The sequence below is a fragment of the Protopterus annectens genome, chromosome 12.part0 (genome assembly GCF_019279795.1).
Source record: "Protopterus annectens isolate FY-2018-M chromosome 12.part0, PAN1.0, whole genome shotgun sequence".
Classification (NCBI taxonomy): Eukaryota; Metazoa; Chordata; order Ceratodontiformes; family Protopteridae; genus Protopterus; species Protopterus annectens.
In genome coordinates this window covers 220,869,024-220,941,112 of record NC_056746.1, presented here as the reverse complement: position 1 = coordinate 220,941,112, position 72,089 = coordinate 220,869,024, and positions in this window count along the sequence as shown.

Below are 72,089 nucleotides of genomic sequence, written 5' to 3'. Positions count from 1 at the left end.
TCCAGAAGGGTGTTGAGGAAAAGAAAATGTGAAATAAAAGGGAATGAAATTGCAAAAAAAACATAGAGGGAGACAGAAAACAATGTGGTGGAACAGAGCTGAGAAAAGCAGATGGTAATGGCAGCCATAGCCGGTTTTAGGCACCAGCAAACCCTGCGGTCGCTGGGGGCCCCCTGGTCCTGGGGGCCCCCAACCACTGCAACTTATGTTATCTTGATATTTTGTAACGTCTGTCAAACCAACAAAAACTAGTACAGCAAGCTTGTATACTTAAACCAGGTAAGTAATCTCCTCCAAAATTCAAAGATCTTTAGTTATAGTAACAATATTTTGTCAAGTAACAAACTTTACAATTTCATTAAATATTTTACCAATGATATAATGCTCCAGCCTAATTAAGCCCTGTTGGTGGACATCCTATTCACTAAAATTAACAACATAGCCAGTTTTAGGTACCTGCAATAACTGTGGCTGCAGGGGGGCCCTTAATCCTCATTGACTGAGTGGGGGCCCCACAATAGCTGCTGTTGGTTGGGGAAAAATAAGGAGAAAAAATGTATTAATTTTCAATTACACTCTTTAACGTGAACAGGACTGTGATATGACCCTGTTAGGACAAAGCTGTAATGAACATAAGCAAAGTAAGCACTAGAGAGATCAGCAGCCCAGGGTGATCGATCTCAATGCAAACTGTGGAGTTTTAGAAGAGCTGATGCTTCTAATCTTCAGGGATGGTTTCTTTTTCAGGGTTTTTATACATACTGGCAGAACAACTGATACTGTAACTCTCAACATCTTTGCTGAAGAATTCTGTTCAGTGATAAAAATCATAGCATAATAAAGTCTCAAAATGAGGAACACATTTTATATATTACTCTAATTCACTTTGAAAAAGTTAATAGAATAACACATTTGTATCAACATGCATTTTTAGACAATAAGTGTAAAACTCTGATTACTTGATTTAGTGTGACAGAGTAAAATTATAAGACAAAATCAGGAATATCTGTGAAATCAGGGACAGTGATAGGTATTAATTTACTACTTACCGAGGTAAATAAAATTGCCTTATCCCTGTTGCTGTTTGATTGCTAAACAGCAATCACTGATCTTGTATAGCAGTACTACTGTTGTACAATGTACTTGCTGAAATAAGTACAAAATTAATATTGATGTGATGTGTGTGTGTGTGTGTGTGTGTGTGTGTGTGTGTGTGTGTGTGTGTGTGTGCGTGTGTAAAATATCACTGATGTTTATCAATGCAGATATCCAATAATGCCGGAACACACACGTTATTCTTCTGGGTATCAATAAAAAAAGTAGCTAACAAGTGATTATATTTCAAAAGTAAGGCATAATGTATGTCATAGGCATTCAGACACTTAGATCTTCTAGTTATCGGGTGGCCTCTACTCCCTAGACTGTATAAATAGATACAGGGGGCTCCCTTAATCATCCTTGACTGTGGGGACCCAAAAAAGCTGTTTTTGGTTGAGGAAAAATGAGGAGAAAAAAATGCTTTCATTTTCTGATTGCACTCTTTAGCCTAGATGGAGTTATGATATGACCCTGTTAGGATAAAACTGATAATAGCCTCTGTCCTCAACCACAAACATTCTAAAACATCCCTGCTTAGATATTTGTGTACAGAAATTTACCATAGGTTATGTGGGTGCTGGGGATTGTGTAGTCATCATTTCCTTTACTTTTCTAACAGACCTCAGAGGTATACAAAGAAAGTTACTTTAGCTCCTGTAGGGGCAGTGTACTGCTTGGTAGCAGCAAAGTAGAATACATTATTGCAGTCATTATTTATTTTCACTTTCCTCACAATGAAACATCAGACATACATACAGCTGGCTGCCTTTTGGGGTTAGGATTGAGGAGTTAGTAGGCATGCTATATATATATGTATTTCAGCAGTCACTTGAAATACATGACTGTGGCCATTTGAACCTCTGCTTTCTTCCCAATCTAACACCAAAGGGTTGCATAGGCAGTGACTGTCTTTTGGCAGGATTAGTGATGCAGGCAGTATTCCCATACAGGATCTGTGTATCCTCACAATTGACTTTTTTAATTTACTTGGAGCTTCTATTTTTGTCAGCTTTGAATTTTAAGTCTTGGGTGCAACTTATGTCTTCATTGAAAGAAAAAAAGACTGAAATTATTTTTTCATACTCACAATTTTTGTTTAGGCCACTTTTGGATTAAAAGGTTGGGAAATGCTCTAGCTTCTAGGGCAGCGGCTTAATGGAGTTATTTCCTAAATGGTTATTACTATGCTGACTTGGTCAAGAAAGTATATCGAAAAGACAGAAGGAAAACTAAAGCTGAACAGCAAGACTGAATTTCTTTCCTTAATCATCATTTCTGTTCAAGCCATCATTGGGTAAAAAGAAAAAATAAACTTAAAAAGCACTTTAGAGCATATATAAAGTTATGGCTTCTTGAAAAGCTGAAGAAAAAGGTAAAATGTGAGAAATGGAAGAAAAAGTAATGTGCATAAGTGGGAAGCCCAACATGGGGAAAACAGAGGGGAACTCTGGAGGGTGTGTGTGTTTTGTTTTTTGTTTTTTTTTTGGCGGGGGCTGAAACAGTAACCAGTGCCTAGGGTTCCATTGCATATTAGTTCTGTTCTGTACATAGAGTTGTTGTAATGTATCCTTGTTACACCTAAATGGCAGTAACTGTAAATGTCCCTTTGTGAGATGGGCCAACACAGTGTGGTATGTATGCCTGTTGTAATAAGATCATTGTAGCTAAAGGTCAGTTTGTGTGTACTACTCCTAAAAGCCTGCATTATGAACTAAAAAGATGGATAGAAGTAGTGGCAGTGACAGGGTGATACTTAGACTGTAAGTGGCCAGGGGCCCCCAACTTGACATTTGCTGGGGGCCCCCAAAATGCTAACACCGGCCCTGATGGCAGCAGAAGGAGAAAGCTCTTCAGACACTGTAGAGAAATACTAATCTAATACATTCTGAGATTTTCAAGATAAATAGGTGCCTGCTGGAATATATAAAGACTAATAACCGAAGATTGCAGAAAATGTTTTAATCAGGCATTCAGAAAAAAATAGGACACATGCAAACTGCTGAAAAGTTGATGAAAGAAAAACGGTGTAACAGCAATTAAAATATGACCAAAAGGCACAACAAATGGCTAAGGTCAATGATAGGTCATGCAGAGACAACTTAAGGTTCAAAGTAGTACCAGAACAAACTGAAGGAAGGATTCTAAAGACTTTATGAGAAAATGCTGTCAAAACCATGGATTAAAACTAAATGTCAAATAATATAGAATCCTATTCTCTGGCAAACATGACTACCCTTGAAACTGTCACACTGACAACATCCCCCTGAAAAGTTATGCCATAGTTAGAGATCTGAGAAGCTATGTCAACAACAAAATGATCTTTAATCACCACATATCCACTATTGTAAGGGAGTCCCTTTTCATCACACAGCTTATGTCTAAAGGTGTGGCGTCCTGATCCAGGGACCTAATTGTTCCATTGTACTCAGCACTCAGTCAAAGTATAATGCTCCTTTTGTTATGAACCTGTTCAAACACTTGCCACAAATGTAATAACCACAGTGCTTTCATACTAAAAAAATCAAGGGCCTAAAGCATAGTAAATATGCAGATTGACTCAAAGCCTTGTCTATCTTCTAGGTATCATACAGGCTGTTGGGAAGCAACCTCTGCCTTCTGTACAGAGTCTCAGCAGAACTTATTCTATCAGACCTATTACACATTCACAAATCCAGTGATCTAATAAGCACCTGCTAAAAGTAACTCAATCTCTTTTGCAAAATTAAAAGAATGTGTTGGGGGGATAGGTATGAATCACAATGGATATTATTTCTACTGAATCATCTTCCACTCCACATAAAGTAGAGTCATTTACTTAGATAAAAACCAAAAGGACCCAATAAGGAGGCTGTAGTTTCCAGTTTAAAAAGGAGGCTGTAGTTTCCAGTTTAAAAACACACAATTTTAATCCACAAAAAGGAAGCACAAGCGCTTTCGTAGGTACAAATCCCACTTCTTCAGATGCTAACAGCTGTTCAAACAAGAATGGTTTAAATACGTATACAGTAACATCTGAAGTAATTAAGTAGTGACACCACCTTAAAGCTATACTCATATTAAAATATTCAAGACAAAGATATCACACATCTATCTACCTATATTTAACTATACATTAAAATACAGTACTTAAAATTTAAAATTATAAAAACATTGCAATAAATACTCTACAGAATATGCATAATTATTCACTATATATATGTACTTATTCCACATATTTTCATATATTAAAAGATATTTTCTTTAATAGAGGCTTAAGGGGAACATACTAATTCATTCCAAAATCAGCACTGACTCTCAACCATACTATCCATTCTGCTTCTAAATTTTCTGTGGCATTCCGTATGTCACCAACTCTAATATTCTCGGATGCCCTACTAATAACTAAAAACTTAAATGTGTGTTCAGAATCAGTTTAATTCACGTTTGGCTAAAGCACTTAAATTATCCTTCTTATTAATATGGTAAAGATGTTCCCTGATTCTATTTTTTAAGCACCTGTCAGTTTTCCCTACATAAAACTTTTTACATTTTAAACAATGGGCTAAATAAACCACATGTTTAGTCTCACAGGTAGCATACAATCGAAAATTATATACTCTATGATAGTGGGGGGATGTAAACTGTGCACTCATATCTATAAATTTGCAGAATGAACAACATCCTCATGGTCTAGTACCAACTCTTATTGGGGTTCCAGCATTATGTTTAGGGTAACAAAGTCTCCTTTTCAGGGACAAATTATTCTTAAATAAAAATTTTTGGTTCCACATCTATCATCACCTTAACCTGTTCATCACAGGTTAAAATTTCCCAGTATTTCCTTACAATACCCATATACATGCCTACATCTGTAGAATATTCTAAAAGTACTCTCAGCTTAGTAACACTTTTCTTATTATTCAGACATTCTTTCCTGTTTTCTGAAAAGTAAGGTATAGCATTAGACTGTCTTAATTTAACAACCTGTTGAATATTATTATCTAAAAATTATTCAGTATACCCTCTGGCCTTCAAATAATTTCCGACAACTTCAGTTCATTTATGAAAATCATCATCACGCATATTTAGCCTAGAGGCTCTATAAACTTGGTTTTTAACCACATTTTTAAAATATGCGGTGGATGCATACTGTTCTTGAACAAAAGATGATTGACATGACAAACTTTTTTATACTCTTTGGTGTACATTTCTTTACTATTCTTGACTACTATTGACACATCTAGGAAATTAATTTTATTTTCTGAATGTACTGTTGTAAACTTCAAATAAAATGTACTACTGTTGATGTATCCCTCAAATCTCCGTAGCTGTTCTGCCCCCATAACATAAAAAGATCATCTACAAACCTCCTCATAAACAATATTTTTTTCTTTAAATGGTCCCTGTAACATAAATTCTGTTTCCCATAAGGCCATTACTGCATTGGCATAGCTATTGGCATATGAAGTGCCATAGCTATCCCACTGCATTGCCAAAACACATCCTTATCAAAAATAAAGACATTGTTATATAGAATCAACTTACTCAGCTCTAATAACACATGCATATGTCTTTCTTCAGTACTGGAGTATTCCCTAATGAATCTCTCTAAACTTCTCAAGCCCGACTCATTAGGTATCACCGTGAAAAGGGACACAACGTCCACTGTCACTAATATAAATGTCTCATCCTTGTTTCTATTGTTCATATAGGCATATAAATATTTAAAAAAATGCTCTGTATCTCTCAGAACCTGATATATGTTATTCAACATTGGCCTTAGATGTTTATATATATATATGGAGATCGTTTCTGTACACCCTCTCCTCCCTGACACTATCAGCCTCAAAGGTGGATTAATTTTATCTTTATGCAGCTTTGGTAATCCCTGTATGACAGGAATTACTGGGTGCTGTATGACAAAATAATCAAACAATTCCTTAGTTATATATTCATTTCTCAAAAGTTGACATAAACGCTGTTTAATGTATTCAGTCATATTTGTAATATCTAAAATGTTTATTTTCTTATAAAAGCCACCAGTCTCTAACATATCAAGCATTTTGTATTTGTACCCCTCTGCATCCAAAATCACTATCGGCCCACCTTTGTCGGCTGGACATATAATTATATCTGTGTTCTCTTGCAACTTTCTTAAAGCATTCTGCTCATCCTTAGTTAAATTAAAAGTGTTTCTTTTATATATACATTTCTTATCATCTAACATTTGCAATTTATAAACTTCATCAACACACATACTTTCAAAAGTATTTATCAAAAGATTTGTCATCGGAATAAATGTGCTTGGTTTCTTAAACATATTCACTTGTTCATTTATGCCTCCAAACATAATTTTTAAAGTTAAATTTCTAGCAAATAATTTAATGTCAAAAATAACTTTAGTATAGTCTGAATACCTACTAGGTATAAACGATAGTCCTTTCTGCAGAACATTAAGTTCATCGTCTGAGAAAACACAGCTGGATAAATTCCAGACTATTTTCTCATCTGTTGAAAAGCCTTCTTTATATTGCCTGAACCTGCTCATTCCTCCTCAAATTTTCTTTTCTGCTTGCTTCGACTCCTTCCCATTGTGAAGGAATTGAGTTGATGTGTCTTCACTGGCAGGGGAAAGGAGAGTTTGTGCAAGCCTAAAGGGACTGGTGCATTTATGGCAGACAGTAATTCTTCTGAACTTGCTGTTCCTTGTGCCTGATGTACTTGTGCTGTGACTTGTATGGTTTTGCGTCTCACTCCTAGAGCTCTATCATTAGTGTGTAGTACCTTTGGGTTAGTCAACGTTAAATCCGCCTCTGATGACATCATGGATATGAGTTGCTTTTCTCAGTAGAAGAGTTAGACACTGAGACCACAGTGCATCTGCTAGTAGGAGAGAAGACATTGCCTTCTATTTCATGACAGACTTACCATGAGGAAATTCAAGAGCTCTTAGGCTTCCACATACGCTGGATAAACTTTGAACAGGTGCAATGAAAGAATGACACTGAGCAGGACAAAAGAAACATGATTACAGCTGTAACAGAAGAAGTTGAACAAAACAGTTTCAATTCTTACTTATGCAGCGAGTTCCAAAATGATTTGTTGTAAAGAAAAATTAAAAGAATGTGCTGGGGATAGGTATGAATCACAATGGATATTATTTCTACTGAATCATCTTCCACTCCACATAAAGCAGAGTAATTTACTTGCTCTATTCAAATGTAATTTTGATGAATGGATGGTTAACTGCAAATTCATGCCTGGTTTAGAACCACTGACCATCATGGATAGGGGGAAAATGTAATTACCCTAACATAGACCTGTTTAGCCCATTGTTACAGATTCATAATGCAAAATATAAGAGCCAGTAATTTCCATGGGAATGCAAGGATAGGCTTCTTAAGATCCTCACTGATCAATAGCCTAGTAAGTATCTATGAACCTATGAAGCTGTAAAATGTCTCAGCACATGGACTAGACTGGATTTTCCACTGATTATATTAAAACAGAGAGAGCACACAGAGTAAGTATTCTCAATGGGAGACTGAAAAAAGAGCGTTTCAAGTAAAGAAGGAAATTCTTTCTAGTCTGTGGAGGAAGGGCTCAATTTTAAAGTTTGAAGATACATAGGTTTATTTTGATAATGACTTTTCATCACAGACACAAACTAATGGAAATGCTTTTCTTCCATCTATAAAACTCTGCAGATAAATGAAACTTTAAGTTATTATATCATTCTTTAATTCATGTATTCTATGTATTAGGATTAAAAACCTACACAGACACTTGACACACAAGACACACTGGAATCATTGACCGGGGGATATTTGTTGAATGAAGGTGGCTGTGTGGTATAACTGAAAGGTAAAATATGCACACTGGAAGGTATTTTAGAACCATCAAGATGTGTAACTACCACTGAGAAAATAAGTACTGTATTTAATTTTCTTGTCATATGTGTAGAAATAGGCATGTCTCCTGTGCTCTTGGAAAGTAATTTACCTTCCTTAGTAAGCCCAATTCGATTGAGGAACATACTGTTGCTGTGTCCTGATAATAAAGCTTGATATTTTAAAAACAGCTGCAGCATCCAAAATATTTACTGGATATCTAGCAACACAAAGATAGAGAGACAACTGTAGAAATAAAAATCTGAAGGCAAAAAATAACAGATCACTGATTTATAATTGCTGCTAGTCTGCCCAACAGACTCCGAAAGATATACAAATTGGAAAAAAAGCTTTACAAAGCTGTTTGCGCAGAGCATCAGTTTGTTGACTTTGCAAAAATATGTATATAGTTAATATGTTGTTTATTTCTTGGGGAAGCAGGGGATTGTGTGTTTTAAAAGAGATTTGATTAATTTGAGACAGTAGTACAGAAAAATATATAAAGGGGCACAAAAAGTGATAAAGACAAACATGAAGGACCAGTTTGTAAAAGACTGACAACAATATAAGTTCAATAGAATACAATAGAGCCTTTACTATAAAGCAATTTGATTTATTGGTTTAGAATATAAATGAGCTTGTTGATAAGAAAAAAGAAGGCACTGGCCCATATTTACAACAGTAATATACAAGTAATAATGTTACAAAAAATACAAATGAATCATAGAGAGCATGACATTTTGTAAAGAAAAGTGCTAAGAAGGGTTTCTTTGTTGGAACAGAAGGAGATCAAAAGAAAGTGGTCTTCATATTAATTAAAAAGGGTATAGGAATAATGATTGAGGAACAAATGAAAGGCAGACAGGGAAGGTTTGTAGTGCTGAAACGAAGTTGGCATGGTATAAGACTTGCACTGGCTGTATTATATATTCCACCAAAAGTAGTGGGGCAGGATATAAAGAATATTATGAAATAAGTTATAGTATTTCATCTGGGATACATGAGACTGGAACACTATAGAAATAAAGACTGTTTCTGTGGAGGACCAAGATATCAGAACATATGCTGACGGTAGATATTTATAGAAATATTTGTATTTATTTGGGTTTATTAACATAATGAAAATAAGGCAGAAAGAAATGAAACATACACATTTTTCAGTGAAATATGGTTCCTGAGCAATATTAGCCAGATGCTGCATATAGAAAGAAAACTGTAATATTGTCCAAACCATGAAAACACATTCAAAGATAGTGTCAGACCACACACCTATACAAATTAAGTTTAGTAAGCAAGTAAAGATATAGTGTGATAAATACTGGTATTTTCCACTATTCCTTCTGAAAAGAAAGCTGTTTGATGGTTGAGTAGATCAAGCTTTAACTGAAAAGTTATTAGATTTAAACACAAACAGTACAGACCTTGCAAAGAGGTGGAGTTATTGTAAGCTGAAGATAAGAAATGTAGTTATAAAGAAAGAAAATGAAATATGGAAAAAATCCACAGTGGGTATCTAGACAGCTTAAAAGTAAGGGATTTACATAAGCAAAAAATAATGACAGGAACACAATAGATTGTAGAACAATTGAAGAAGCTAGAATGTCTGTGCAAGAGTATTTAGAAAACATGGATCAGCAATGAGCAATGACTTTAAAACAACTATTTTTGATAATAACCCTAGAGCAACCAAAGTGTTGACTCAATGTCTGAGGCAACAAAAGGTTGAAAGAATGACAACTAAAAATAGCAATTATGAGAATTGCAGGAAAAAGTAGATTCAGGAAAAATAATGAATGAAATGGTGAATTGTACAGTACACTACATAAGATGTAGAGGTTGTGAGTAACACACAGGAGATGGTAATACATTTCAGAGAATTGTGTATTCCTCAGTTAACAGAAGCAGAAAGAGAGGCATTGATATCAAAAATAAAGGAAACAGACTTCCATTGATGTCAGCGACATGTAAGCAGCTTCTCTTTTCAGCTCCACAAACCCCCTTGGTATTACTAAATATTTTATGAATTAACAGAATTTACCCAACATGTTGACCTAGAAGCTGGGTTGTTTAAAGCTTGCTGTTTATGTCTGGCTGGTTGAATGTCTTCTAAATTGGCTAAGAGAAAGAATGAAAGTGTAGGTACTTTGTAGGCTTCCCCTTGTGGTCAACAAAACTACTCTCAAACCATCTTGGAATGGCAAACCCTATGGATTCTTGACTGCTGCAGGATGGAAGTGATGGAAAAGAAGATAAAAAAGATGGACACAATAATGGTGGAGATGGAAAAGATAAATTCAATGTTGGTAAAATATACTACCAAGGCAGAAGCTAAGCTAGAAGATATGGAGTCAGCCTTCTCAAAACATTCAGAACGGCTAACAGATGATTCCAAGATACAAGACTTACAGCAACTGCTCCAGATGTTTGAAACTAGGATTGAATATTTGAAGAGGAAAGATTATAGACTCAAAGGACCAAAATCATCAAAATAGTAGTCAGTTATTTGGGATTTTTGAAAACTTGGAAGGTCCTAATTACCTAAAGTCTATAACTGCCAAGCTCTCTGACTACACTGATTTGACTATCCAGGATATAATTTTGCAGAGGGCCCATTGTGCACCTCATACTAACAGAGTGAGGATATGTTTTGCTCAGCTTATATTGGTGTGTTTCCTTAACTACTCAGTTAAGGAGAAAGTTCTTTGTCAGATTGGGCAGAAGGGGAAAGTAATTATGGCAGGAGGATCCAGAGTTTATGCTGAACAGGACTAGTTGGCTGAAACCGGGCAGAATCAAGCAGAGTTTTGACCCTCTTTATGAATGACTCGACTATGTTTGAAGCAATAAACTTATTTATCCTGGCTTGTTAAAAGTTTCTCTTCCAGGAAGATTTGTTGTAGTCACTTCCCCAGCCAAAACCTAAACCTATGTCAAGTTGCAACAATCATCTTCAGCTGTTCCTGAAGTACCTCAGCTTCATAATTAAAATGACATGAAGCCCCTTGCAGGAATATTAAAGAATCATGCTCTGGATCCTTTTCCAGTCTTTAAAAGGAGTATGATCTCAGAATAGACAGCAGCACACACCTTGACTTGTGTAGCTCTAAACAACCAAACAACAGGGTGACTTTAGTCTGGCCTTACATGAAGTATAAGTCCTGGTTTGACTGACTGCCATTGAGGTTTATTCCTTTTTTGTACTTACAATCTGTCAGTCACTACAGGTTTTACAATGTTAGCTTTAAAAAAAAGACCTAAGTAAGTATATAGTAATCTAGTGGAACTAGGAGGGGTTGGAGCACATGGTACTAATATTGTTTTCATTTACTGGCATTGGCGACTTAAAGTTAAAGTGAAACACTTGTGATTAGTTATAACTTCGAGGAGCACTTAATCATTCCCTGACTCTGCGACTTAATTACGAATATGATGATTTTTTTTTTTAGTTTGTTATTAACTGTATATAGTTAAAGAAGTTTTTTTATATCTCTGACATGATATTTTTATTGGATACTTCTAAATGTGTAGTATGCATATTATATGTACACTTTTTTTACCAGACTATACTTTTTTTAATACTGAGATACAGTGTGACTATATCAACAGGCTAAACCTTAATTATTTCCCTGTATATTTACTGGACATATGATCTATTAAGCCTGGATAAATGGTTGATGTGACACTGATTACGTGAAATGTCAGTGTATTGGTTGCCATTCAGAGAAGTGTGTTTACTTATATATTCTCTGTTAAACCTTCCATTGTGAGTTTTCAAGAAACTCACTTAAAACAACTGGAGAGTCAGGAGTTAAGCTGTAGTTATTATCCACAGGGGATGTATTCTCTCTATCTGAAAGGTCATAAAAGAGGTGTAATTGCATTAATTAGATGGACCTTCCCTTTACTCTTATAGAGTGTTTGGTTGATGATCAATAGAGGTTTGTTCTTTTAAAGAGCAGATAGAGCTAGCTACAATAAATGTTTATTGACCACCAGATAGTTCTTTTTTAAACACCTTTATTGAATTATCACTTGTGACACAGGGAAATTTACATTTATATAAAAGTAGTCAAACTGTATTAACAGATTCACATTTACAAGCATTATACTTCACATATAGTGTATATATCATATAACCTAAGCGACATTACATATATTATTCAATTCCTGCCCTTTTTAACAAGAATCATCTTTACTAAACCATCACTTATGACATAGGCAATCACACATTATATAAATGAAAACAAACCACACTGACACGATCCTAGTTGCAAGCATTTCATATCACAAACCATACTGACATATTCCCAATTGCAAACATTATACATCACTTATAATCTACCCAATCATTTTCAGTCAAACATTACATAGCTTATTTAATTCCTACCTTCTTTTAAACCTCATTCCTCCCTTGTATGTATTGCTCCCAGAAGTCCTATATTTTGCTAAGCAGTTTGCTCCTACCCTTTTCAAAAGATCTCAGTTCCAGTTGTTTTATCTATGTTACTATATTCACTACTTCTAGTATAGCTGGTTTAGATTTTCATTTCCATTTTCTAGTAATTGCTTTTTTGGTAGCCACCATAATTAGACACAGCAAGGCCTTCCCATGTCTAGGCAATTCTGATTCTGTTTCACAGCTCAGAAAAATCATCTCCCTCACCACACCAATCTGCCCACCCAGAATCTCCAACAGTGCATCCCACAGGGAATCCTTAAAGTCTCTCAACTCACCACAATCCCAGAAAATATGTTCCCAATTAACTCTTTCTTCCCTGCACACCTCCAATATTTGCTGTCTACCTCAGGAAAAATTATTTGGAGTGTACTTGGGGTATAAAAAATATCCATGTAAACATTTCCAAGCAAAAATCCTAAATCTTTTAGATTGTGCTGCATACTTGGGAGACATACATATATCCTCCCATTGTTTCTTTGTGAATTGCTTATCCAATCTTTTTTCCCGATCCTTTCTATCCTCCTCTGACTGATTCTTTAAGTTATCATGCAATATTTTATATGCTGTACTAATTATTCCTTTTTTAATATTTGCTTCTGTTCTAGATTCTACTAAAAACTCTACCAGTGCTGGTCTTTCATTTAGAACCCCCCTATTTCTTTCTCTTTGTCTATACTCTGATTTCAGTCCTTGATAGGGAAGGCTATCTCTAACCTGCAGTCCAAATACATTCTTGGCGACTTTCCATTCTATCATCTTTCTGTCTCTAGTAATTTGCTCCCAATACCTTGTAACGTTTGCCAGTTTTCTCCAATAAATTCCAACCCCCTCTTGCCTATTGTCTGTATTCCTAATTGCAGTCATCCCTATTGGCAGAATCTCCTTTCTTCATTCCCATTTTAGCTTAGTTCTTAGGATAATTTCTTTTACTTTATAAATATAATATTTTGTATGGTTATTATTATTTTCCTTAAAGGCCTGCATCCAAAATTCCAGTCTCTTCTTGTTCCTTGAGCTTCTCCCACCTGTTTCATCATCATCCCTTTCCACTTTGAGTTATAGTTTTTTGATTGTGCTATATATATAGCAGCCTTAACTGTGTAGCTCTGAAATACCTCTTCAGATCTGGTAATCCCAATCCCTGTTCTACTGGAAGAATCAGCTTATCCCACTTGACTCTTTTCTTTCCCTACCAGATAGAATCCTTCAGCTCTTTATTAATTGCTATCCACAACTTCTCCTCTGGCTGATAAAAATATGCCTAACCTGTGTATAAGACTAATGGGACTAAAAACATTTTAACTGCTTGTATCTTACTATCCATATCCATATAACAAAGCTTCCATTTTCCCAGTTTATGTATTATTTATTGTTTAGTCTCTTCCCACATATCCTTAGCTGTCACGTTTAAATCATGTTTAATCCATACTCCTAAATACTTAATTTTATCATGTCCCCATAAATATGGATATTGCTGAACCAATTCATACATGGGTACATAATTTACCGCTGTTGTCTATATTTTAGTTTCATTAATTTTGTATCCTGAAAAGATCTGAAACTGTCTCAAAATATTCCAAAACACTGAAATGTCTCTTTCTCGTTTTGTCAGGTATAAAATAATATCATCTGCAAATAGAGCCAACTTTTCTTGACCACCATACCAATTATATCCTTGAATTTCTGAGTCCCTTATTTTCTTTGCCAGTGGTTCTAAATATAATGTAAATAACAAAGGTGAAAGAGCACACCCCTGCCTGGTTCCTCTGCTCAAGCAGAAATGATCAGAGAGGACTCCACCCACTTTAATTTTCGCATGTGATCCCTCATATATCCTCCTTATCAACCTTATAATTTTTTCAGGAAATGCAAATACTTCCATTGGCCTGCTCAAAACTCCCAGTTTACTCTGTCAAATGCTTTCTCTGCATTAAGACCCACCAACGACAATGGTATTTTCTTACATTCTACTTCCCTCTGGATCATCAATGTTTTGTTAATGTTCCCTCCACAAAACTACATTGATCCATATCTATCAATTTTGGCATTACTTTTGCCATTTTGTAGCCATTATAGACATGAACATTTTATAATCAAGGTTTAGTATTGAAATGAGCCTGTATGAAGGTGGATCTTTACCCTCTTTAGGTATTACAGCTACCACTGCTTTCTTCCAGGATGTTGGTAATTCTCTTACAATACTGTTAAACAAAACCTTCCAGATCATTATCAGTTTTTTCCCTCCTAGCTTCCAAACTTCTACAGGAATACAATCTATCCCTGGGGACTTTTCTGTAAGTTGGTTATACATAACAATTTTTATCTCATCTCTTCCTAGCCTAACTCTTAGTAATCGAACCTCATCTATCTCTAACTTTGGCATATTTAATTATTCTATAAATGTTTCCATTTGTATAGTTTCTTGATTTCCATGTTCCCCTGCTTTATACAGATTTTCATAGAATTTCCAAAATATTCCTAATACCTCTACAGGATCTCTTGTTGCCTTCCTTGTTATAGGCTCCCCAAGTCTGATGATAGGCCTTTCTCCCTTCTGTTGCTGGAGTTGTTGTGCTATCATTTTTTGTGCTCCAGTGTTATTATCAAAAAACAATTGCCTAACAACAATCTTTCTAAACTTGCACATATTATCAAGGTAATCCTCATTTTCTGCTTAGCATTCTGCAGTTGATCCTCTTCTTGTTCTGTGAGATTCCCCCTATTCTGGGAGAAATAATCAGTTTTCAGCTATGAATATTGCTTATAGGTGGGGAATAGAATTTGATTTGCAACAGTAAACGTGTCTGGGGAGCCCAGTCCCTGTAAATAATTCTTGTTACTTCTTAACCACAAATATTTTTCTTTTGATTCCACCTTATTTTTAAACTCCCCCTTAATTTTATCCCTCTCCCTTGCTATATTTTCAGAAGTAATTTATATCCTCTCATATAAATCCTGAATAATCTCCACTACCCATTTCTTAAATTGCTCTCTTTTCAACAGATAGGTGGGAAAGCACCAGTGTCTCATTTTTATACCTTGTGTTTTTATTTTAGTTGTTGGCACATGATCTGAAATAGTTATCAAGACCTTCAATTAAATGAACGTTCCTGTGATATGTAAATTTTGTCTAGCCTACACCAGATTTTATATCTTGGGGAATAATATGCAAATTCACTCTGAACTCCTATCACTGAATTCATATCTTCCATGCCAAATATTTTCATACATTTCTTCACGAATCTTCCCTCCTTTGTTATAATTTCCTTTCTGGGCTCCCCAGACACATGTTTACTGCTGCAAATCAAATTCTATTCCCCACCTATAAGCAATATTCCTAGCTGAAAACTGATTATTTCTCCCAGAATTTCCTTAAACTCCATTATAGCAGTTTTAGGTGGAATATAAATTCATGCCAGTGTAATCCTCCTCCTTTGACAGTAGCCCCCTTAGCACTACAAATCTGCCATTCTTATCTTTCTTTATCCTCTTCTATCACTATTGGAGCTACTCTTGCAATTAATGTAAGTACTTCTCTTTTCTTTTTTCCCAGATATTCAGCTGAATAACCATCCTGAAAGCCTTTCTTTATCAAATTCACATGTTCAGTTTTTTCCAAGTGTGTCTCCTGTAACATAACTATTGGTACTGTACATTTTTTAATATAGTGCACTATTTTTTTCTTTTTTGCATTTATCTGTGAAACCACCAACATTTAAAGACATTATAGGAAGCATCATTGTATTAAAAAGTTGTTATTCCCACCTTTTATATATAACACGTTTTTATGTCTAGTTACAGCTTTTGTGTTACATGCATACACTAGCAGGTTGAACTTTTATATAGTTGTTTCTTGTCATATCTATTTTAGCCTATGTCACATCTAACAAAACTTTTTTGTTTTATTGAAAGCCCTCAAAAAACAACACCCCCTAAAACCTATTAATTTAATACTAACACACAAAACTATGTACATCTTCAAATATTGCAGTTTTACTATTATAATTGGAATAAACGCCCCAAACTGACAGCCATACTCACATGCTTGAGTTAACCTAAAAGAAAGTTATCCATGCTAAGATGCATGGTGCAGCCTGTGCTTCCACTAAGTGCTAACTGTTTTTGTATTATCTTTACAACTTTTCCAGCTGGGAAAACCCACACTTTCAGAGAATATTATCTCCTAGCCAGTTTCTCTTTTCTTTTTTCCCCAGCCAATCATTCCCAACCAGACTGTTACCAATTTCTCTTTATCAGATTTTTTCCATGGAGACATGAGAATCAGACAGTCAATTTCTCATTATTATATGGAGACATGAGAACTAGACAGGCAATTTCTCATTATCAGATTGTCTCCATACAGACATGAGAATCAGGCAGTTAATTTCTCTCTATCAGATATTTCCCTGGAGACATGAGGGTCAGATACAGAATTGCTACTAAGCATGCATTTGTTTGCTAGAAAAAGCCTCATAATATTCAATATTCTTTTTCATTTACTTACTTTCTCTTAAAACTTGTTACTAAATCAGTCTAAGATCCTTAATCCAGTCATTCCCCTTGCATGAATGAGAAAAAGCACATTCATTTTTCTTTTGTCATGCTCTTTTAACTAAGCTTTTTTACATTGCAGTGCCTACAGTTCTTAAAACTGAACAAGAAGTAAGAGAGAAGGGAGAAAGACAGGAAAAAAGAACAGCAGCACCTATTTACAATCCCCATTATGCATAAAAATAACTGAGAAAACTTTACTTTATGTCATGCGAAGAATGCCATACACCACGAAAATAGTGCTATTAGAAATAAATGTTTTCTTTACATACAGTTAATTTTCTCCCCTCTCTTACCCTTCTCAAAGAATTTTCCAAACATTAATGACATGAAGTGTAGGGCATATACTTTAGAGTCCTCCATAAGTCCAACAAATTCTGAAAAAGTCCAATATTTTCAGATTTTCCTTTTCTGTCATATTTTACAAATATAATTATTGCATTTTAATCCCACATTAAATTATTGGTTTTATTACTGTTCACATTCATCTCACAAATCTCAATTCTTCTAGTCAGCTTTCATGCTTCCTTCCTTCTCTCCAACATTTTCCATTGAAACAGTGGAAAAGGTTTCACAGGTACAGCCCCTGTTTTCTTTATTACCAGAAGAACAAGAAACAGAATCTCTTTCTGCTTCACAGCTCAGTTTTTGTTAGACAAACTTTTGTATTTCCTCCTTAGCATGCACTTCATCAAAAATGATTTTGTTCCTCCAGGGAAGAATAACTTGAAGACAGCTAGGTACAGCAGTTTGAATCTCACACTCGAGTCTCAACATTCCCTGGATAGTGGAATGAATGCACTCCTCTTCTGCCTGGTTTACAATGAGTAATCATTCTCCAGAAACACTCTGCTGTCTCCCATTTTTAGTATTTTGTCCTTCTGCCACAGTTTTGTCAGAATCAACTCCTTTTGCGGGTAGGATTTCATCTTTACTATTAAAGGTCTACATTGATTTCTCATAGCCAGATTTGGAACATACACATGGTGGACTCTTTCAACTAACAACATGTGATGTGGAATACCAGTCCAGTTTCTTATTTGTGCTTTCATAAAATTAATACAATCTGTTCCTTCCACCTTCTCTGGTATAGCTGAAAATCTCAAGTTTTCCCTATGTGCTCTGTCTTCTAATTCTATTATTTTTTTGAAACATCTCTTCCTGAGCAGTCTCCTTTTCAGCCAGCCTTTTTTTCATTTTAACCTCTGATTTTTGCAGCTTTATCACCTCTTCTGAATATCTATTTAAAGCTTCTTCCATTCTTTGCAGTCTTTTGTTCTTTGTGTTGATATATCCATCAGTGTTTCATTTATTTTAACTAGGTCTGTGTGCAGTTGTCTTATATCTTCCTATAGGCTACTGGAAGTCATGTCTGGAGGTTGCATTGCTTTTTGCTGAACAGCTGCAGAGCTTTCTCCAGTCAGTGTTTCTTCCTCACTTTTTGTAGCTGATGTTTTCTAGGCAGTACATTTACTAGCCAGTTACTGAAATTTACCCATAAACACAAAAGTCTACTGGCCTTCTCTGTTGAGTTTCTGTTTTCACACTGGGAGAGTTATACTTAAGCTGTTATTCAATGTGCAGTCAACTTGGAAGTCTTTCTACCACCAGGTATTTGACTCAAGAACTAGCATATTTAATAAAGAATTAGCTAGTCACAGAGCTGGTGACTGGAATATTATACTTTCACTGGTAGAAGTTGCAGTGGGCCCAAGAAAGTGTCTTCTGCTGCCCGTAAGGAGATTTTTAAAGAAACCTTTGTCATTGGGATGGAAGACACTTAAACAACAATGAGACTTCATCCTAGTTTGTATATATATTATTCCTATTCTTCAAAGATTTTCTCCAGAAGAGCTAACATTGTGTTTGCTTCAGAAATATTGACAATATTTACATACTCTTATGGTTTCCCCATCTAGATCTTGAATCAAGCATCTTTACTGGTGACACTCCATTATTTTCTACAGGTAGTATTAGGCAGAAAGAAACTAAATGTCATGTTATGTAAAACAAGAGTTTGTTTTGGCAAAGATTAATTATATTAATAAAAAGGAAGCTGTAGGGCTACTCTCCCTTGAACCTTATACAGTTGATAAATGGGATAAGTATAATAGAGTGCTCACTGATTATTTATTTGCCCAGACCAATATTTTTAGAGGTGTCATACCTCTGCAAGACATGTTTTGCAGGATGATATACTTTGAGTACAATCAAGGTTATGGAAAGGAGTGAGGGAACAAGAGCAAAGGTATAAAGAAATCAAGGCAAAATTTGAATTGCTCAAAAAACAAACCATTAGGGCATTGAAACTGAGAAATTTTGATATTTCCCCATCCATTGGATAATATTTGGCATGTAAGCTTAGAAAGCATGAAATAGATAGCTATATAAAGCAAATCAGGTGTAACAATTTGAAATGTTGGGACCCACTAGAGCAGAAACTGAATGGCTGAAAGATTGGACTTAGATATACAAATCTGAGATGCCATTTCTCAGAATATTCCCTTTTCTCTGTGATATGACAATCTCAGGGTTGGTATATATAAGTTCAGGGTGTGTGGTGGGCTTGACCTCATGTGGGGGGGGGGTGCAGGGAGCCTTTCCCCCCCTGCAAGAAGAAGTTTTAAGGAGAAGAGCGATTTTTGAGATTTGCTCTTCTCCTGTGTTGCCGCCTTTTTTTTTTTTTTAACTTTTCGGCACTCGGCATTTTGAGTGCCATCATTTCAATAGGAAGACAAATCAGACATCACAAGACTGGGTAGCACTATACTAGTTCTCACAAAACTCTTCAGGTGCTTACCAAATACTACATGGAACTGTATTTAGATGCTTTAGACCCTGTCCTGATCATCACAGAGATTAAGGACTTTTCAGCAGCTCTCCCTCTGGGAAAGCTCCCAGAAGAGACAGTGCCATCTTTAATTGCCTCTATAACCTCAGAAAAGGTTTTAGATATAATACATTCTTTCACCATGGGGAAAGCCCCTGGTTCAGATGACATACCCTTGGTGGTGTGTAAGTGTGTCTGAGAAGATTTTGCTAGGATGTTTGCTGCCCTGGGCAATGCTCAACTGAGTGGGACCCCTCCCTCACTTCTACTTGGAAGGAAGCCCTTATATCACTCATCTATAAGCCAGGCAAAGACATATCACTCCCTCTATCTTACTTGCCCATCTCAATTTTAAATCATGACTATAAATTATTCATGTCTGTTCTAGCTCATAGGCTATGGATAATCCTTCCTAATCTGATACACCTTGATTAGACAGGTTTTGTGCAGGTTAAGGTAGTTTGATCATAACAGATTTTATATTGGAGCAGGCTGATATTACTCTGGACCTTTGCTTATAGCTAGTTTTGAGGCAGAAAAAACATTTTGTGGAAGTATCTTTGGGAAGTGATGTCAGTTATGGGTTTTCCAGTCATCTTTGTAAATTTACTTAAGCCTAACCGTGAAGTGTCATCTGCTACTTTACTGATTAACAGAATTCTTTCTAATCCCCTTCCTTTCAAAAGAAGAACCAGACAAGGCTGCCTCTCCTCACACTTGCAGTTAGAGCCCCTGACTGTCAAGGTAAGAAGTTCTCCTATTGTTGGTTTTCATACACAGAGAACTGAATGTAAACTGTCTCTGTATGCACTCAGCTTATTAGTTTACCTATCTAAACCTGAAGAGCTGTTTGATTAATTATTGTAGGAACCCTGTTGCTTTGGTCAGCTTTAGGGTTACAAAGTTAATTCAGGGAAAACAATGCTGGTGAAGTTAAATTATATATCTTCCCGAGATATGTTGACTAAATATTGTTTTTTGTCTGGTAATGGAGACAGCACTGCGTACCTTGGGATACAAACTGGATTCCTGTATACAAATTTCTATTACAGAAATGTAAACTAAAATTTATGAGAAAGTTAAAAGATGCATTGACAGCTGGAAATTGCTATTTTGAGAGTATGCACAGAATAACAGTAACAGCATGGTTTGTTCTTCTATTAATTTTGTATGCATTACAAGTTATCCTGATCATGTCATTCCTTGCATTTTGGAGGAACCTTAAAGTTCTTTTGAAACACTTTATCTGGATTGGAGAGAGAATAAGAGTAAGTTGGGAGGACCTCACTGTTCCAAGTACTCATCGAAGGTTAGGTCTTCCTGACGATGAGATTTACTCAATGGCAACTCATATAAAGGTATTTGGGGATATAAGGAACCTATTATATATATATATATACAGAATGGTGTGATATCCTTAATTCCTAGTCTTCTTCACCAGCTCAGTTGTTCAAATATGTTGCAGCTAAAAAAAGCATGCAACTAAGATCCTACTCTCCTATTTTAGTTTTATTCATGAAGGTAATTGCAAGATGGATTTCAAAGAACCAATACAACATAGTGAATAATTGATCGATTACCTATAAGTAATTGCAAGAACTGAGGATTATGGATCCAACTAGTTGTTAGAGAAATGAAGTACTGTAAATGATTACATTATTAGAAAGAGACTTGATCATACCCTCAGGTACTTTTAAGGCTAATTATAACCTCCCCAATCATTGTTTAGATTTCATTAGAAGACTTTCAGCCAGGCTGCATACACTGAATCTGCTAACAGTCCCTTCTGTAGAGTCTCAGATGGATTATCTGTTTGTTTAATGTACAGGAGGGTAGCACTGTAGTAAAAGGTGCAATCAGTCAGTTATACAGTATATTAATTATTCCCATAATAGCTTACTTACCAAGTTTAAACTGCAATGGGAACAACAACTTACCCTACACATTGACCTAGACAGGTGGGAGAGAATTCTTTAAATTCCTAGGTACTCCTCTAGGTCAAGGAAGTACTGATTTATTTTGGCAGCAGTGTCAGTTTAAATATTTTCACACCCCTAGAAGGCTATGGAGGATGTACCCATATGTGTCCCCCCAAAGATGTTGGAGGTATAATGCATGCAACATAGGAGGCCAGATACATCTTTTTGGGGACTGTCCAGCCTTTGCAAACTTTAGAGTTATGTTGCATTCAGTTTACAGTTCCTTACAGCCAGAGCAGGTGAACTTAGTGAGTTATACATTCTCAGAGATACCAAATCATTCTCATTTGGTTCACCTCAGTCTACGCTCTTAAATCTCTTTTTGAACGTATTGCATTACTAAAAAATGGAAACATCGTCCCCTGGTCTTGAAGATCTTTAAAGGGAAATGGTTGACGTTTCTCATCTGGAGTTGTTTACAATGGATCACCAAATGCAGTTAAAGGCTCTGGACAAATGGTCTACTTGGATGGCCTAGCTTGGTTATAAGGATTTGGATTAATGGACATCTAGTTAAGTGTTTAGCTTTAATTCAGTCCTGTGTCTCTGATAATCCGATTTTGGAACTGCTGTAAACTGTGACATATTGTTGTTTTCTTTGTGAACATAAAATTGATTGAACTCTGTTTTTTTTATAAATAAAATAAAAAAATACAACTACAACTACAGTCAGATTTATAAAATAGTTCAACACTAAATAATTATTACATTTGATTTAACTGGGAGATATTTGAAAATATGTTGACAATACAGTTACTCTGCACAGTACAAAAAATAAAGGAAACTGAAATGAAGGAAGCAATGACAAAAGAGAATATTGTGAAACTTCTGATACTGATGGAATTTCAAGAACTGCACACAAAGTAGGAGCAAGAGGTAATAAAAGTCTGCTTAGTACTTTTAAGACTATTTTTGTGACTTGGAAAAAAGCAGTAGTCATAGTTATCCCAACAGAGGGGATAGATTATTTTGATCCAGGGTCATACAGACCTATTTTGATTTTGAATCATGATGGGTCTATATTATAAAGCCGAAAGCTCTAAAGAGCGAATACAAGTACATCAACACATAAAAAGCGATGTACAAAAATAGCGAAACACGTATTGAGCGAAAATCAGAACACCAAATGTTTTTCTTTAAACAACAGCGCCATGCAGGTATATGTAAATTAACTAAATAGAACTAAAATAATACACTTTTGCAGGGGGGGGCAAGCCCCTCTGCACCCCCTACTTAAATATACCAACTCAGAGACCGCACTACAGTGGGGAAAAGGATATATTTCCTTATCCCCAGGATTGTGCTGCTGTCTAAACAAATATGTTCGATGTTCTGATTTTTACTCAGTATGTGTTTTGCTATTTTTGTCCATCGGTCTTTATGTGTCGATGTACTTGTATTCATTCTTTAGAGCTTTCAGCTTTATAATATAGACCCATCATGTTTACACAGTATTTATGATAACATTGACAAAAGAAATGGAAAAGATATTGCCGAGAATAATAGATCTGGATCAGTGTAGCTTTATAGAAGGTATGCAAACATTTGACAATATTAACAGAACATTTATGATGCAAAAGAATGAATTGGGTGATAATGATATATGAATGTTAGTAGGTTTGGATGGTGTAAAAACATTTGACAGAGTGAGTTAGGAATTTATTAATAGATTTCTTAAGACATTTGGATTGCCATGAACATGGACAACATTAATATTTAATATCTTGAGAGGAGTTCAAGCTAGGATGGAGTGTTGTTGTGAGCTGTCTAAAGTGTTTAGCCTTATGAGAGAAACTAGGCAGGTTGTTCATTTTGACTCTTCTTCTTTGTCTTGTATTCAGAACCATTAATTTGGTACATAAGACAATCAAAAATACATGAAGAAATACCAATGGGAAAATAGCCGTTTTTGTGGACGATATAATATATCAGTCCAGAACATGATATAAAATTATATTTGATATATTTAAATGTTTATATATAGTGTAGAAGAATATAAAGTAAATGAAGCAAAATTATAGTTTCCCTTTTTTGTGGGGTCATGAAAGGATGATACTTGGAGATTTAGTTAAGACAGGACGTTGAGCAAGTAGCTAAGGAAATGTGGGGAGAAACTACTCAAAAGATTATAAGTAAAATAAGCTAAATGGAAACTTTTATTTATGGACATTTTTAATCAGATACACGTGATTAAGTATGTTTTTTGGTCCTACTCATTCTTTATGCAGGTCAGACTTATATGTATCATCTGAGATACTGGATGTGGAAGAATATGTAAAAGTAAATTAAGGAATTTTTGTGGGATAACAAAAGGAAAGGAGAGCAATGGGAAAAAACTAACACTGACAAAGTAACATGGTGGTTTGGGGGTTCCAGATTTAGAGGAATACTATAAGACTATGCAACTCTGACTAATATATTAGACTGAGGATACGAACTATATGCTTTAATGGAAATACATGATAGAAATAGTGTCCAATGGGGCAACAAAAGAAAAACATATGGACATTTGAGCAGAGCTAAAAATGAATATAAACAGCATTATGTACAGCCCTATATACATACAGACATTAACGTTTTTATGTTAAAAGAAGTTAGACTCTGCAACAATAGAAAAAAATCAATAAGTTACACTACATATAGTAATAATAAAAGCACAGGAGGGAATGTCATGAGCATTAGCTGAAGGGAGAAAGAAATATAACCAAGATTTTGGAAGTAGATGATAAAAGAAGATGAGGTAATAAAATGGGATGAAGTCTGGCAAATGCTCGGGTTATTGAAATCAGATCAACTTGTATATAAATGTCTAATATTAGAGTTCATGGAAGTAATGCAGTGGTTATAAAGAAACTGTGTTAAACCTCAAATTGTAGATTTTTCAAAACAAGGCTAAAACATAAATGTTAGAATGGAACAAAGTAATAAGTAGAGCATATAAGGCAATATTAGATTTAAGAAGACAATACAGTACTAAGGTAAAAAAATAAGTGAATAATTAAATAAAGACATTTCAGATGCAGAGTGGAGGAAAATATGTCTTAATCCTAGCTATACAATTAAATCAAGAACATTTACAGTTTTTGCAAGGAAATATTTATACAAATATTTATATACTCCTGCAAGACTTGAAAAAGTATCCCCAGAGAAAGAGGCATATGTCAGAATGTGATGGTTCAGAAAGAGGGTTTGGGTGCATATATTTCAGGAATGTAAGGAGTTGCTTCAGTAAGAAATGACTGCAATAACATGTTGTACCTTATACTTGGAAAAAATTCACCTGATTATAGAGATATTTTTGTTAAGTCAGTGTAAAATAACATGAACTAAAGAAGTAAAATTTTTGCTACCTTTAGTGTTGATACTGTCTAAGAACGTCATAACTAGAAAATAGAAAACCAAACAAAAACATCAATAAGAGAAGTAAAAAAATATTACAGGGATTAAAAATATGGACCTGAGAAATATTAAAGAGTACAAACAAAACTTCACAGTAAGAAAATTGCTCATATGGGATGGTGCATTAGAAGTTGAGCTTGAAGAAGATGTCAACACAGAACAAAGTATATAAGATCTATAGCTATTTAATAAAGTAATCTTCAATACAAGATGATAAGTCACTGGTCCAGTAGTTAAGACGTGTAGTAGAATGGAAATAAAATAATATGACCCTAATTAATTCCCAGTCTTGCATTAGTTTGTAAATACTTTTGAGTGTTTAATTCATTTTTTGTTTGTTTTATGAACAATGTTGAATAAAAATAGGATTAAGACTGAACTGAATAGCTGATTGTGATACTTGGATTTACATACTAAACACATGGCAAGTTATTAATAATTGAATATGAGCACTGATTGACATAAGGCTGTTTTGTTATTATTTCATAAACATGTAATTATTTTGTCTGAGGCAGGGCTAGCCACCCAACAGTGTGAACATTGGCTCTGGATGATTACCACTGTTGAAGTGAAACCCTGACCCTATGTGCAAAAATTGGAAAAAGGGGTCGTGGATGAATGGGTGAATATAATTATAAAATGGTTGTATCAGCAGTCAGTGCCAAAGTAAGAAGAATATCATGGATTAGGGATTGCACAGTATTATACAAGTAAAGAATGTTGGTAATACATGAGTAAAAAAAAAAAAAAAAGATTTAGAAAAGATTTTTGCACATAAATATATAATGCTAAAGCTAGCTTTGACTTATAGCTGGCTTTTGACAATGAACCAAATAAGAGGTTATTCTTGTGCTCAAGAAATTATAATTTGATCACACAGAACTATAGTTTGCATTCTGATATTCTCTGTTGATACTGTTAAATTTTATTTCAGTTCCCAAATAAAAGGACATCAGCTACAAATGTATTATTGGATTTTTGAATTTCTTTACTTTCAAAGTACAAAAATTAGAAGAGATATTCTACTACTCAAATTAGAATCCACAGGGAGAAGAAAATATGGTGGTCCTAATACCTTCAGTGACAAATTTCTTAGGTAAAGTGGCAATCCAATCATACATATTTTTTTAGTTATACATTTTTCACTTAGGAAGGGAACAGTTAGCATATGGTGAGAAAGCAGTGACATTATCCTGATTTACAAAAGTAGGCATAGAAATGTTAATAGGCAGCATCAAATAACATTTATCTTACCTAATACAGAGAAACTTGCAGATAACTGGGAGGGTAGAAAAGTGTTATTGATCTACTATTAAAAAGGAGTGTATTGAAAATTAATTCTACTGTCTTCCAAACAAAGTGGTTGAAGTTAAATGGTGATTTCCATTGTTCATGATACCCTAATCCAAACCATGGGCAATTAAGCTTTTGAGAGAATAGGTTATGGTGTTATTATACAATATTTGTATGTTAGTTACTAATTAATTATTAATGAAATTGTTATATTGTATTTTATAACTGTACACATTCTGGATTATCACAAATCTTCAGTGTATTCAGCTCTTATCCATTAAGCAGTGCTGTAGTAAGATAGTAAATTTTACTTTTGAGGAGTGAAAAACCTTCAGAACGTATCATCATATCTTGCATAAATCTCTGTATTGACTGACATGGAGTGAATTCCTTAGAAAAAAGCAGCTGAGACTGGTCTATGCACTGCTGTTCCTTTACAATACGTGTCCTACATTAAAACCTGTAATTGAATGGTATGCTTCCCCTCTTAAACTCTACTCTGTGCACTCACTCCTTGCCAAAACCCCACCTTCACTAAACTATTATGGTGATTCAGTGTTCTCACTAGTGGCCTCCATAACTGTGGAACAATTTCCCTCTAAGTGTTCATCAATCTGTAAATAAATAATAATTCAAGAAGTCTTATCCTATTATCTCTTTGCAAATTGGTGTTATTCATGTAGCTCACATATTGCATAAAAGTTCTCCTAATTTCCATACTTATCCCCATACAATCACCCCAGCCATGCCAGGTTCCTTAGTCTCTTACATCTTACTGTTGTTACTGTTTTCCTATCTGTAGTGTTTACTTAGCAGTGATACAGCCGGAATAATTAACAGTTATTAGTAAATATATGACAATATTTGCCTTCACTGATACTGCTGTTTATACAGAGATGTATGTAACAAGTCAAATTTTCTAGAAATAACTCCACAAGGAGTAAACCGTGTGCCACACAAAACATATGTAGTAAATCCAAAAGAAACAATGCAGACTCACTGAAACATGACCGAAGTATATAAAACACTTTTATTACAGACAAAAAGGTAAGTGCTTTCACACTGCTCAACAGTGCTTCATCAGACCATACTACAAAACTCCTTTACTCAATTTTGTATTAAAATAAAACACAATGCTACCAATCAGCAAAATTTGAATGAGTCTATCACAATTCCTAAGCAATTATAAAGATTATGTTCACTTGATGAGTCTTCTCCTCTTAAGGACAGGTCTTAAAGAGACTACCATTTATCTCTGGATATTTGTCTGCTTGCACAGTGATAATCCAATGTAATTCCCGTTCCTCAGTATAATTCCTGAAATCACCTTTCCTAGCATTCACCCAAACTCTCTCTACCACCATAAACATAAACAAGTGCTTATCACCCTTTCCTATTACATGTTTAGCTAAAGAGCTCCTAGAGTCCTTCTTACGTATGCAATACAGATGTTCCCTAATACGTTCAGCCAAAGAATGATTGTTTTTTCCAATATAAAAATCTGTAGATAAAGTAGAGGTAGCAATATAAATCAAATTGACTGTGGCACAATTCACTTGAACCATAAATTTGAAGACAGTGCCCGTTAATGGATGTGTAAATGAATCTGAGACATTAATAAACGAACAATAATTACACCTATTACATGGATGCATCTTGTCACTAAGGGCATTATTCCTTCCTATTGCTTTGCTATCCTTATAGCATAGTTACCATTTCAATGACTTAATATTCTAATATAAATATAATAATAATAATCAATATCTCAATATAAAATTGAGTAAAGGAGTTTTGTAGTATGGTCTGATGAAGCACTGTTGAGCAGTGTGAAAGCTCTTACCTTTTTGTCTGTAATAAAAGTGCTTTATATACTTCAGTCATGTTTCAATGCGTCTGCATTGTTTCTTTTGGATTTACAACAAGACAAATTTATTTTTCCTATTTACAAGGGAAAAATCATTCTCTAGTTTTCAATTTAATCATTGTACTATATCTGTTTAATAGGTTCATAGGTAGGTACTAAGCTATCAGCCCAAGGGCCTAAGTAAGCCTAGCCAACAAGGTTCCCTGGCTTATGCAACCAAGAAAGTTATCTGTCTTTAATAACTGTAAAGTTTTACAAGTATGGTGCTTAACATATAACTTCTATTCAATGGTCTCTTCCTGGGCCACTCCTGAAAATGGGCTGTGCCATGTTAAGATATTCGCTGTTAGCAAACTGAAATAAACAAGCACATAGCAAACAAACACATTTTAGGATTTACATATATATCAAACACTCATGCATTGCTAAATGGCAACAGAATTGGCTAAGTAACAGGGTCAAAATTAAATGTGAATGTTGAGGGTTTTGATTGAGTCTCTAATTGTAACCAGATTATTATGCGTTCAAGACATGGATGCCAATAAATTCACCTTGAGAGCGAAGCTCGAGAGCTGACTGTTGGTATCCATATTGAGAACATATAATAATGGGTCATGCTCCACTCCATGTATTATCAGTTACAAAAGAAAAAAAAACAATATGATGTGTTTTTCTGGCATTGAAAGCCAGTAAAGGACTAAATGAGTGCTTTCACATAGACAGCAAGTAAAGAAAATGTCAGGGAAAGTTTTTAAATACTGCCCTCATTTAAATAAGTTAGTTACAGAATAACTTATATAAACTTCCGAATATATAGAAGGAAAGATATTCAGGGATTGAAAGAACATCCCTTCCCTTATACCTGACAGTCATAGTGCTTAAGTGATATGTAGCAATTATTACACAACTCTGAAAGTGTTATTACATGTGGAGCTCATACTATAGTAGCTCATAACATGTTTTTTTTTTCTTATTTTGGAGTGTAATCAAAGAGCTCCATGTGCTATTTACCTGGTTTCCAGCTGAAAAGGCACACTACTGTATCTGGTACTGGATTCATTAATGTTTAATCCTTCTAGATATGACTGTTCTAAGGCAAATCATTTGCTAATCACTAAATATACTGATGTCATCAAATGGCCTGAATTGTAACTGGGGAAAGGCAATCTTGGATGTAAAAGTATCTACAATACTTACAACTTATATCAGCTAAAGGTAGATCTGAATTTAAAATGTGAGGCTAGTCACTTAGGTAAGTCTAATATAGAAGCAAATTATTTACTGAAAGGTGCAATAAATGAATATTCAAAAGTAGAAATCAGATAATATTATTATGAGCTGTGGACTAAAATTCAGAGAATGTGTTTCTGGTTGCTGAGTAAAAGCTTTAAAAATGGGGAGGGAGAATGATTCTGAAGAATAAAAAATAGGCTGTGATTATTTGGTCTAACAAGGAAAACTGTTTACCAGTATGATCAAATGGGCTTATAAAAAATAATGAGGGCAGTAGCTAGACTTAAAGGCATCAGGACTAAAGAAAAAGTAAAACATCTTGATTTTCTAGGTATTAGAAAACTACAAAGTGATACGACACTTTGAAAGTTATTGCAGGAAGACTTTTAACTGAGTACATAAGACTGATCATTAAGAAGAATGTTTATACAAGAAATGAAGGAGTCCATATCACCTTATTGGCCTATACAAACTATGGTACTGTTTGCAAATAAAAGCAGCAAGTCACACATATGTTTTGGATAAATGAGTACATTGAAAATTGATCACTATATGTATTATTGAGTGACTGCTATCTAAATTGCATTCAAGGGATATAATTATAATTAACAAAAAACTCTAGGTTATCCAAAATGCTGTTCTTATGTACTTCTAAAAATCTACTATGTAGATGAAAGTTTGACATCCTTACTTTACATCTGTCTATCATCACAAAATGTTGTGTAGCCCTGCACTGATTTATATATATATTGTACTGTTATTTGCTGTGATTTTGATATTGCATTCTGCACAATTTTATGTTTTGTTTATCTGGAGATATTTTCCTTGGATCCCCTCTGTAAAAGAGTTATGTCCATAACAGCTAACCTGGTTATCAAAATAAATAAGTAAATAAAAAAATGAGGCTATTCCTTATGATATGGAATTTAATCAGTGCTTACATGAGGAAGATTAATAACAGATACATCATTAAAGCTGTAATGGATGAATTTAAGCAGGATAAATATTTTGATTACTGATCAACTTTCAGTCTTTGGATAGGCGTTATTGTATTTATTATGTCATGCTATGCTTGACTTATATGTTAGTCCCAAACCTATACTGATACAAGATCAGGGCTCTTCGTAGATCTGGTGCCTCATCTGCCCAAGTTGAATGCCAGTCAGATCACTGCATGCTTTATCCTCCCATTGTCCATCTATGCCAGTGACACATAATACATACATATTGCTTTATAGAGAGCCACATGGATTACTGTATATATATATATATATATATATATATATATATATATATATATATATATATATGGGTCTATGTCCAAATTTCAAAGTTTAAAAATTTCAAATTTCTTATGGTCAAGACCATAAGATTGAAGTTTTGAAACTTCAAACTGTAAATAAAAAAAAAATAAAAACAAAAAAAAAAATCTTTTTTTTTTTTTAAGGTTTTGTAGGGGGCAAGCCCATCTGCACCCCCACACCCCCTGCTTTTTAAATATACCAATTCTGAGATTGCACTACAGCAAAGAAAAAGTAAATATACATTATTATACATCTCAATTTAAACAGTTTAAAGGTTCATATCTTCAGTGTTATCTTGACCATAAGAAATTCAAAGTTTTGAAACTTGAAATTTAGAAGTAGACCCATATATATATATATATATATATATATATATATATATATATATATATATATGTGTGTGTGTGTGTGTGTGTGTGTGTGTTTGTCTACTTTGTTTCATTGAAAGCTCATTTCACTGAATTTGAATTCACCCTGACCAAATCGCTGAAAGCTAAAATTACTGCAAAAACTCATTTCACTAAATCTCAAGTCAGTGAAGTGAAGTACTGGCACTGTGTAGAGTACTGTAAGGCAAGTAAAAGGTATACGCATTTTTCCCCACTGTAGTGTGATCCTAGAGTTAGTATATATAGTTGGGGGTGTGTGGGAGGCATAGCATCCCCCACTTAGTTTGGGTTTATATTGTCTTCTGCAAAGAGTTAGTTTTTGTTGTTGTAAATATGCATGTATATGGTTTAAAATGTATTGTTTTGAAGCTTTCGGTGAAATATAATATAAAATCAAACTAGTTGGGGTGTGCCCCCCACAACCTCCCAATTGTATATACTAACTCCTGGATTGCACTACAGTGGGGAAAAGGACATATGCCTTTTACTTGCCTTACAGTACTCTACACAGTGCAAGTACTTCACTTCAGTGAAATGAGTTTTTAGTAATGTGAGCTTTCAGCAATTTGGTCAGGGTGAATTCAAATTCAGTGAAATGAGCTTTCAATGAAACAAAGTAGACACATATATGGGGGTGTATATATATATATATATATATATATATATATATATATATATATATATGTACACACACACACACACACACAGACACACACATATATATATATATATATATATATATATATATATATATATACACACACACACATACACACACACACACACACACACACACACACATATATATATATATATATATATATATATATATATATATATGACAATTTCTGTGCCCATAATACATTATATGCAGCTCTGAGATTGTGTTAATCTTTCATATGTTGAAACCAGACTGTCTCCTCTGTTTATCATTCTACTCACTTAATTATACTTGTCTGTGTCTTCTCAGAACACCAGGGCAGTAGTTGTCTTCCAGATCTGCACCACCACTGCAATTGTTTTAATACACATGGAGAAATGCTGTTTAGGACTGGTGCAACCCATCCCTTTGAATTAAAAATAAGTCATTATATTATTTATCACCTGGATACCTGCCTGTCCACTCCCTTTATAAGCGCCATCCTCTCTTGTCACATACGAGATTCACTTTTATAGTCATATAAGGTCCATTGCACTGCCCGTATAGTCCTTATTTTCAGCCTTTGATATTCTAGACATGACTTTGGATGTAGTTAACTTTTATGACATTGTAAAGGCTAACATGTCACTCTACTCTGCTGGGTTGAATCCACAAAAGGACGTCTGAGGATACTTACTTGGATTTCACCACAGTAACAAATACTACTATATCTGGGCAGAACAATTTTGTGTTTTAGCTCCTAAATTAGAACATGCTAGTGTTGCTTTTAAATGCCCTACTGTGTATTTGTGCTGTGGTGAATTTCTGCATTTAGAACAGGTTTAGCAAGTTATTGCCACTGTTGTTCTGGGTGAAATTTGTTGCTGTCTGCAAGAACAGTGTATGTTTTGATTGGCCTTCTACTATGGTTTGTTTGCTTAAATTCAGTGTGTCTGTAGAAATCGTCGCTATACTCTGCTGGGCTGTGACTACACGAGTATGCCTAGGGTTACCTAGTATGACTTGACCTCAGAACTATACTCCACTACATTTTAGAAGTACTACAAGTTTCTGTTTTCACACTTACATTAGAATGTGCTAATGCTGATTTTAAATACTATATTGTAGTGGTGTACTGTAGTAGAGTCCTGCCTTTAGAACTTGTTTAGTAAGTCATTTGTTGAGAGAAGGAGTGCTGCTGTGGTTCAGGGTACAATTAGCTATAGGCTGCAGGGGCAGTGAGTTTTCTGATTAGCCTTTGCAGATGTCATCACTGTACTCTGCTGGGCTGTGACAACTTGAAAACACCTGAGGATACCTACTCAGAGCTGACCTCAGAATCAAACCCCACTACATCTGGGAAGTGCTGCATAGTCCACACCATGGTTGTGCACTGGTGAGAACTATTTTCAATAGTTACAAATGTTCACACTACCTAGTTTTGGGAAAAAAACCCTCAATGAACTAGTGTCACCTCTGACACTTATTCAGTGGGTACAACAGAGTCCAACTGAGCATGGCAACACACCCCTGTGAATGACTGATTGCAGTTACAGAAAGTTATGGATGCAGAAGAGCAGTTGTAGTCACCTAAGAATATTTTATTTTATTTTACTTTATTTATTTTTCTATATATCTATCCCTTAATGACCAAGTTTGTCCCACTAGGCTAGTGGCCTCTTTTCAAGGGACACCTGAGGTGGTATTTTTACTAATAATAGGCACTGAATACACTTACAGATAGTAGTCATATTTATTTAAGGTCATACAGGCAACTGACAGGCAACCTCTGCCTTACATATTGAGCTTCAATAGATCCTATTCTGCTAGAACTATTACACGTTTGTAAGTCCAGTAGTGTCATAAACATCCTTTCTAGGGAAACCAATCTCCTTTGCAGAATAAATAGAACATGTTAAAGGGATACATAGGTATGGATTAAAGAGAATACCACTTCTGTGGAACTGTCTTTCATTCCAAATAAAGCAAAGTTCTTCTCTTACTCTGAATGTAATTTGAATGAATAGATGGGTAACCACAAATTCACCCCTAGTTTAGCACCCCTGTCCCTCATGGATGGCCTTGTTTGGCCCATTTCTAGGTTATTTGTATGCAAAAATAAGGGCTAAAAACTACCATGGGAATGTAAGGCTGGGCTTCTAAAGATCCTCACAGATCAATGGCCTATTAAGTACCTGTGAGTCTATGTGTTCTCTCTAGCTGTAGGTATACCAGTTATGGTCTCATCTTACCACTTTTTCCAGCTGTAAGTATTTCATGCCTATGTCTAGTCTTTGCTGTAATTTGCACATTTGCAGTAAACTGTGGTTGTGGTATCCAAACCAGCTTGATGGTCATTGCTTAACGTAAACATTATGCATTGTCATTGCATTACTGTCCTTTATACTTTTCACTTGTTTTTGTTTGCTGTGGGCATTCTGAGCCTGTGTGCAGTTGCTATAAACTGCAGATTATACTAATTTGATGTTGTGATACCAGAGCCAAATCACCTGAACCAAGTTTTTGTGGTACCTGAACTAAGTTGGTATTCATTATTTCAAGTATACATAAGTTGTTGCTTCACTTTTTTCTCACTTTTGTAACCTTCAACTGCAGCAATTGTATGTATAAAATTGTAACTGGTGCATTGACTCACTGTTCCAATATATAGACCCTTTCCTGAAATTACACTTCATTAGTATTCAGTACTACTCCCTATTTCACCAGTCATTATATCTCATGAGTCACAGTTTACCACACTGTCTGTTGCCAGCCTGATAACACTAGGCATCCTCAGGCAATCAAGAACAGTCTAATGTTCACAGAAAACTATTTGTTTCTTCCACAAGATGATTATATATGTGAGTAGTAAAAGTATCTACTAACCTTGGAGGCTAGCCACTCTTCTAAAATTGTTGATTGCACCCAGCATGTTGTCCGTTATAATACCCACTTCACACGACCATGCTTACCATGTCCAAAACCAACAGATAGGTATTCTTATGCTGAGGTACTAAAAAACCCAGCCCAAACCTCAAAGGCATCCTAGATATAGAGTTTATATACAGGACACTCAGCATCCCACTGATAGGCAAACAATATATCCAGACAGTACAGAAAACTTAACTACAAAAAAGGGTCAATTGACTGGGAAGTCGAAGTCCTTAATGCAGCAAGACTGAGCCAATGGATCTGGTAAGGTCTTAGACATAATTAATGCCAATGTCAAACACACAGATACACCACTCACCAGGCTGAGCAAAGACAAGATGACCATTAGCTGTCTGTCAGGAGCCAGGACATGCAATGTAACTACAGTCTTCATCTCTTTGCCCTAAGTACAGTAAGTAGCTACCAAATAGGTGGCAATCCACTGAGCACAGAAGAAGTTATCAGGGACCTGGGGACCCAGGTTGATAGTAGTCTGTCATTTGACACCCATGTAGCTAAAGTAGTTAGGAAGACCTTCTACATTGCCCACCTTATCATGAAGGGATTCTCATCTAGATCAAGGGAGGTCATAGTCTCCCTATACTCATCACTCATCAGACCAATGATTGAGTACAATGCCCCATTCGGAATGTATCTGACCCGACACTTGCAGCAGCTGGAGAGGCCACAAAAGTTCCTCACCAAAAGGATAAAGGGTCTCAAACATCTGTCCTATGCTGCCCGACTGAAAGAACTCCAGCTCTATTCAGTCGCACCGCTTGCTCAGAGGTGACCTTTGCCTAACATACAAGGCCATGTCAAACCCAGATTTGATGAATATGCTTCACCTCAAAAATCTAGATCCGCCAGAGCCACAAGGGCGGGAGACTTAAACCTCGACACGGCTATTAATAGGACGTGCTGGAGGGATAGATTCATCACCCAAAGACTCCCTATGCTGTGGAATAAAATCCCGGTATATGTGAGGCAGAGCACCTCGCTGGCCTTGTTCAAGAGAAATCTTGACCAATGGATGGGAGATCGCAGATATACCCCAGGGATTACCTCAGTGTCACTGCTCAACAGAGGCACAGCAAAATAATGGGTATAGTTCCCCATACTAAAGGGGTGGCGTAAGCCACAAAACTATGGGCTAGGCTTGTAAATGCCCTCGGGCAGATAGCCTAGTATGAACCTATGAACCTATGAACCTATGACCTGGCTACTGAGCATGTGGGAGTGAATGACTTGAGGCACACCTCTTTGGATCATATGAACAGGGACATTATGGACCCCGTCAGAATCTGGATTTGAAACTGGTATGAAACTAGCCTTGTACAGTAGCCTACCATCATTAACAATGATGCCACAATACAGACTTCCAAGATGGCTGTGCACAGATCCCTCTGTCCACAACCCCTTTTCCATTTTTGCACATAGAGTTGGGGTGTCACTTCAACAGTAACGATCATCTAGAGCTAAGGTTCACACCACCAAGTGGCTAGCCCTGCCATGGGGCTGCACACTGATCAACAGCTTAATTTCATCTCTCCCAATATGAAAAAAGAAATTATAGGATAAGGGCTAGTAATTCTCCCGGTTTTAGTAAAATTCAATTACTGGCCAGTAAGTACACTGCCTTGGGTCCAACAAAGAAGAGAGCCTGAAAGAATGTCAACTAGAAAAGGTGAAGTGAAAACACTGTCTGGGAGTAATCCTGCAGCTGTTCAGCAAAAAGCAATTCAAATTCCAACACTGGTACAAGAGGTGGCTTCCAGTAATTTAGAGGAAAAAATAAATCAAATGTGCTCAGAGCTGATTACAATAGATGAAATATTGAATGAGTAAATCAACACAAATAACAAAAGGCTAGAAAAAATGGAAGAAGCTTTATACAGCTGTTCGGATGAATTGATAACACTGCAAGAAATCAGAGGTTGAAATAAAGAAAAAGGCTGTCCGAGTATGAGACTACTCAAGAAAAGCTGTTTCAAAAAAATGGTAGAGTTAGAGGACAGAGCATACAGATGCAACCTGAGATTTTCTGCTGTACCAGAGAAACTGGAAGAAACAGATTGTATTAATTTTATGAAAGCACAAATAAGCAAATGGACTGGTATTCCACAGAAGGATTTGTTATTTGAAAGGGCACATTGTATGTATGCTCCAAATCTTACCATGAGAAAGTAGACAAGACCTGCATTAGTAAAGATGCAATCACACCAGCAGAAAAAGTTGATCCTGACAAAACTGTGGCAGAAGGGCAATGTATTAAAAATTGAAGACAGTAGAGCATTTGTGTAAATTATTATTCATTGTACACTGGTTAGAGGAGAAGCAAACATATCCCAGCAATTAGGAAATGTTGAGAGGCATGTGTGAGATTCAAGCAGCTATAACCAGTTGTCTTCAGAATATTTTTCCTGGAGAAAAAAGTAATTTTAGATGCAGAACAGACTAAGGAGGAAATACATAAGTTTGCCCTTGATAAAGTGAGGGCATCAAACAGAAGGGTACCCTGCTTTCCATTCTTCTGATAATAAAGCTTACAGAGAGACTTTGTCAGTGAAACCTTTTCCAGTGTTCTAAAGGAAAATGCTTGAGTGATAGAAAAAAGCACAGGAGTTGACCAGAAGAATCATGAGTACCTTGGACTTGAACCAGTGTCTGGGGATAGAAGATTGAGATGAGCATGAAGAAGAATGGCAACACTGAAATTGATGAATAAATGTAAGACTATGAATTATCAATTACATTTGTGAAATGTTGCTTTACAAGAAAAACTGTCTGAGAAATATTGGACTTTTGTTGACTTTGTTAAACTTGTGGGAGACTGAAAGGCATATACCCAATTCATTTCATTAATGTTTGGAAGGATGCTGAAAGCAAAAAGAAAGTAACTGTAATTAAAACAATTTTTGTTCTTAACAATATTTGTATAAAACATTTCATGATGTAAATTGATTGTAATATAGTAAAGCATTTTCAGTGATTGTTGAATGTGATAAAGATACTAAAGTAAATTAGGACTTTTTTCTTTTTAGTTTTAAGAAATGTAAGGATTACAATGTAAAAAGAGAAGGAAGGCTGAACAAAAGCATCTTTAAATTAATTTGTTGTCATCTTCGGATGTTGGGGTGAGAGGGGTGGGGTGTAAAAGTGCACTAATTATAACATATGTAGAGATGAGATGTCTTATGTTACCTTTGCATAGGTGAATGTCTGGATTAAACACCTTGGCTTAATTTAATAGCAAGTTTATTCTAAGTAACCATACATGTTTTAAAAATAAGTTAACACTGCAAATGTAATGTAATGTGTTTCTTTAGAAATAAGTGCTCAGTGTGAGTTGAGAAGTCTGTAGCTAAGGGCAGCTGTACATTCTGTTCATGTATTTCTATGGAGACAAGCTGACTACATGTGCAGGCAATAAATCTCAGGAGTTCTAAGCATTGTTTGCTCAGGGAATCATAAAATTAAAAGCTACAAGGGCAAGCAGTTTAGTAAAAAAATAAAGTTTGAAATTATTGGAAGTGAATAAGAGATATGTGATTTTCTGGTACCTAAATACTTCCTTGAAGAAATTTATTTGGGAAGGAAAAGGGCAAGAGTCAAGTGGGATAAGCTGATCCTTCCAATAGAACAAGGTGGTTTAGGATTACCTAATTTGGAAAAATGTTTTAGAGCTACACAGTTAAGGTTCATATATATAATACAAGCAGAAAGCTAAACATCAAATTGGAAAAGGATGATGACCGGAGTGTAAAATTCAAGAAATAAGGAGAGTGTGGGTTTTTTTATGCCGATCCTTATGGGGGGTAACAACAGCCACACAGAATATTTTATTTGAAAATTAGCAGAAAGTTTTCTAAGAACTAAGCCAACAAGAGAATGGAAAAAAGGAGAGTTTGCCCATCAAGATGATTGCAATTAGGGATACAGAGAATAGGTAAAAGAGGGCTGGAATTTGCTGGAAAAAAACTGGCAAAGGAACCAAGGTATTTAGGAGCAAATAACTAGAGAGGGAAAGGTAAAAGAATGGGAAGAGGCCAAGAAAACATTTGGACTGCAGACTAGTGACTGCCCTCCAGTCAGGGATTGATATCAGAGTTTAGGCAAAGACAAAGGGATATGGGAATCCTAAGTGAAAGTCCTGCTCTGGTAGAGTATTTAGTTGAAATTTAATTGAATCTAGAAAAGAAGTTGCTGTTAAAAAAAGGGATAATTACTAAGGCATATAAAATATTGTATGATGACTACAGGAATCAATTTGAGGAGGTTAGAAAAGGTTGGGAAGAGGGACTAGATAAGCAATTCACTGGACAAACAATGGGAGGACATATGTATGGCTTCCAAATATGCAACAAAGTCTACAAGATATAGGATTTTTGCTTGGAAGTGTTTGCATAGATATTTTTATACCTCAGACTCCAAAGATTTTTTTCCTCAGGTAGATTGCAAATGTTTGTGGTGTGAGCAAGGAAATTAATTTTTCAGCTGGGATACAGTATCTGAATTGTCTAGATATAATGAGGACTTGTTAAGTTTAATTCTGGTGGCTGTCAAGAAAACAATCACTAAGAAATGGAAGTCAAAGTCTAAACCAGCTATATTTGAAGTACTGAATATTATACCAGAGATAAAAGAACCAGATGTGAGATCTTTAGAAAAGGGTAGGAACAGATTATATAGAAAAAATGGAAATTGTGGAAACAATATATGCAAAATAATGTTTTGGAGGAGAAGTGAGGTTTAAGGGAAGGCAAAGATTGAGCAATTTATGTAATGTTGGCTCGATGATTATACAAGCATGTAAATGTGATGTCTACTGTTTGTAACTGGAAACTTGTTAATGTAGTTTGTTTTATTTTATGTAAATGTATATTTGCCTATGTCTTAAGGGATAATTCAGTAAAGGTATCTGAAAAAGAATGATGTCACAATCCAATCAAAAGATAATTGACTTTAATTAATAGCTTAGCCTATTAGTGTCATTCTAAGGGGTGCCAATATATATCAGCCAGGGAGGAGATGACTGACATCCCTAGCTGCTTTGCAAGGGATGGCCTGTACCTTTATCCTCATGGCTTCTTAATAATGGCCAAGATTATTTCTTCCCTCATAGTGCATTTTTAGGCAAGATTAGTCTCCTCAAATTACCTACATAGCCAAACAAAATCAAGATTATACAAAGGTAGCACTACTCACTGCTAGAAGTCTAAATAAAAAAGTTACACTCCTACACTCCTTACAGGCATCCCTAACTCTTTGAAATAAATATATTTGCATAGTTACTGAAACATAGTATCAGAATATCAATTAGTATCCCCTCTGAGCAGTGTTTCAATACTTACTACTGTTTCAGATTGCTGAAAATGACAGCTGCACACTAAACACTGTATTCTAGAAGCAGGTATCTTTGGCTGAATTCTTAGCTGGTTATTAGACATTAACATTTGACTTCATTTACAGAGTAGACTTCCTCTCCATATAAAACTAATCTCATCCCTGTCCATATTCAGGCAGCTTGGATCTATGGATTCCTACCATTCCTTGGTGTTGAAGTTAAATCATGATTAATACACCATTCATCTGTTTGGTCCAGACCTTGTTTCAGAATTTGGCTAACTTATGATGGACTATTTCTAATCAAGAGACCTCCTTTTGGCTGCTCAACTTTTTGTGTATTTGCTTGCTGATCTCTGTCTTCTTAAGGTGTAGGAGATATAGGAATGCAAAGACTCTTGAGGCAAGGGTCAAAAGGGACTCCTTCTTTTCTCATCACAACTTGGATGGTTGCATCGGGGCTACAGTTATTTGTTACAGCCCGAGGGTGAAATACAAGTGGGGTAGGGGTCTTGTTTTATCGTAGTCCCTTTAATGTACTTTCTAGGGATGTTTTGAACAATGGCAAGTTAATCAGAAACATGAAATTGTTTATTTCTGAGTTGATTCATATGGTAGTGATGTTGTTTGTCACTCATACTTGGTTTGACAACTACCAAGGACCATATATTCTGAAAAGATACTCGGTTCCACCATGGCTTACACTAGACAAAATTAAAAGCAAAATTTAATCTTCTATAAAACTTGAGTAAAAACAAATGTAGTGGAGCACATAAATCTTCTGATAAGCGCTTTCGGCTTACTAGCCTTCATCAGATCATATGTGTCCAATGTGCTCCTCTCAAATTTAAAGCTGCTTCCACCCAATCATCGGTCCAAATCTTCCTTTAATAACGAATAGGAGATCTTATATTACATACTTCTGATCCAATCTCAGATTTTCTTCCTCTTTGGTATTCCTACCATACCATAGATGGAGATATTTCTTGATATCTCATATAAAGCTAATTAACGTTATAAATGTACCAATAATGATAAAATAATTCTGGGATTATAGAGCACAGGAGTATTATTCATTTAGTCACCCATATATTTACTTGGTGCTCTTTATATCCTGAAGTTACTCACTAGCTGATCAAAAAAGTTCATAGCCAATCATCTATTTCCTATTTTTACCATCCTCCAATGAAAAAACAAAGAAATTCTAACTAGTCATCAGGCTCTGTCAGCGCCACTCTCCAATCAGAACCATACACAATCAGTGCCATTTTCTCTTTCATTTTACCAATCAGATACATTTTGCATTGCAAGTATTTTTTATGTGCTTATGGTGTAGTGCTAATCATAGCACAGTCTGTCACTGAATCACATCCACCAGGTTTACTAATGTATAAAAAAAGCAAGGCATCCTCCAATGATGAAACAAGGACATTCTAACCATTCATCAGACACTGACAGTGCTGCTCTCCAGCCAGAGTCATATCCAGTCAGGGCCAATTTTTTCTTTCATTTTGCCAGTCAGATACACATTGCATTGTAAGTGTTTTTCACTCGCTCATGGGACCACATCAACCAGGTTTGCTGTTGTATGAAATAGGCAAAGCACTGTCAAAAAATGTAAATAGCAAATTCAATAGTTGAATTTGAGGTGGTTACTAACTAGGTTAGTGTTTGTCAGCCAATAAATTGAGTCTCTAATCACTATCTTCTTTCATCACAAACCATCGTATTACAAGAATTGTTTGCTGACTGAAGGACCATATATTGGGGGCTTGTATTCCTCCTTGTTATTGTGTATTCCACAGTTTTAGATATGGATATTAAGGTGAGGGAGAGGTAGTTTGTCATTCATCAGGCTTGATGTTGACTAGGACCAATATTAGAGGATCTAACACTTTTGAGTATGTCTCTGGGGCTGGAGTAAATTGCAGATTTCTTCTTGTGTAATGTCCATCAAGCTACATTGAAATTATTTTGCAAGGATGCACAGATCTCCTTATTGACCTAATTTATGAATTCTCATGATGGTTGACCTCACTGACTGTAAAGCTTGAGTGGACTTTGAGGCCTCCCAATTCTCCATAGAGCTCCTTGGTATAATGGGGAACTTTTGCTTTACTCATGTTATTTCTATTGCAATCCATACATTTGGACACTTGTTGGATTTAGTCTACACCTTGGACTTAAAACTGTATCTCTAGGTCTGACCACTAACTTGTTCATTTCAGTCTTTGCCTCTGTTGCCCTCTACCTCCTGAGTTGCTCCTTTTTGACTAGAGACCTACATTCTGTCAGTTCTGAACTTTTACATACAATCTTTGATCAATCCCTTGAAGATGTTGCAGATGACCTGGATGCATTGATGATGGCTTGTGCAGATGACCTGGCTGCATTAATGATGGCTTATAATAATGCTGTGACTGATGCCCTGGGTCTAGTTGCCCCAGTTAGCATACATTCTAAAGCTATCGTTCAATGTGACATAGTTTTATCCATGAGATAAGGTCTTTACAAAACCTTGATTGGCAGTTGCAAGGTAGATCGGGTCGAATTAGCCTTTTGGAGAACAAATGTGTTCTGAGAGAAAGTTATGCTTTCCACCAGATGAGAAATCTTGCAGGAGAAAGGCTGCTTTTCTGTCTAAAGAGACCCTGATGCTTTAAATCACCCAGCTGCTCTTTTTTTGTAATGAGCAGACCGTGCAGCCTAGTGTGCCTATCCAACCAGAAAATGTTCTTTTCACAGGAGTTTCAAGATGCCGCACAATGTTTTTCAGACAAGATTGCTAAGATCAGGCATTTGTTTCCCTGGGAGACATCCACTGAGCATTACAGATTATCTGGACTTGCTGTATCAAAGTTATCCCAGCTGGAGCTTGACTATCTCAACAATGATACGTTTTTGAATACCTTTTTCAGCTGTGCAGTTAATCACAAGTACTTTAGAACCTGGCCCTTCAAGGTTAAGAACTTAACTTTGATTTACTTGGTCCAGCTATTTTTGAAATTGTTCACTCCATGCTGAGGGCCATTGCTTTCCCCACAATATTAAACAATGTATGATTGCCCTGATCCTCAATAAACTATGTTTCAGTATGGATATTTTTTTGATAATTGTCATCCTGTCTTAAACTATCTGCTCAACAAGGTGGTCTCTGCAAGCTGTGTTCATATCTGGCATCTCATGGCTTATTGAAGCCTCATTAGTCTAGGTTTAGGTCCACATACGGCACTGAGATAAATCTTGTTTGAGTGGCTAATGATTTCCTGATGTCAGTATAGCAATATCAGTATTCTACCTTGTTTCAACTTCATCCAGGGTGTTAATATACATTTATTTATTTATTTTTATTTATTTATATTTTACATTAGTTAATCAGATAAGTGAACTGGTTTTACCTGGGTCAATAAGGTAAGACAAAAACAAAATATGGAAATAGAAAATAATATGAACAAAACAATCACATATAATATTTACAGGCATTCACATATAATGTTTACAGTCTTGTATACAGTAAAGTATTCATATCAACAATAAAGTAGATATAAATATAATGCTTTTATGTAAGAACTGGAAAGGTGGGAAAGCCCTGAACTGTGAGAAACAAGCTTTTCATCAAAAAAGAAAAGAAAAAAATGCTTTTATTTCAATTCTGCTTAAATATTTTAAGTATAAATTACAGTGGCCTGTGTGGTGATTTTTTGTACTTGTCTGTTTTTTTTCTATGTTTTAGCCAAAAAAGTTATCCTCTGCATTTTTTGGTTTGTTCTGGAATCTTAGATTGCAACCTGGCTTTCAACCAACACGTGTCTAAGATTGTAAAAAGATCATTCTATGTCACTCAACGTCTAAGTAAGGGTATGGCATTTAGGTCCAGGGGAAGTCAGTGTGCCACTGGACTGAGCCATCACCAGGTCCATCATTGAGTATAATGCCCCCTTCTGTATATACCTGACCAGGCACATGCAACAAGTGGAACATCAACAGAGGTTCATCACAAAAGGAATACAGTGTGTAAACACAATGTCCTGTGCAGATTGCCTCAAAGTCCTATCTCTATACTCTATTTTTTACAGACTGCAGTGAGTCAGTTTTTGCCTGGCATGCAACACATTGATGGATTTTACTCTGATGCACCTTTTGCATATCCAGAAAATGAAGAGCACCAGCACTACTAGATCTATTGATTTAAACTTTGCTTGTGACTTAAACAGGACATGTTGAAGGGACAGGTATGTGTTTCAGAGATTTCCTATTCTCTGGAATAGTTTTCCCATCCATGTGAAGCAGAACCCTTCCCTAACCCAACCTAGACCAGTGGATAGGAAACTGGAAGTTTATCCCTGGTTCTGACAGCTGTCTCTCTGATGGACAGATGCAGCTGTTCAATCATACCCTAGCTAACCATTACCTCTTAAAATAACCTTTGAGGCACAATAATTTGTAGGCTATATATGAGCTGCATGGCTAGACTTATAAAGGCCTCAGTCATTGTTAGCCTAGTACGATTCTATAAGGAGTTGCAGTGAGGAGTAAGGGGAGATGACAATACGTTGAGAATGTGACACCCTTTGGATGTGCTCTTTTATGCCCTTGCTTCAGGATCTGTACTGCCTGTTGGTTGTAGCTAAATGTGTTTTTTTAAGATGCTTGCACTCACCTAGCAAGAACTGTATGACTGGACCCTGCTTATCTTAAACAGCTGGAGAAAGCTTGTGTCCTGGTTAGGTTACTCAGATCATTACCTGTGGGACTGCTGACAGTTCTTGAACCTAGTCAGAAGTTCTTGGCAGGATTATATTTGCTTATCATGCTCTAGTTCTCTGTAATGAGCTACTGTCCTGAATTAGGACATACAAGTCCCTCCATAGGAGGTTTCATCATTACCATCTTTGCAGTATGATGCAGGAAACTGTTCAAACTTCCAAGTTCTGAATTTGTAAGTTAACAATTTAAAACTATATGTGATATTTTATTTAATAAGTTTTCTCTTTGCTGTATAGTTGTCCTAGAGATATCAACATTTATTATTCATGTAAAGTGCTCCGTGATAAGTGATGCAATACCTTTGTTTTGACTGAGAAGCACTTTCCCCATGAAATTAATGTTAAACAGCTGTAAATACAGTATATAAATGCTGTACATAGCTTAACCTATAATTACTTTTCCTTTATTCTTCTCAATGTTTAATGTATACTGCATATATGTACATCTGTACCACTCTGCTCACTTACTGCACTTTTTTGTTCCCAGGTCATGAGTGAAAGAGCTCAGTAGACCAGCTCAGCTACCTAGTAACCAAATTAATAAAGTAAAATAAAATAAAAGTTTCTGCTCTGGTATTACCCCGTGGTTATGTTTATACTCTCACATATTCCACATTACACTGTTAGGGTCACACTCTCAGCCAGTACACTACCTCAATGAACAGCATACAGTCCCTGCTCTGGATGACATACTTGACATTTTGTGGTGCACTGTAATCATGTATCATAAACTGACAGGTGTGCAGTTCAGTTTATGAGACTCACATGTATTAGCACAGTGCCTGTGGCTCCCTTTCTCATTGCATTCTACACTATTCGTGCTTCTACAAACTGGGCCAGTAATGGTTTGTGCTCTGTTTATGGTTATTTGTTCTATGTCCTCAGTTATGACCTACTGCCAGGTGATACTGCACTAACTCCATTTGCTGTGTTATACTGTCTGCTGTTTACTAGGTTGTTCTGTTTATATAGTGTATCATTCAAATGTCTGTACTATGGGTTAACTAGCCTTCTGAATTTTTCTCAGGCCCATCTAAATGTTATTTTTTTGCTGTTTTTTTATCTATCTTTGCACTCTTCAGTATCACAGTACCAGTAAGGGTACAGCAGTGCATTGTTTACTGTTCCACTACCTCTTGCATACCATTAGTTCTTGCTATCTTGTCCCTTAGCTGTTCTTGTGCTAAGCTTTCTAGCGACTAAGGCCATAGCATAGTACTTACTGTACATTGTACCACTAGCTCATGCATGTTATTAGTTCTTGATATTGTGTTCCATAGTTGTCTTTGTGCTAAGCTTTCTAACCAGTAAGGACATAGCATCACACTGTATACTGTTCCACTAGCTCATGCATACCTTTAGTTCTTGCTGTCTTGCTCCATAGCTGTCTTTGTGCTAAGCCTTTTATATTTCTGCCACTCAGCCAGTTGCTGCATGATGTACTTCAGTATCAGGCAGCACAGTTAAACTTCTGAACATAGCATTAGCCTTCCATTTTGCCAATTTTACATTTTTTTTCTGAATCCTAGTCAATATTTCAAGGGTCAGGGTTCATTTTTTAGTGAGTCATATAACTCTTTTTCATGCTAAATTCCGAATTAACATCCCTCATTTTAAAAAATATTAATATTTAAACCAATATTTGCATAATCATTAAGTATTAAGGACAATTAAGCAAAAAAGGTTTCCTGTCTAACCCATTTAACTTTTGATGGTTTTCAACGTTCAACATTTCTTGACAACTTGTGTGGCTTTAAATGAATGTTTGAGAGCATGTATATTTTTTGTGAGCATGTGTATTGGTAATAGTACTTAGGAAAGAGTGTATGTTTATACGTTTTATATTGAGCTAGCATTGTGGCGCTGCACACAAGAGTGACTGGTTGCATTATTTTTCTTGAGACTGTCAGAAACATTCCAAATCTTGACTTTCATCATCTGGTTTAAGGTTTGACTTGTTTGTTTCATCTGGGTGAAGCTTTGACCACTTTTGATTCGACAACATGCAGTGGAACTAAAGAGATGGCATCATTTTAACTAGTACATTTACTGACTTCTCTGGAAGCTGTTTCTCTGCACACCAAGCTGACTTTTTATGAAACTTCTTATCATTTCTTTCTGATGTTTTTTATATTATCTCTGAGAAATTCTAGGAAAGGTAGCTATATTGTCAGACTTTCAGGAACTGAAGAAAATCAGTTAGGTAGGTTAATGATTTTAGCTGCAGGATCAATAAAAAGTTTTAAACAACGGTATTAACTGCAATCAGTAGTTTAAATATGTGTTAACACCGCACTTAAAAATGTGGCTTGCAATTATGCTCCTAAGTTTGAAGAGAAGCAATAAACAGGTTTCCCTTTCAGGCTTAATATTCAAAAGCATCTTAAATGCTGTATTACAGATGGCCACTACCAAAATCAAAGGATGTAATTGTAAAAGATGTCACTGGAAAGATCATTACCCATCCTTTTTATCTATCTCTCATTGCAAGTCTGTGGAGAAGTAGTAACACACAAAATGTTCTTCTCACCATAATGTACGCTTTGTGTTAGATTTAGAAAATATAATGGCATATGAAAATTTTCAGGACACCAGGTGGACGTGTTCCACACACTGTGTAGGATGCAGTTCAAAGAAAGATTGCATGGCAGAAAGCCACCACCTACTGCTACATCTCCCCAAGTTACTACTGGTTGAAGCTTCAACTGAATAAAGATGCTGAAACTTCAAACTGATGAAAATAACTAAAATAAGCACTTTTTTTTGCAATGGGAAGTCCCCTTGCACTAATCATTTGGTGGAGAGGGTGATTTGCCCTGACACTATCCTTACTGAAATATGCTAACTCCAGGGTTGTACAACTATTGGTAGAAAAGGTCCCTCTTAGACTTATTACTTTGAGCATGCAAATAGAAACTATACCAGCAATGATTCTGTACAGAAAAGATGGACTGTAACCTTTATTGTATTTGTCATATCAAAAGGTAGGGTAGTGTGCCGACCTTTTTGATAGTCTGCTTATTTCCTTTTCTTGAATGAAAGTAATTGCTGATCAGTCTTTCTAATTTCTTTATTTCTTCCAGTATAATATCTAAATTGTCTGTATGCTTTCAATAAGTATAAACATTCCCTATAATTTTGGTATAAAACTGGCAGTTGGAGAGGCTGGTTAAAAGATAATAGCAATGTCTTTTGGCTTCTCCCATTAAGGGTTGCCACAGCGGATCACCGGTCCACAGACTGACTGGTTAAAATATGCTACTGATACTATTTTGGGCATGAAAGATGGGTTCATCCTGAGTGAAACTCTTTCATTGTGGAAAACCAAAAAGGAGATCTACACTTATGGGGCATACCTCACAACTGTTCAGATTTTTGCAGCATGTTGAGGTTTTTGCAGCATATTTTGGATCTATTCATTATAAAATTTGTTATTTTCTGGATATTTGTGGCAAATTATTGAAGACTGAATTCACTAAATCATGACACGCATTTGACTTCATATCCTTCAGAAAATGTGTGGCAACACAAGACCTTTTGTTCTAGCAACTTTCCAGGGTTATAAGAGCAATATTTAAAAATTGCCCCTATTTTGGGGGCTTTGTTCCCCCATTATTTTTGGCTTTGTCCAGATTTTTTCCGTTAAGAGGTTGAGAGCTATGTTAAAGGCTTGCATATGAAATTCTTCTGCCAGATGTGATTGTTATTGGAAAACGTTTTCTCCAATAAAATTATTTTAATCTTGCAGCCTCTGAAAGGTTAAAAGTTTCTCTAGCATAACATTTATATTCCATGGCGAGAAATGTCTTTTGAAAGGCTTTAAGTTTAGAGCTGCTTTAAGGAAATCTTTTATAAATGGATGTGCTACAATCTGTGGAAAAGATGTTAAAAAGATGTTGCAGTAACAGTCTTCACTGGATGAATACGGTAAATTAAAATCAAATAAATAACTTAAATAGTCACATAATCATGGAAGTAGACAATGTAAAATATCTAATCTTTATTATTCATGCTGAAACAGATCTCTTCCACATCTGAATGTAAGATTTTCTTGTATTAAGTATCTCTGTTTTCTTTAAAATCTGTAACACCTTGCCACGCTCTATGGTTCACAGTGTTAAAGCTCTGGCTGTGACCCAGAAAACCTGAGTTTGACTAGTGACCCAGCTGCTGCAGGAGCTGATGAAGGATGGTGGTACTGAGCATCTGATGCTGGTTCACCCCTCCTGGAGAGAGATAAGTAGATCGGTTTGCTGCACTGATTGTATTTACTGGTGAGACAGATGTTCAGCATGTAGCATTATAGACCGGGGACATGTACGTGACTCCTACCATGCCTGATATGTGAGATGGTTATGTGACAGAGGCTACCTCTGTCACGTCTGTGGGCTTGGGAGTCTGTGTGCCAAAAAAGGAGTGAAAGTAAGGCTCTCACATGTCCATGCCAGCCACCAGGGAAGGGGTTAGGGCCACAAATAAATATTTCCTGATGGCTGTCTGCATGATGGCTTTCCCTCCTTGTCCTTAACTCTTGTCACTGTAAGGGAGAAATGGATGTGTTGGGAGAAGAGAACTTGATGGCTGTCAGGTGCAGGAAGAAAAAAATATATAACATTTGAAAGAAATACGATTTATTGTTAGTAATCTAAACTTCATCGTACTTGCTAATAGATTTTGAATTTTCCAAACGAAACACAAATACCATGTACAGACAAAGTACAAACAGATCAGACCCTGATGAAGTTCATAAGAAGTGAATGAAAGCGCACATCTTTTTTATTTTGTGCTTATTAAATTTCAATAAATTGTAGTTTTACCGTGGATCCACCTGAGACAGCTTTTGTTTAGATTTTGAATTTTGATACTGGGATGCAGAAACTTGTCCTGTTGATTTGTGTTATTCTGTTGCTGTAATTTTAAATGCCCCCAAAGAGTTAGCGACCAACAGCAAAGTGCCTAGAATCACTGTAGGTGAATGTCTCAAATTCAACATTCATGCCATTAAAAAATACATCAAAAACTGGGACTTCTATAATGTGCAAGCCCATATTTTACTGAAGAAGCTTGTCTATGCATAGCATCTTCCTATTTAATGCCATGTCTTCTAAATGTTACCCCCATTTTACTCAACTCAAATTGCCAGTCTTGAACAATGCTATAACAAACCAGCTAAAATTGCAGCAAATCTCCAAAACAGATCCCAGACGACACTGGACGAAATTCTCAAATTTTCTTAAATTCAGTCAGGTAAAAACTTCGCACAAAATTCTTTACCAGTCAAATAAATGCCTATCCTTAAGCTCATTCCTGCAATGGTACTCTGTATATGTCTACTGTTCAAAGATAAACACCTGGCCTGTATGCTAATTGCCTGTGGTGATGTTCTGTATCAAAGCTATGTTCCCAAACTATGGAGCAGTATACCTTTGCCACTCAGTGAGTTAGAATGCTACCAAGCCAAATTAAAAATGGTATTCATCAATAACTAGATATGTCTGTGCTCCTCCTATCGTGGCTAACCCACAAATTCAGATAATACCAGAAAAGCTCCTCTTTCACTCACTATAGGCATGACCTAAAATACTCTACTGTTGTGACAGGTTGCCTAACTTGCAACTCCTGTTAATATCTCCCAAATAATGCCATGTCTGTGATACTAAATTTGGCTCAATAACTCCCTAGATATGATGTTATCTTAATTTATGTTGACATATTTTCCTATTTCAGCTAAATCTCACTTGTGTTTCTGTATAATAGCTCAATGTTGCTTTATTACCACAATTGTAAATACTATTTGTGTATGTATTTCCACAGTTGCAAATACTGTGTATGTATTCAAATTGATATGCTGGCAGTTGTCTTAGAGGATTAAGGAGCTGTTAAGGAGCTATTTCCTGTGGTCCAGCTGTGCAAGGTTTGACTCCCTCAGCCTCTAATTCCTAACTGTGTGACTCTGAGGAAGTACTTAACTGGACACTGCTCCCAGGCTGAGTCTGTAAAAGGTCCATGGAGAGCACTGCAATACTCTGGAAAACAAATGCAAATAAATAAATAAATTAAATAAATATCTTTATGTAACTGCTATTTGGGAAATGTATATGTGTCTGATTTTCTCCTTGGGCTTCTGCTGAAAAAGGGTCTTGAATGACCCGTGGACTTTTTTTGTAAACAAATGGAAGCAAACAAACATTGTGTAGCTATAATTATGACCAAGGCAACATGGGTTTGATTAGCAGCTTGGGCATCTGAGGTGCTCACAGGGAGGAATCGGTATGCCTATCCTGGGGGGGGGGGGGGTGAGGGCATTCATCTAGGCACTCCCTGAAGGGAGGAATGGTCCATAGACTGGAGTAGCCCTCAGATGGAATAGTTCAATGCAGAAGGGGGGGGGGATGATTGTAAATACAAAATTGCCCAGCACAAATAGTCATTGGCATGGCCCTCCAGAATGCTGTTACGATCCATTCTGACCCCAGACAATTTTAGGGTGTAGGAAGTGGAGATGGTAAACCCAGTGATGGACAGGGGAAATGGAACAGCTGGAAAGTATGAAGCAAAAAGGGAGAAAAAAACATTGTGTAGCAGTAATGACTATGGCAGTCAAGTGTGCAGGTTTAGTATTAGAGGATACCTTGGCTGTCTTGGCCAAGGAGGGCCATCACAGAATGGCTTTGTCTTGTTTTGCTTTGAGTAGAAGCAGTCTGGATCAAAGGAAAGTGGGGGAATGCATCATACGTTAAAGTCTGAGTCTATTTGAAGGAGAACACTTCTGTCTTTCATAATGTGAGAGAAAAAATTGTTTTCACATGATTGTTGTTATGTTTAGCAAATAGGGATATCTGTGGAAGGCTCCACATTTGTACAATCCTGAGAGAGATGCATTACTTTACTTATAAACAGTATCTTACTTCTCAGGGCACCTTCTAGCTGATTCTCTATAGCTTCAGCTGAAAGATGCAACTCATCTCAGCTTAGCTCAACTATTATTATAGTACTTTTATCACAAAGCACTTTACAAAACAGACAAAGTTCAAACAAGCAAATGTTAAATGTTAGGAAAAATAGTTAGGCATGCCCTAAATGCTTTTCAGTACATAGATGAAGCGTTCTATTTTTGAAATACAAATATCACAAATAGTAGTAACATGAAATACATTATAAATACTCCAAAGTTAAAACAACATCAAAAAATTAAGCTTCTTAAAATCACGGCAAAGCAAGAACATTTAAAATACAAAATAAATAATGCAGCACATTATATACAGTGCATCGTTTGCACTGTGAGCTGTAAAGCTGTGTCCCAAAGTTTGATTGTCTCTTTTCACAGCTGGAAATATTTGGTTTCTCTTTGTTTGTTTAAATGCCACATCACTGTAAAATTGTCTATTCTGATCTGTAAATATCCATGCTGAAAACTGTTTTGAAAAGCTATCAGAGCCCTATGTACTGTTTTCAGTTATTTTAAATTGATGTGAAAAGCTATGTCTTGTTGAGACTAGATGTCTTATACTGACAAATTCTGGAAATCAGCACCTCTTCCATAATCTGAAGAATCTTTTAACACTGAATCTCTGATGGAGAAGAAGTGCCAATCCAGTGGATACATTTGCCATGACAGTATATCATACAGATTCACTTTTATGCAATGATGAACTTAGACATCATATTTTCCCAGAGGATCCTTGGCCTGTTCCAGAGATTTCTGAGGAGCCACTGCATTTTTTATTCATATGAAATCTTGTTTAAGGTAAAAGGGAGAATGCAAGAATACTTATAATCCAGGACTCAAGGAAGTGTCTTGATTGTGATCTCTTGCTGTTGGCAAAAATCTGACAAGATTGCCCGAATATCCAATTGTTTTTCTTATGTAGGGAAAACCTTCAACAGAAATAAATCTATGACTGGGCCAGGAAATATTGCTGATATTGAGGGAATCATATAAATCTTCTGTAATGTCTTGTTATCCTCAGAGGCTAAAAAAGTAAAACTGTCTGTTTTATATGAAGACTCAACATTATCTTGCTTATGTCACTAATAAGCAATCATCCAGATGGGAAAATAGTTAAGTGTTCTGCTTTCTTTGGTGTACAGACATTGACGCCAAACATTTTGTAAATAATAGGGGACTGTGGATAGTCCAAATGGTAAAGTAGAACATTGAGAAGAGTGCTGTATGTTTGAAACCTAAAATATTTTTGTGCAAAGGTATCAGTGGAATAAGAAGCTATTCATCACTGTTGCCTAAAATAAATTTATTCTGTGAGAGGAAATATGGCTTTCAGCATCACCATCCTAAAATATTTTGTATTTATGAATGTTTCCAGGGTTGACAGATTTCGAAAAGCTGTTGAGATCTTGTCCTTTTTTGGTGCTAGAAATTGTCTGGAATAAATTCCCTGAACTATTTGTCCTAAAAGAACCCTTTGTGTTGCCTTTAACAAAAGTTGATCCATAAGTTACAAAGCTTATTTTAATTAATAAAGTGGTGTTTGTAGAGGTAGCAGTCATTCTGAATGTCTTTGGTTGTACCCTCCTTTTCCTCAGGGGACTAGAAATAAGATTGCGATGTCATTTTAAAAATGGAAATGGAAACAAAATGTACACATTCTGAGTATCATAAAATAAAATTATGTTTAACAGAAACTGAACATTATCATTAATATTAAAACATATTAGACTATGTTTATGGAAAAAGGAGTGAGGGTTGAATCAAAAAATATGTATATATGAACAATAGGCTGATGTGTAGAAACATGAAAAAGAAAATTACTTAAAACATTATTTAACTTACTTAAAAATTATGAAAATTTGTAAATATATACATTATATATGTAAGTATGTATATAATGTAAAAAGATGTTTATAAATAACGTACCCCTACTCTTTCCGATAGGCACCATGAGGATTGTTTACATCCACCTGAGCTACAACTAGCTCAAGCAGATGGGAGCTCAGTTTAAAGTCCTGTCCGAAGGATTGCAGACTCAGGAATGCAACCCCTCACAATACTGTACTGCAGTGTCAGCAATCCAGTATTATGGAGTGGGAATAAATCTTATAGCTTTCCATATAAGATTCTATTCTAAGCTATGCAACTTTTCTCATGACAACTGCTGACATGGTAGCCCTTGTTGTAGCATAAACATCACCTTCAGCACATTTCAGTGCATGAACTCCTAACTTAAAAAAATATTGTTTATGTTTGTCTGCTAGGAACAGATTGCATGTTTTCCAGAAATAAAAGTGGTTTAAATGGCTGCAGGTGCACCAAATAGCACTACTGTGAACAAGTATAAGCTACTGTTGCAGATCTTCTAAAATCAAACAAGTTGACAAGAAATATTGATATTTTGTAACCAAAAAACAAAAGTTTTCTAAAGGAAAAGGCAAAGACTGTTGTTCTCTGCTGTCCTTTTCTCTCTTGAGTGTCTCACTCACTCTTGCAGAAAGATAGCAAGTCACTATACATTTAGGCTCCGAATTACCCATTGATAATGGACATTGTCTCCAGGCCTGCCACGTACACCTTGGCCTCCTCTGTTACTCTCTACCAATAGGCCAAAGACACTATTCCAGTGAATAAGAAATTGTTGCTGGAGAAGCCCATCAGATGTCCAGGATTGCCTACTGCTCAGCAGTCATCCAGTGTCTCACCCCACAAACACATTTGCTAAAAAATGCCTGTCCTTGGCAGCAGAGATGAGCCATGGGGTAAACAGTGATGTCTTTCACAAAGCCAACATGGATCTTCAGGAGGAAGTACATGAAACTGACACTGTGAGAGAAGAAATTCCCTGTAAACCATTCAAAACAATTCACACTGAAGACTGAGTAAATTCAGAAAAGTTTGCAGAAAGTTCAGGAGGCTGTGTTTAAATGGAAACCAGAAGGAACCCTTCACCTTCTTCAGGTAAGTATGCCAAACTGGGAAGGGCCTTCCGTTAAGAAAATTTGTTCAAGAAGACTGATGACAAAAAACAGGCCACATTTATAGGGTGTTTAAAACTTTTAACCAACATACTGATTGTCCCCTGTTGGATGATGACTACAATGCCTGTCTATCTGGTGCAACACACACACACACACACGCACACACACACACACACACACACACACACACACACACACACACACACACACACACACACACACACACACACAAAACAATTCCAGCATGTGAATTGCAGAATCTGAATCTTTAACTGTTTTGCATCTCACAAAATAAATAAGTATGCATTAATTAACTGATTAGTCATACTCTGTCTTGCCTTATACCATATTGTAAGCAGTGGTGCATCATTCTAGTAATTTCTCCATTTAATACACATAAGCAAACTACACAGTCATTCCTGTATCCATGGCATCCTGTTTATTCTGAATTTGTTGACCTTTCTCAGCTGTGAATATATAGCTTATTTTCTATAAGAACCTTTCATCTTAAGAAGTGGATCATTAAACAGAGAAATTTGTTTTTATCTGCATGTATAAAAGAGTTTGTGATATAATTAGTATATTGTAATGCATTTTGGGAAGTCTCCCCTAAACATAACCTGCCACATATTGCATGTTTCCTAGACACCAATACTGATATTTCTGATTCAGTGTTTAGTGCCCTACACTGATTTAAAGTCTGCTGCCTCCAGTACCATTTGATGCAGGCATTTGTCTGCTGTACTCAGTCTGCCTTCATAATAGGTAAGCATTCTTTTCGAGAACACTTTCCTGGGAATATACATTATTTTATCTGCACTTTCTTTCTTTCTTTGGGTAGGATAATGAAAGAGTGCTAACATACCATACAAATAAAACACTGAGATATGACAATATTGACAAAAAAAATCATTCATTTATTCTCTGACTACATGCTTTTTGCAGGGAAGCTGGATCATATCTTAATCAGTGTTTGCAAGGCAGAGAAACTAATCCTGGACAGAATGCCAGTTAATCACATAATGTCCAGACACACACACACACACACACACACACACACACACACACACACACACACACACACACACACACACACGCACGCACATACACACGCACGCACGCGCACACACACACACACACACACGCACACACAAAACCCTACATGTAAACAGAGGGACACTAGTTTACTTACGGTATATATTTGGGAAGTGGAAGAAAACAGCAACACCTGGCAAAAATCCATGTGAGAAATGAGAATACTTGTGAATTTTACACAGACCACACTCCAGCAAAAAAAAAAAAAAAGAACAGTCTGAAAAGCCAAGCAGTCTGAGGCAGCATGTCTAACTGCTGCAATACTGTCCTGCAGTTTGGGGCAAATGAAAATGTTAGATATTTGTAACAAAGTCCTGCAAATAACAAATGTGATCAAATCACGTAGCTGCTTTAGCCTGCTTATCCTTTTAAGGTCATTACTGGTGCTATGTGCCATTGCACACCTACTTTGTACTGATATGAAGCTCTGTATTTCACTGTGGTTACAGTGGTGCAAGTATTCAATAAAATGTAGCCATTAGCATTTTAGTGATGTAGAAACACTGAAAAAGCTGGAATGAATGTTGAAAATAAAAGCTTTTAGTCATTGTGGCCAGAAAGTCTTGCTAGGATTCATGAAGGGGAGTGGTGACATACATGGTTAGGCTTCCAAGGAGAAAGAGCAAACAAAGAAAAGAGTTCATTAGAAGCTGTCAGCAAAGGAATTCTGGGTGCAGATGTAGCTCCATTACTTACTGTATAAAATAAAATCTCTTGCTGGCAGAGGGTTATTAAGGTATTGGAAGGGTTAGAGGGAGGGAAATGAATTGCTTTTCTTTGCTAGTTCAAGGCATAGTAAACATTTCTTTTTATTATCATTTCAGAAACGGGATTTAACATATATAGTTACTTTGTGCCAGTTAATTATTACCCCAGTGATGCTTAATGGTTTGGAGGGTTACAATTAACTTTTCAAATGTATTTGATGTGAAAAGCAAACTTCTGTTGATGAACTTCATAGTAGGAGGGGGGAGGGTAATGAAAACGCTTTGTGTTTTCCAAGACTCTTTCTTGTCCTTTCAGCATGTTCCTTTCTCTTGTAAGGAATTTCATTCTTGAAGTAAGATGGAATTTCTCTTTTACTATAATCCTTTTAATGTTGAAGCACCTTTGGAAAATACATTTCTAGAAGATATGAAAGCGTCAGAAGTGAAAAATGGACTATTTTCTCTGCCAGCAATTAATACCAGTAAGGCTTGGCAAGAAAAGTTCTGCTGTGCACTGTTAAGCAGTGCAGTAACAGTAATGTTTTGTGGCACAGGTCCTGGTATTTGCATTGGACTGGGTGCCAGAAAGACTTTTTTTTCCCTTTCTGTATCTCCAAATTATTTTCAAATCAGGAAAAGTGAGCTCTGTTGTAAAACCATGGCATACAGCAATAATGAAATTGTGTATTTTCTCCAGTCATGAATGGTGTGGTGTGTTTTAAAGAATAAAAAAGTAAATTGATGAGCTTAGCTGTCCATTGGGTTCAAAAAGATACAAAACGGTGCTCAGTGATCAACATTTTTGCTGGAGAGAATACCTATTACATAACACAATGCAGCCTGAATATATTTGCATTTTTACTTGAGCTACTGTTCTTGAATGTAGGTATAGTTTACTACCATACACTGAAAAGAATCACTCCTTGGTTAGAGAACTTGAGTTCAAGAAATAACAGAATAACCTAGTGCACAGCTTTTATTAACGCCTTCCTTCCCTTTCTACACAAAATATATGTATAACAGGCAGCCTTCAGAGCATCTTACCACAGTTCCTTAATTAACAACACCTGCTCTGCAATACCCCACCCTAAAAACCACAATCTCTGATTAGAGTGTTAAGCCTAAGAAATTATTTATAATTATATCTGTGACTTAATATGGAGTCCAGCCTACCACACATAATATAATCTTATTCTAGACTGTGCTGTGTCATTTCACATTCTTAATGTGGCACAGTTTATCATGTAATTAATGGATACACACCATGACCTCATAACGAGAATGTAAAATAGTGCCAGATGAGTGGAGATATATTTACATGGTGCCTGCCACACAAGGCTGCTTGTGCTGCATACACTCAGTAAAAATATAAATTTTTAGACTGTTTAGTCAGGGGTTGGCGACTTAAAGGTAGGGTATTATAAAAGCAAGTCCTGTCTTTCTCATGTGTAGAACCATTTAAATCTTCAAGACATCTGTTTTATGGCATGTTGCATTAGCAGACAAATGATGTGCACTTCCTTTGGCCATGAAGGTGTCTGTGATCCTGTTAAAGCGTGATGCTGTTTTACAGAGAAAAATTATAACATGAGTGTAGTTTACATTAACAACCATTTGACTGAAACCAGCACCTCTAATGGAACTTCTGATTTTTCTTTCCCTGAGTGTGGGGCTTCATTCTCCCATCACCTCACATAAGGCAGATTCCCTTGCACCTCGCCTATTATAATTAACTCCAAAATTGCCAGCCTTACGAGAAAGTTTTATATGTCTCAAAAGTTGTGTTTCATCATTTATTCACAGGATTTCTACATTTCAAAAGCTGTGTCTAATCAGTTATTCCCAAATGACTGGACATCGGTCAACAAGTAGGTGACTAGATATTTTATGATATAGAGTATTAATGTCTCACTCATTTCAGATAACAATACCTGATAGTACATGCCCGTTAGGTATCTGAAAGGGAACCCTTTGCATAATACTCATGTATTTATTTCATTTAATTTTGTTGACTTTGGAAATACTACCAGACTGACTGAGCATATATACATGACAGACTTGGGAGATACACTCTATGCAAATACAGTACAATGCAGACATGCTGTATACGCTATGTAATGAAAGACTATCCAATTAAGATTCATTGAAAGACATCTTTCTTTAGTCTAACACAGTATATTATAGGTTAAAAAAAACAAGATGCGTCGTTACTGTGTCATGGCACATTGCAGGTAAGGAAAAAATGGTATACAGTTGTGAGTCCACTGAGGGTTGTAGAATTATGACATTTGTGTTTCTCAATGTAATCTGCTATGGCAACTGTAACCCATGTGCATAGATAATGATTGGTGTTTGTTGAAAGGGAAAAGAATGATGCATAAATACATTATCTTAGATGTATATTAGATTTATGTTTATACTGTATGCACATGAAGTATTCTGCACTGTGATCTAAAGTAACTGAGGGCTAGCAGCAATGATTACCACTGGTGCAGGGGGAAGGAACTTCCTGCTTTCCTAGAACCATACTCTGTTAATGCATTGTTTCTTTTCTAAATTCCATTGTGCATTAAATTAATCATTTTCTAAGCTGTACTCTCATGATCTATGAACTGCAGCAAGCATTTCTTACAGCACCTATTCCATAACCTTCCATTTTTTTCTCTTAAAAAGCAGCACACATGTATACCAGAGCATATTGTCCCTCCCTCATTAGTACCAGAGTCTCACTTTGTATATATAGCCCTAACAAATCTTACATCCTACTATGCCCCCCTCACACTCACTCCATAGTACAGACCAACAACTACAACACATATACAAACCCAATAAAAATATTGGTAAACTATTATGAAAATACTCAGTATCTCACACATGGAACAAACTCCCACTCCACGTCAGATGGATTAGATATTCCAGTAGTTTCAAAAAGAAATGAAACACTTTCTATCAGAGTCTTGGACATGCCCCTGCCATGACCCCACATAAAATTCTTCCTCCTCCCTCTACTCCGAATTTTTTTGCACTACAACTTTTTCCTAGAAACACTTAACAAATTAAGGCTAATCTATGTACTTGATTTTTCTTAGGCCACATGAGCATGCAGTTTGATTACTTTGTTTTACTTTATCAACTTTTCCTTACTTGTATCTAACACTAGATGTTATTAACCATATTATAAAACTACAGCTTGACAGTTTTGTACTGTTGAATTTTGACATATCCCTCTGTTGTTCTTCTGTGTTTACCTGTATTTTACTCATTTCTGAAAATTTTGTATAACTACTACTTCAGTTGTGTCAGTTTTTTTGGAGCGTTTCTCCTTGGGTCTCCACTGAAAATGGGCACGTGTTCATTTGGACCAACCTGGTTAACAAATGTCAAATAAATAAATAAAATATAGAGAAGTTTTCAAAATTCACCAAGGTTCTTGGCAGAGAGTTAAACATGATTTCTTGACAATGAATGAGAATGGCAAGGAGCAGTGTAGCCAAAGGAGTGGAAATATTTAGCAAAGTCATTCGGTTCTTAACTCAAATGGTGTTAAAATTACAGTCGTTGTTTCAATGATGTTTTAAATGCACAATTCTCTAGTCATATGGTTTGTTACTGTTATACATTTTTTCTTTTGCAAAGCACTTTGAAGATCTAAAGCAGTGTTAAAATAAATCCAAGTCTGTAACACAAAGTGCTTAGAATACTCTCAACCAGCAGGACAAATCCAGAGAACTGAAGCCAAAAATCGACAGACTTCCATTTGCAAGTGCCAATTATAAACTGGATTGCTCCTGTGGAAAAAAGGCTCTTCTTTTCTGTGTAGGGGTACGTACCAAGACTTGACACAGATTATCACCAGCATGGGGACCATGTAGTTTATCTAGCATGGTTTTTATTTTCTTTTTGACAGCTTTAGACTACATAAACCTTTAAAAAAATAGTTGCAGTGAGAATAATTTCCCAAGAATTCTGAAATATACATGAATAACTTAAAACTGACTTTATACTGAGAAGTGCAGTGCAGAGTAGGGGGTAACCCTAGCCGAAAACCTTCACAGTAAGACAGTAGACGTTCTATAGCAGAGATGGTATTTTGCTAAGCTATGCCGCTTGCTTATTGCATCCTGACCCATTCTTTGGCTATTGTTCAATTACAGCCCTTCATTCTTTCTCTTTCTTTAGCGACATCACATTAATGGTATAAACAGCACGCAAACGCCTTGTTCTCTAATGACGAGAATGTACTTCTGATTTTCTTTATTGTTTACAGTAAGAGGGGCAGTCAATCACAGAATCGTTTCTGTTTTTGCTCACTTGAGAGCTCTTTCATATCTGTTGCATGGCTGGATTATTCCCCTGCTGTTCATTGTGGAACCAAAAGATCTGACAAGTGGAAACAAGCTGTCATTCAGGACATGCAAGATATTACTCAGCAAGCAACTGGAAAGCAACTGGAGGTAGGCAGGAAACATGAACTCCTTGCATTTCTATTTACAGGCAAACTTTCTTAATTGGTTAACATTCACCTGTTTACCACCTCTCAAACATTGCTGTAGCTGCTAGATAAGTTTGTGAAACACTCCTATTAACATACAATTTTAAAGGTCAAACACAAGCTCTGACCTACTTCTACTAATGCAGTTGACATACTTAGCTTTTTTTCTATTGTTTGACTAAATATAGATTTTTTTAATGTTTTTTTTTCTCCTTCACTCCTTGTCAACCATGTAGCCCCTTCCTTCATTTCCCATTTGTTTCTCACCTTCTTCCCTCATGGTCTAGGCTAATAGGAGGTTGGGTAGGGGAGAGAAGAGTTGGGGATTACAGCAGTCATCCTGCAGGGAAGTACAGAGATTTTCTCCTTAGCACCTTCTTGTGGATTTTTGATGTTTACATATTCCTACAATGCCAGGCCCCACTGACACATGGGTACTTCAATGCAAGCATGTAATTTTTAGACCAGTGAATACTCTTTGGTGGGTAGACACTTCTTGGTCCTTTGCATTACCTGCTGTGACACCTGTCCTTCCATACGAATTAGCAGTTCAGTAGACTGAGTGCCCTCATCTCTTAAGGATGCTTCGATTAGTGTTGGCTACTCACATCTAGCTACCCACCCATCACTGTCTGGGTAAATAACTAGTCCTCGGTCATCTGGGTTGCACTCAGGACTTTATCCCTCTGTACCATACAGCTGGTTATGACTGAATGTATAACGTCTTCCTGATCGCTAGGGTTGTTGATGCATTTTCTTACCGAAGAACACACTGTGCCTTAATGACATCTAGCCATGTACAATGTAGAGTATTCCATACTGAAATGTCACAGATGACATTCACATTTATGTATCTCTTGGTTTGTTTATTTATTTACATTTTGTTGCCTGGATTGTCAATCTGGCAGTGCTCTTTTACACTAATTCCAGCAATGATGAAATACCAAGAGAATAATAATTCAAGCATAAAGTGTGAATGCAGTACAAACAGTAATCACCTAGTAAGCATGATGTATTTAAAGAATAATTAACTGTGGTCATCATAGTACAAAGCATCATTCAACTAAAAATAAACTATAACAAAAATAATTTGTCAGAGCAGCTGTAACAAGAAGAACAGTAATAATATACATTAGAAAAAAGCCAGTGAAGTACTCCGATATAAGCACTGAGATTAGCAAAATGTTACCTCTTGGGACCTAATGTATCTCCAGCAAGTGACGGAGTTTGTCCTTTGCACCAGTCATAATTCACACCTTTTCACCAACTTCACTGACATAGAAAGATAAAGCCCTGACTAATGACCCAGTCAGCCTGTGTTTGATTAGTAAATTAGGTGTTTGCATGAACTGGCTTAGGAAGGATTATGGGATGGAGAGCAGCGTTGCAACTTTCCACACTCCCTTGGAGGAAGGCAGCAAATACAAATAAGGCCTGGGGGCATGTGCTTGGATCATCAAACTGGTGCTTGAAGGTGGGCTTTAACATGGGTGCACTGAAGCATGCACTTACATAAAGAAGGTATTGTGATCCCCCTGGTGATGTGGACCTTACATTCCCCTTACCCAGGGGGAGGGGTTAGGGCCATAACAGTAATGTCCTCATTGCTGGGATACCCAGTAAGGGCACCAACAACCTCCACAGATGCTTGAATGATGGCTCTTCAGCACAGCTCTTACCTTTGTACTGGTCAAATAAACTCCAGCTCAATTGGGAGAGGATGACGATCAGAAGGCATGGAGGCAAAAAGATTGTAGAAAAAGTCTCACCTATTTTCTTAGAAGCACTCATGACTGGTTGCATGTGCACTTAATCTGGCACACACACTTTGTTGGTATGTGCCTGCCACATAACTACACCTAGCCCCAGCTACTACCATTGTTTCCCAAGCACTAATAACAACACTTCCTGAAAATCAAGAAATAACATTATGAAGGCATACATACATATACATGTGCCATGTCTACAAAGAGGTTGGGCTGAGGCTGTATGAACCTAACCAAGCACAGGAATGGAAAATATAGTATTTATAAGCATTAGCAAGGGTCCCCTCATAGACTAAATGATAATAGAGCAAATGTATGTTTTACATGTAAACTGGGAACTTTCTACAAATGCACTGAATTCATAGCAATTAACCCAGTAGGGTGGATACAACCAAAGGACAGTCAAATAATCAAGTTTAAGAAGGTTCTGACCTAGAATACCAAAGGAAGCCTGATTCCTATAGCCATGACTAAGACAATAATGCTTGATGATGTAGATTAATGAACATACGTTTTAACTGCTTAGCACAAGAAATCTGGACAAATCCAAAAATAACTGGAGGCAAAGGCCCAAAAATAAGGACAGATTTAAAATATTCCTCTGATAAACTTAGAAAGCTGCTAAAATAATAGGACTGGTGTTAGCAAGCCTTTTCTGAAGGATATGAAGTCTGAAATTCAAATGTTCATCATTCTTTAGTGACTTCAATCATCAGTAATTTGCCAAAAAACTGCAAATTTTATGAGGAACAGACTAAAAACATGAGGCAAACATCTGGACATTCTGTGAAAATCTGGATGGTTGGGAAATATGCTAATGAACACATGGCTGCAGCACAGCTATCTACAGTAGAGATGTTCTAGAAGCATGCAGTGGGGGCATTCTTGAAATATGCACAGGAAGCAATCACTTATCTACAAGAGTGGTTTATACGACCACAGCATTTTCAAAGGGTGATGAGTCACCTGATAGCAAAAGATACTGTAAGGAACAATCCACTAGAAATAACTTGCTTCATGAAAGTGCTAGCATCCCCTCATTGAGCAAGGAAGATGAACATCTGTTTGGGTTTCCAAAAAGGTAAAATTTTGAGCTAGCAGGGCAATCCAAGATGTGAGGGGCTTACTCTGCCATGGTTTTTGCCCCAGCAAAGAAAACTGGGAGATGAATGAACCAGTTCAGGAATAATTTAGAAAACCTTTCTGAAGGGAATATTGTTTATTCATAAGAAACACCTTATCCTTGTAAAAGACCATAGATGTTTCCCTAGGCATGAGGGCCTGCAACTCTGACATCCTAGAGGCAGTGTGATGTCCACTGGTTTAGTAACCTGGAGTTATAGATATGTATCCCAAAGAGTACCTGTTCTTCAGAATCACCTTCCTCTTCGCATAAAGCAAAGTACTTCTCTTACAATATTCAAATGTAATCTGGACAAATGGATGGGTAATCACAAATTCACACCTTGTTCAGCACATATCATACAGCTAAAAAATAGCATACTTAAAGCTGTATACCCCAACATCATTTTACAACTAGGACACCTGAAACTGTAGGTCCTGATACTCAGAAAATAAATTGCACTTGAATAAAAAAAAAAAAAAAAAAAAAAGAAAAGAAAAGAAAATTGGACATTGTGTGTTTCATCATTAACGTGGTTTTGCAGGAGGGCTTTCACACTGTACTCTCCATTCCTCTTATTTACATATACTGTCTCTGAGATCACTGTACCACTGCATGGACAAAATTAATTCCTGTAGTTTTTATAATAGTTGCATAAAACAGTTATTCTGTATCTGAACCACCTAAATGTTATAAGAAACAGAATAAGCAACTAAAACATTACAAGAATAAGCTTTTATCTAGGCAAAAAAGTGAAGTTCTGTTCTTCGTACTGGCCGGGTGTATGTGTCGGCCTGCAAAAATCTGATGTATGTCCCACTTTGGTCATTTGAAAAGGTGGCAACCCTAAAAGGTCCTCATGTGTAAATTTACTATAGAAAGAGGAAACATCTGTGGAAACAATTTATAGATAACACAAGTTTTCAGAGATGGATGATACATGTCAAAGTTGAGGCTTCAGTATTCATAACTATCTTTACAGACGATGACTGTGTCACTGAGATAATTCAGTAAGGCAGTTCTTCATTGCAAGACTTGTTTAAGTGTGATTCTGAAGTGTGCCCCAGATGTGCAGATCCCAAAACAAGACTTTATTAAAGCAGCTTTTGAAAACATGCATATTCAAATTCAAGTTTATTTAGGTACTTACAAGCTAAGAACCATTGCTATAAAAAAGTATAATTATGGCACCAGAACATAAAACTGCAGTAATAGTTGGAAAAGATCGTAGGCCAGCATGAGTAGGTAAGTATTAAAACTGGCTAGCATAAGGGAACTCTCCCAGACTGTGGAAGAAGGTTCCCAAATTGAGAGGTATTACAGCAAAATGTAACTGACACCCAGGGTTACTAAATGTACTCTAGAAACCTTCAGTAACATTTGAACAGAGGAATGGAAATCTCAAACAGGGTTGTGTGACATCAAAAGATCTTTCAGATAAAGGGAATACATATCGTGCATGGCCAATAACATTGAAAGTAAAACCTGACCCAGTGCCACCTCTGCAGAACTAAAGTAATTTGTTGGCATTTAAACCAGTGATTACTGATCAGACTAGATAAGGGGATAAGTTTAATATTGTTGACTTGTGCTTATGTGAAGTCTGGGTCTGAGTGGCTTGTGTGGTGTTAGTGTTGAGGAAAGAGTTTTCATTAAATAATGTGCATGACTGAGGTTAGGGATGGCAGTAGGGCTATGGTTACTGTTATCACACACAAGTATGGTGGACCTGGGGGGTGGGGTGAAGCAACCTCTAACCATGTCACCTAAATTCAGTACTCTATCAATCCCGATATTAGATTTATACAATGCCGTGTACTGCTGTTGACAAGTGAAGCTTCTGTATATGAACGATACTCTAAATTATTTGCATATATTATCTATGTCTCTAATGTTACTCTCACAAGCTTGCACATATTCTTTTCATAGATAAATCCTGTACTTTTTGCTGTTAGTACCTAACAAAAAGAAGACAGGTTTCCATACACATGCTGCTTGCAAAATGAACAGCACCCATACACTCAAACAGGCACACAGATGCATTCTTGTGCACACACACACACACACACACACACACACACACACACACACACACACAAACACTCCATTACCTGTAAATGGGTCCAGAAGTAGTAAACCAGGTCCAACTCCATTGTCTCGAAGCAGCAAACCCGCGCTCGACTTAATACTTCCCTGCAAGAGCTTTGAACTCAACTTACCTCACTCCTGATTGGTCCTGTGCTCAAATCCCTGCTTACCTCTCTCCTGATTGGTCCTGCGCTCAAATCCCTGCTTACCTCTCTCCTGATTGGTCCTGTCTGCGGCTCAAGCAGTCTGGAGCTCCTCCCTTCTGTGCGGTCGTCTACCGCACAGCATCTTGGGCATCTGCATGGCAGAAAATACCTTCTCTACATCTGGACTGCTGACTCAGGCAGTCGGAGTTCGGACAGATTCCTGGGCATCTGCAGGGCAGTCAGTGTGCCCGCGCATGCACGGCAGTTCCGGTACTCATTAAAAAAGAAAAGTTTTTTTTTAAAGTTTATGTTTCACGTTATGTATTTCTTTTATTTCTAGGTGGGAGGGCTGCAGTCCTGCAGACTGATAGCACGAGCCGCCCCTGAATGAATGAGAATGGCAAGGAGCAGTGTAGCCAAAGGAGTGGAAATATTTAGCAAAGTCATTCGGTTCTTAACTCAAATGATGTTGAAATTACAGTCGTTATTTCAATGATGTTTTAAATGCACAATTCTCTAGTCATATGGTTTGTTACTGTTATATATTTATTCTTTTGTAAAGCACTTTGTTGATCTAAAGCAGTGTTAAAATAAATCCAAGTCTGTAACACAAAGTGCTTAGAATATTCTCAACCAGCAGGACAAATCCAGAGAACTGAAGCCAAAAATCGACAGACTTCCATTTGCAAGTGCCAATTATAAACTGGATTGCTCCTGTGGAAAAAAGGCTCTTATTTTCTGTGTAGGGGTATGTACCAAGACTTGACACAGATTATCACCAGCATGGGGACCATGTAGTTTATCTAGCATGGTTTTTATTTTCTTTTTGACAGCTTTAGACTACATAAACCTTTAAAAAAAATAGTTGCAGTGAGAATGATTTCCCAAGAATTCTGAAATATACATGAATAACTTGAAACTGACTTTATACTGAGAAGTGCAGAGCAGAATAGGGGGTAACCCTAGCCGAAAACCTTCTCAGTAAGACAGTAGACGTTCTATAGCAGAGATGGTATTTTGCCAAGCTATGCCGCTTGCTTATTGCATCCTGACCCATTCTTTGGCTATTGTTCAATTACAGCCCTTCATTCTTTCTCTTTCTTTAGCGACATCACATTAATGGTATAAACAGCACGCAAACGCCTTGTTCTCGAATGACGAGAATGTACTTCTGATTTTCTTTATTGTTTACAGTAAGAGGGGCAGTCAATCACAGACTAGTTTCTGTTTTTGCTCACTTGAGAGCTCTTTCAAATCTGTTGCATGGCTGGATTATTCCCCTGCTGTTCATTGTGGAACCAAAAGATCTGGCAAGTGGAAACAAGCAAGATATTACTCAGCAAGCAACTAGAAAGCAACTGAATTTATGGATGTAGGCAGGAAACACGAACTCCTTGCATTTCTATTTACAGGCAAACTTTCTTAATTGGTTAACATTCACCTGTTTACCACCTCTCAAACATTGCTGTAGCTGCTAGATAAGTTTGTGAAATACTCCTATTAACATACAATTTTAAAGGTCAAACACAAGCTCTGACCTACTTCTACTAATGCAGTTGACTCATACTTAGCTTTTTTTCTATTGTTTGACTAAATATAGATTTTTTTATTGTTTTTTTTCTCCTTCACTCCTTGTCAACCATGTAGCCCCTTCCTTCATTTCCCATTTGTTTCTCACCTTCTTCCCTCATGGTCTAGGCTAATAGGAGGTTGGGTAGTGGAGAGAAGAGTTGGGGATTACAGCAGTCATCCTGCAGTGAAGTACAGAGATTTTCTCCTTAGCACCTTCTTGTGGATTTTTGATGTTTACATATTCCTACAATGCCAGGCCCCACTGACACATGGGTACTTCAATGCAAGCATGTACTTTTTAGACCAGTGAATACTCTTTGGTGGGTAGACACTTCTTGGTCCTTTGCATTGCCTGCTGTGACACCTGTCCTTCCATACGAGTTAGCAGTTCAGTAGACTGAGTGCCCTCATCTCTTAAGGATGCTTCGATTAGTGTTGGCTACTCACATCTAGCTACCCACCCATCACTGTCTGGGTAAATAACTAGTCCTGGGTCATCTGGGTTGCACTCAGGACTTTATCTCTCGGTACCATACAGCTGGTTATGACTGAACGTATAACGTCTTCCTGATCACTAGGGTTGTTGATGCATTTTCTTACCGAAGAACACACTGTGCCTTAATGACATCTAGCCATGTACAATGTAGAGTATTCCATAATGAAATGTCACAGATGACATTCACATTTATGTATCTGTTGGTTTCTTTATTTATTTACATTTTGTTGCCTGGATTGTCAATCTGACAGTGCACTTTTACACTAATTCCAGCAATGATGAAATACCAAGAGAATAATAATTCAAGCATAAAGTGTGAATGCAGTACAAACAGTAATCACCTAGTAAGCATGATGTATTTAAAGAATAATTAACTGTGGTCATCATAGTACAAAGCATCATTCAACTAAAAATAAACTATAACAAAAATAATTTGTCAGAGCAGCAGTAATAAGAAGAACAGTAATAATATACATTAGAAAAAAGCCAGTGAAGTACTCCGATATAAGCACTGAGATTAGCAAAATGTTACCTCTTGGGACCTAATGTATCTCCAGCAAGTGACTGAGTTTGTCCTTTGCACCAGTCATAATTCACACCTTTTCACCAACTTCACTGACATAGAAAGATAAAGCCCTGACTAATGACCCAGTCAGCCTGTGTTTGATTAGTAAATTAGGTGTTTGCATGAACTGGCTTAGGAAGGATTATGGGATGGAGAGCAGCATTGCAACATTCCACACTCCCTTGGAGGAAGGCAGCAAATACAAATAAGGCCTGGGGGCATGTGCTTGGATCATCAAACTGGTGCTTGAAGGTGGGCTTTAACATGGGTGCACTGAAGCATGCACTTACATAAAGAAGATATTGTGATCCCCTTGGTGATGTGGACCTTACATTCCACTTACCCAGGGGAGGGGTTAGGGCCATAACAGTAATGTCCTCATTGCTGGGATACCCAGTAAGGGCACCAACAACCTTCACAGATGCTTGAATGATGGCTCTTCAGCACAGCTCTTACCTTTGTACTGGGCAAATAGACTCCAGTTCAGTTGTGAGAGGATGACGATCAGAAGGCATGGAGGCAAAAAGATTGTAGAAAAAGTCTCACCTATTTTCTTAGAAGCACTCATGACTGGTTGCATGTGCACTTAATCTGGCACACACACTTTGTTGGTATGTGCCTGCCACATAACTACACCTAGCCCCAGCTACTACCATTGTTTCCCAAGCACTAATAACAACACTTCCTGAAAATCAAGAAATAACATTATGAAGGCATACATACATATACATGTGCCATGTCTACAAAGAGGTTGGGCTGAGGCTGTATGAACCTAACCAAGCACAGGAATGGAAAATATAGTATTTATAAGCATCAGCAAGGGTCCCCTCATAGACTAAATGATAAAAGAGCAAATGTATGTTTTACATGTAAACTGGGAACTTTCTACAAATGCACTGAATTCATAGCAATTAATCCAGTAGGGTGGATACAACCAAAGGACAGTCAAATAATCAAGTTTAAGAAGGTTCTGACCTAGAATACCAAAGGAAGCCTGATTCCTATAGCCATGACTAAGACAATAATGCTTGATGATGTAGATTAATGAACATACGTTTTAACTGCTTAGCACAAGAAATCTGGACAAATCCAAAAATAACTGGAGGCAAAGGCCCAAAAATAAGGACAAATTTAAAATATTCCTCTGATAAACTTAGAAAGCTGCTAAAATAATAGGACTGGTGTTAGCAAGCCTTTTCTGAAGGATATGAAGTTTGAAATTCAAATGTTCATCATTCTTTAGTGACTTCAATCATCAGTAATTTGCCAAAAAAATGCAAATTTTATGAGGAACAGACTAAAAACATGAGGCAAACATCTGGACATTCTGTGAAAATCTGGATGGTTGGGAAATATACTAATGAACACATGGCTGCAGCACAGCTATCTACAGTAGAGATGTTCTAGAAGCATGCAGTGGGGGCATTCTTGAAATATGCACAGGAAGCAATCACTTATCTACAAGAGTGGCTTATACGACCACAGCATTTTCAAAGGGTGATGAGTCACCTGATAGCAAAAGATACTGTAAGGAACAATCCACTAGAAATAACTTGCTTCGCGAGTGCTAGCATCCCCTCATTGAGCAAGGAAGATGAACATCTGTTTGGGTTTCCAAAAAGGTAAAATTTTGAGCTAGCAGAGCAATCCAAGATGTGAGGGGCTTACTCTGCCATGGTTTTTGCCCCAGCAAAGAAAACTGGGAGATGAATGAACCAGTTCAGGAATAATTTAGAAAACCTTTCTGAAGGGAATATTGTTTATTCATAAGAAACACCTTATCCTTGTGAAAGGCCATAGATGTTTCCCTAGGCATGAGGGCCTGCAACTCTGACATCCTAGAGGCAGTGTGATGTCCACTGGTTTAGTAACCTGGAGTTATAGATATGTATCCCAAAGAGTACCTGTTCTTCAGAATCACCTTCCTCTTCGCATAAAGCAAAGTACTTCTCTTACAATATTCAAATGTAATCTGGACAAATGGATGGGTAATCACAAATTCACACCTTGTTCAGCACATATCATACAGCTAAAAAATAGCATACTTAAAGCTGTATACCCCAACATCATTTTAAAACTAGGACACCTGAAACTGTAGGTCCTGATACTCAGAAAATAAATTGCACTTGAATAAAAAAAAAAAAAAAAAAAAAAAGAAAAGAAAATTGGACATTGTGTGTTTCATCATTAACGTGGTTTTGCAGGAGGGCTTTCACACTGTACTCTCCATTCCTCTTATTTACATACACTGTCTCTGAGATCACTGTACCACTGCATATGGGGAATATTCTGAGGTACTAAAACCTTAATAGTTGGTATATACTCCCTCTATTTACACCTGTATTTCCACTATTGTTTTTGTTATATTCAATGCTTTACATTACCAACAATTTTATTCTGATTGTGGTAGATTCCATGAATGTGGATTCAGTTATCTGCCATACATCTGAACATCTTTTCCTGAATATTTCAATGTGGTTATCAAGTTTCTGTGTTTGCAAAGATAGCATGTGTTTTTTTTTTGCAGCAATTTCTAAGTTGTTTGTACTTAACAGAAAAAGATGGCTAATCTGTTCCTGTGTTAATTAGCCACTGCCTTATCCTTGACAATTATTTATGTTTTTTAATGAATCATACATCCAAGAGAGACAGAAAGAAGCTTGTTTTCCCTTAATTAAATTAGTGGCACAATGCTATTTAAAATACCTAGGATGATCTTAGCCAAGTCATTAACAACATTCAGGAAGGTAATTTAGAATCCTCCATTTTTTAAATATTTAGTTAATCTAGTCTTAATCAAGTCTTTTCACATGCCTGACATAAAACCTGTGAACCGAAGTTAATTTGCCTTGATTATGAATCAACATAGCTTCATGAAACTGCAGATCATATTGTGATCCCTTATTGTGTCAGACAGAATTAGAGTGGCTGAGATGTTGTCCATGCAGAATGAAAGTAACCTTTCTACAGTGCTCTCCCTATCAGATAGCTGTTGCTATGATTCATGACAGTTTTTAACTGACAAAGGTCAGAGAGATGTAAAAGTCCATTTTAACCCTATTGGCCTGGTGGTTCATTATGACCCAATCCCAATTAAAATCACCAAAACATAAAACTATATATATATATATATATATATATATATATATATATATATA